The sequence below is a fragment of the Drosophila mauritiana genome, chromosome 2R, assembly GCF_004382145.1.
Source record: "Drosophila mauritiana strain mau12 chromosome 2R, ASM438214v1, whole genome shotgun sequence".
NCBI lineage: Eukaryota > Metazoa > Arthropoda > Insecta > Diptera > Drosophilidae > Drosophila > Drosophila mauritiana.
The window spans coordinates 3749295-3821383 of NC_046668.1; the positions used below are offsets into that span (position 1 = coordinate 3749295).

General features: G+C 41.1%; 4 protein-coding genes across 4 annotated transcripts; all 4 read left to right on the forward strand.

The window, feature by feature from the left end:
* Positions 1–18447: 18447 nt before the first annotated feature.
* Positions 18448–23054, forward strand: LOC117138224 (troponin C). Its single transcript, XM_033300169.1, has 4 exons — positions 18448–18623; positions 22385–22412; positions 22467–22862; positions 22918–23054. Exons 1-4 carry the CDS (start codon positions 18618–18620, stop codon positions 22950–22952), a joined length of 465 nt encoding a protein of 154 aa, XP_033156060.1. The 5' UTR covers positions 18448–18617; the 3' UTR covers positions 22953–23054.
* Positions 23055–26703: 3649 nt separating this feature from the next.
* Positions 26704–28443, forward strand: LOC117138222. The gene is made up of 2 exons (XM_033300167.1): positions 26704–28092; positions 28148–28443. Exon 1 carries the CDS (start codon positions 27006–27008, stop codon positions 27960–27962), a length of 957 nt encoding a protein of 318 aa, XP_033156058.1. The 5' UTR covers positions 26704–27005; the 3' UTR covers positions 27963–28092; positions 28148–28443.
* Positions 28444–29839: 1396 nt separating this feature from the next.
* On the forward strand, positions 29840–30563 carry LOC117138225 (troponin C-like). The gene is made up of 3 exons (XM_033300170.1): positions 29840–29921; positions 29976–30371; positions 30427–30563. Exons 2-3 carry the CDS (start codon positions 30035–30037, stop codon positions 30459–30461), a joined length of 372 nt encoding a protein of 123 aa, XP_033156061.1. The 5' UTR covers positions 29840–29921; positions 29976–30034; the 3' UTR covers positions 30462–30563.
* Positions 30564–32998: 2435 nt separating this feature from the next.
* LOC117138223 lies at positions 32999–34738 on the forward strand. Its single transcript, XM_033300168.1, has 2 exons — positions 32999–34387; positions 34443–34738. Exon 1 carries the CDS (start codon positions 33301–33303, stop codon positions 34255–34257), a length of 957 nt encoding a protein of 318 aa, XP_033156059.1. The 5' UTR covers positions 32999–33300; the 3' UTR covers positions 34258–34387; positions 34443–34738.
* The last annotated feature ends 37351 nt before the right edge of the window (positions 34739–72089 follow it).

Below are 72089 nucleotides of genomic sequence, written 5' to 3' on the forward strand. Positions count from 1 at the left end.
ATGTTCTGTTCGAACTTGTTCTCTTCGAACATGTTCTGTTCGAACTGTTCTGTTCGAATGTGTTCTGTTCGAACATGTTCGAACAAGTTCTGTTCGAACATGTTCTGTTCGAACATGTTCTGTTCGAACATGTTCTGTTCGAACATGTTCTGTTCGAACATGTTCTGTTCGAACATGTTCTGTTCGAACATTTTCTGTTCGAACATGTTCTGTTCGAACATGTTCTGTTTAAACATGTTCTGTTCGAACATGTTCTGTTCGAACATATTCTGTTCGAACATGTTCTTTTCGAACATGTTCTGTTCGAACATGTTCTGTTCGAACATGTTCTGTTCGAACATTTTCTGTTCGAACATGTTCTGTTTAAACATGTTCTGTTCGAACATGTTCTGTTCGAACATGTTCTGTTCGAACATGTTCTTTTCGAACATGTTCTGTTCGAACTTGTTCTCTTCGAACATGTTCTGTTCGAACTTGTTCTCTTCGAACATGTTCTGTTCGAACATGTTCTGTTCGAATGTGTTCTGTTCGAACTTGTTGTGTTCGAACATGTTGTGTTCAAAAATTTTCTGTTCGAACATGTTCTGTTCGATCATGTTCTGTTCAAACATGTTCTGTTCGAACATGTTCTGTTCGAAATTGTTCTCTTCGAACATGTTCTGTTCGAACTTGTTCTCTTCGAACATGTTCTGTTCGAACTTGTTCTCTTCGAACATGTTCTGTTCGAACTGTTCTGTTCGAATGTGTTCTGTTCGAACTTGTTGTGTTCGAACATGTTCTGTTCGAACATGTTCTGTTTGAACCTGTTCTGTCCCGTTCGAACATGTTCTGTTCAAACATGTTTTGTTCGAACATGTTCTGTTCGAACATGTTCTTTTCGAACACGTTCAGTTCGAACATAATCTGTTCTGCTCGAACATGTTCTGTTCGAAACTGTTCTGTTCGAACATGTTTTGTTCGAACATGTTCTGTTCGAACATGTTCTGTTCGATCATGTTCTGTTCGATCATGTTCTGTTCAAACATGTTCTGTTCGAACATGTTCTTTTCGAACTTGTTCTGTTCGAACTTGTTCTGTTCGAACTTGTTCTGTTCGAACATGTTCTGCTCGAAAATGTTCTGTTCGAACATGTTTTGTTCGTATGTGTTCTGTTCGAACATGTTCTGTCCTGTTCGAACATGTTCTGTTCTGTTAGAACATGTTCTGTTCGAACATAATCTGATTTGTTCGAACATGTTCTTTTCTGTTCGGAAATTTTTCGTTCGATCATGTTCTGTTCGAACATGTTCTGTTCGAACTTGTTCTGTTCAAACATGTGCTGTTCGAAAATGTTCTCATCGAACATGTTCTGTTCTGTTCTATTCGAATTTGTTCTGTTCTGTTCGAACATGTTCTGTTCAAAAATTTTCTGTTCGAACATGTTCTGTTTGATCATGTTCTATTCAAACATGTTCTGTTCGAACATGTGCTGTTCAAACATGTTCTCTTCGAACATGTTCTGTTCGAAAATGTTCTCTTCGAACATGTTCTGTTCGAATATGTTCTGTTCGAACATGTTCTGTTTGAACATGTTCTGTTCGAACATGTTCTGTGCTGTTCGGAAATTTTTCGTTCGATCATGTTCTGTTCGAACATGTTCTGTTCGAACATGTTCTGTTCGAACATGTTCTGTTCGAACATGTTCTGTTCGAACATGTTCTGTTCGAACATGTTCTGTTCGAACATGTTCTGTTCGAACATGTTCTGTTCGAACATGTTCTGTTCGAACATGTTCTGTTCGAACATGTTCTGTTCGAACATGTTCTGTTCGAACATGTTCTGTTCGAACATGTTCTGTTCGAACATTTTCTGTTCGAACATGTTCTGTTCGAACATGTTCTGTTTAAACATGTTCTGTTCGAACATGTTCTGTTTAAAACATGTTCGAACAGAACATGTTCTGTTCAAACATGTTCTGTTCGAACATGTTCTTTTCGAACATGTTCTGTTCGAACATGTTCTGTTCGAACATGTTCTGTTCGAACATTTTCTGTTCGAACATGTTCTGTTCGAACATGTTCTGTTTAAACATGTTCTGTTCGAACATGTTCTGTTCGAACATGTTCTGTTCGAACATGTTCTTTCGAACATGTTCTGTTCGAACATGTTCTTTTCGAACATGTTCTTTTCGAACATGTTCTTTTCGAACATGTTCTGTTCGAACATGTTCTTTTTCGAACATGTTCTGTTCGAACATGATCTGTTCTGTTCGAACATGTTCTGTTCTGTTCGAACATGTTCTGTTCGAACATGTTCTGTTCGAACATGTTCTGTTCAAACATGTTCTCTTCGAACATGTTCTGTTCGAAAATGTTCTGTTCGAACATGTTCTGTTCGAAACATGTTCTGTTCGAACATGTTCTTTCGAACATGTTCTTTCGAACATGTTCTGTTCGAACATGTTCTGTTCGAACATTTTCTGTTCGAACATTCTGTTCTGTTCGAACATGTTCTGTTCGAACATGTTCTGTTCAAACATGTTCTGTTCGAACATGTTTCTGTTCGAAACATGTTCTGTTCGAACATGTTCTGTTCAAAAATTTTCTGTTCGAACATGTTCTGTTCGAACATGTTCTGTTCAAACATGTTCTGTTCGAACATGTTCTTTTCGAACATGTTCTGTTCGAACATAATCTGTTCTGCTTCGAACATAATCTGTTCTGTTCGAACATGTTCTGTTCGAACATGTTCTGTTCGAACATGTTCTGTTCGAACATGTTCTGTTCGAACATGTTCTGTTCAAACATGTTCTGTTCGAACATGTTCTGTTCGAATATGTTCTTTCGAACATGTTCTGTTCGATCATGTTCTGTTCGAACATGTTTGTTCGAACATGTTCTGTTCGAATATGTTCGTTCGAACATGTTCTGTTCAAACATGTTCTGTTCGAACATGTTCGTTCGAACATGTTCTGTTCGAAACGTGTTCGGATCAAATGTTCTGTTCGAACATGTTCGGTTCAAACATGTTCGTTCGAACATGTTCTGTTCGAACATGTTCTGTTCGAACATGTTCGGTTCGCACATGTTCTGTTCGAACATGTTTTCTGTTCTGTTCGAACATGTTCTGTTCGAACATGTTCTGTTCGAACATGTTCTGTTCGAACATGTTCTGTTCGAACATGTTCTGTTCGAACATGTTCTGTTCGAACATGTTCTGTTCGAACATGTTCTGTTCGAACATGTTCTGTTCGAACATGTTCTGTTCGAACATGTTCTGTTCGAACATGTTCTGTTCGAACATGTTCTGTTCGAACATGTTCTGTTCGAACATGTTCTGTTCGAACATGTTCTGTTCGAACATGTTCTGTTCGAACATGTTCTGTTCGACATGTTCTGTTCGAACATGTTCTGTTCGAACATGTTCTGTTCGAACATGTTCTGTTCGAACATGTTCTGTTCGAACATGTTCTGTTCGAAATGTTCGTTTCGAAAATGTTCTGTTCGAACATTTCTGTTCGAACATGTTCTGTTCGAACATGTTCTGTTCGAACATGTTCTGTTCGAACATGTTCGTTCGAACACGTTCTGTTCGAACATGTTCTGTTCGAACATGTTCGGTTCGAAATGTTCGTTCGAAACGTTCTGTTCAAACATGTTCTGTTCGATCATGTTTTGTTCGAACATGTTCTGTTCGATCATGTTCTGTTCGATCATGTTCTATTCACACATGTTTTCTTCGAACATGTTCTGTTCGAACATATTCTCTTCGAACGTGTTCTGTTCGAACATTTTCTGTTCGAAATGTTCTCTTCGAACATGTTCTGTTCAAAATGTTCTGTTCAAACATGTTCTGTTCAAACATGTTCTATTCTGACATGTTTTGTTCGAACATATTCTGTTCGAAAATGTTCTCTTCGAACATGTTCTGTTCGAACATGTTCTGTACTGCTCGAACATGTTCTCTTCGGACATTTTTCGTTCGAACATGTTCTGTTCGAACATTTTCTGTTCGAACATGTTCTGTTAGGACATTTTTCGTTCGATCATGTTCTGTTCGAACATGTTCTGTTCGAACATGTTCTGTTTGATCATGTTCTGTTCGAACATGTTCTGTTCAATCATGTTCTCTTCGAACATGTTCTGTTCGAAAATGTTCTCTTCGAACATGTTCTGTTCGAAAATGTTCTCTTCGAACATGTTCTGTTCGAAAATGTTCTCTCCGAGCATGTTCTGTTCGAACATGTTATTTTCGAAGATGTTCTGTTCGAAAATGTTCTCTCCGAACATGTTCTGTTCGAACATGTTCTGTTCGATCATGTTCTGTTCGAACATGTTCTGTTCGAACATGTTCTGTTCGAATATGTTCTGTTCGAACATGTTCTGTTAGAAAATGTTCTCTTCGAACGTGTTCTGTTCGAACATTTTCTGTTCGAAAATGTTCTCTTCGAACATGTTCTGTTCAAAAATGTTCTGTTCGAACATGTTCTGTTCAAACATGTTCTATTCTGACATGTTTTGTTCGAACATGTTCTGTTCGAAAATGTTCTCTTCGAACATGTTCTGTTCGAACATGTTCTGTACTGCTCGAACATGTTCTCTTCGGACATTTTTCGTTCGAACATGTTCTGTTCGAACATTTTCTGTTCGAACATGTTCTGTTCGGACATTTTTCGTTCGATCATGTTCTGTTCGAACATAGTCCGTTCGAACAAGTTCTGTTCGAACATGTTCTGTTCGAACATGTTCTGTTCGAACATGTTCTGTTCGAATATGTTCTGTTCGATCATGTTCTGTTCGAACATGTTCTGTTCGATCATGTTCTGTTCGAACATGTTCTGTTCGAACATGTTCTGTTCGAACATGTTCTGTTCGAACATGTTCTGCTCGAACATGTTCGGTTCGAAAATGTTCGGTTCGAAGACGTTCTGTTCAAACATGTTCTGTTCGAACATGTTTTGTTCGAACATGTTCTCTTCGAACATGTTCTGTTCGAACATGTTCGGTTCGAACACTTTCTGTTCAAACATGTTCTGTTCGAACATGTTTTGTTCAAACATGTTCTGTTCGATCATGTTCTATTCACACATGTTCTGTTCGAACATGCTCTATTCGAACATTTATCGTTTAAACATGTTCTGTTCGATCATGTTCTGTTCGATCATGTTCTGTTCAAACATGTTCTCTTTGAAAATGTTCTGTTCGAACATGTTCTGTACTGCTCGAACATGTTCTCTTCGGACATTTTTCGTTCGAACATGTTCTGTTCGAACATTTTCTGTTCGAACATGTTCTGTTCGGACATTTTTCGTTCGGTCATGTTCTGTTCGAACATGTTCTGTTCGAACATGTTCTGTTCGAACATGTTTTGTTCGAACATGTTCTGTTCGAACATGTTCTGTTCGAACATGTTCTGTTCGAACATGTTCTGTTCGAACATATTCTGTTCGAACATGTTCTGTTCGAACATGTTCTGTTCGAACATGTTCTGTTCGAACATGTTCCGTTCAAACATGTTCTGTTCGAACATGTTCCGTTCGAACATGTTCTGTTCGAACATGTTCTGTTCGAACATGTTCTGTTCGAATATGTTCTGTTCGATCATGTTCTGTTCGAACATGTTCTGTTCGAACATGTTCTGTTCGAACATGTTCTGTTCGAACATGTTCTGTTCGAACATGTTCTGCTCGAACATGTTCGGTTCGAAAATGTTCGGTTCGAAGACGTTCTGTTCAAACATGTTCTGTTCGAACATGTTTTGTTCGAACATGTTCTCTTCGAACATGTTCTGTTCGAACATGTTCGGTTCGAACACGTTCTGTTCGAACATGTTCTGTTCGAACATGTTCGGTTCGAAAATGTTCGGTTCGAAGACGTTCTGTTCAAACATGTTCTGTTCGATCATGTTTTGTTCGAACATATTCTGTTCGATCATGTTCTGTTCGATCATGTTCTATTCACACATGTTTTCTTCGAACATGTTCTGTTCGAACATATTCTCTTCGAACGTGTTCTGTTCGAACATTTTCTGTTCGAAAATGTTCTCTTCGAACATGTTCTGTTCAAAAATGTTCTGTTCAAACATGTTCTGTTCAAACATGTTCTATTCTGACATGTTTTGTTCGAACATATTCTGTTCGAAAATGTTCTCTTCGAACATGTTCTGTTCGAACATGTTCTGTACTGCTCGAACATGTTCTCTTCGGACATTTTTCGTTCGAACATGTTCTGTTCGAACATTTTCTGTTCGAACATGTTCTGTTAGGACATTTTTCGTTCGATCATGTTCTGTTCGAACATGTTCTGTTCGAACATGTTCTGTTTGATCATGTTCTGTTCGAACATGTTCTGTTCAATCATGTTCTCTTCGAACATGTTCTGTTCGAAAATGTTCTCTTCGAACATGTTCTGTTCGAAAATGTTCTCTTCGAACATGTTCTGTTCGAAAATGTTCTCTCCGAGCATGTTCTGTTCGAACATGTTATTTTCGAAGATGTTCTGTTCGAAAATCTTCTCTCCGAACATGTTCTGTTCGAACATGTTCTGTTCGATCATGTTCTGTTCGAACATGTTCTGTTCGAACATGTTCTGTTCGAATATGTTCTGTTCGAACATGTTATGTTAGAAAATGTTCTCTTCGAACGTGTTCTGTTCGATCATGTTCTGTTCAAACATGTTCTGTTCGAACATGTTCTGTTCGAACATGTTCTGTTCGAACATCTTCTGTTCGAACATGTTCTGTTCGAAAATGTTCTCTTCGAGCGTGTTCTGTTCGAACATTTTCTCTTCGAACGTGTTCTGTTCGAACATTTTCTGTTCGAAAATGTTCTCTTCGAACATGTTCTGTTCAAAAATGTTCTGTTCGAACATGTTCTGTTCAAACATGTTCTATTCTGACATGTTTTGTTCGAACATGTTCTGTTCGAAAATGTTCTCTTCGAACATGTTCTGTTCGAACATGTTCTGTACTGCTCGAACATGTTCTCTTCGGACATTTTTCGTTCGAACATGTTCTGTTCGAACATTTTCTGTTCGAACATGTTCTGTTCGGACATTTTTCGTTCGATCATGTTCTGTTCGAACATGTTCCGTTCGAACAAGTTCTGTTCGAACATGTTCTGTTCGAACATGTTCTGTTCGAACATGTTCTGTTCGAATATGTTCTGTTCGATCATGTTCTGTTCGAACATGTTCTGTTCGAACATGTTCTGTTCGAACATGTTCTGTTCAAACATGTTCTGTTCGAACATGTTCTGCTCGAACATGTTCGGTTCGAAAATGTTCGGTTCGAAGACGTTCTGTTCAAACATGTTCTGTTCGAACATGTTTTGTTCGAACATGTTCTCTTCGAACATGTTCTGTTCGAACATGTTCGGTTCGAACACGTTCTGTTCCAACATGTTCTGTTCGAACATGTTCTGTTCGATCATGTTCTGTTCGATCATGTTCTGTTCAAACATGTTCTCTTTGAACATGTTCTGTTCGAACATGTTCTGTTCGGACATTTTTCGTTCGAACATGTTCTGTTCGAACATTTTCTGTTCGAACATGTTCTGTTCGGACATTTTTCGTTCGGTCATGTTCTGTTCGAACATGTTCTGTTCGAACATGTTTTGTTCGAACATGTTCTGTTCGAACATGTTCTGTTCGAACATGTTCTGTTCGAACATGTTCTGTTCGAACATGTTCTGTTCGAACATGTTCTGTTCGAACATGTTCCGTTCGAACATGTTCTGTTCGAACATGTTCCGTTCGAACATGTTCTGTTCGAACATGTTCTGTTCGAACATGTTCTGTTCGAATATGTTCTGTTCGATCATGTTCTGTTCGAACATGTTCTGTTCGAACATGTTCTGTTCGAACATGTTCTGTTCGAACATGTTCTGCTCGAACATGTTCGGTTCGAAAATGTTCGGTTCGAAGACGTTCTGTTCAAACATGTTCTGTTCGAACATGATTTGTTCGAACATGTTCTCATCGAACATGTTCTGTTCGAACATGTTCGGTTCGAACACGTTCTGTTCAAAAATGTTCTGTTCGATCATGTTTTGTTCGAACATATTCTGTTCGATCATGTTCTGTTCGATCATGTTCTATTCACACATGTTTTCTTCGAACATGTTCTGTTCGAACATATTCTCTTCGAACGTGTTCTGTTCGAACATTTTCTGTTCGAAAATGTTCTCTTCGAACATGTTCTGTTCAAAAATGTTCTGTTCAAACATGTTCTGTTCAAACATGATCTATTCTGACATGTTTTGTTCGAACATATTCTGTTCGAAAATGTTCTCTTCGAACATGTTCTGTTCGAACATGTTCTGTACTGCTCGAACATGTCCTCTTCGGACATTTTTCGTTCGAACATGTTCTGTTCGAACATTTTCTGTTCGAACATGTTCTGTTAGGACATTTTTCGTTCGATCATGTTCTGTTCGAACATGTTCTGTTCGAACATGTTCTGTTTGATCATGTTCTGTTCGAACATGTTCTGTTCAATCATGTTCTGTTCGAAAATGTTCTCTTCGAACATGTTCTGTTCGAAAAGGTTCTCTTCGAACATGTTCTGTTCGAAAATGTTCTCTTCGAACATGTTCTGTTCGAAAATGTTCTCTCCGAACATGTTATTTTCGAAGATGTTCTGTTCGAAAATGTTCTCTCCGAACATGTTCTGTTCGAACATGTTCTGTTCGATCATGTTCTGTTCAAACATGTTCTGTTCGAACATGTTCTGTTAGAAAATGTTCTCTTCGAACGTGTTCTGTTCGAACATGTTCTGTACTGCTCGAACATGTTCTCTTCGGACATTTTTCGTTCGAACATGTTCTGTTCGATCATTTTCTGTTCGAACATGTTCTGTTCGGACATTTTTCGTTCGATCATGTTATGTTCGAACATGTTCTGTTCGAAAATGTTCTCTCCGAACATGTTCTGTTCGAACATGTTCTTTTCGAACATGTTCTTTTCGAAGATGTTCTGTTCGAAAATGTTCTCTCCGAACATGTTCTGTTCGAAAATGTTCTCTTCGAATGTGTTCTGCTCGAACATTTTCTGTTCGAAAATGTTCTCTTCGAACATGTTCGGTTCGAACATGTTCTGTTTGAACATGTACTGTTCGATCATGTTCTGTTCGATCCTTTTCTGTTCAAACATGTTCTCTTCGAACATGTTCTGTTCAAACATGGTCTGTTCAAACATTTTCTGTTCGAACATGTTTTGTTCGATCATGTTCTGTTCGATCATGTTCTGTTCGATCATGTTCTGTTCAAACATGTTCTGTTCACACAAGTTCTCTTCGAATATGTTCTGTTCGAACTTGTTCTGTTCGGACATTTTTCGTTCGATCATGTTCTGTTCGAACATGTTCTGTTCGAACATAATCTGTTCGAACATGTTCTGTTCGATCATGTTCTGCTCGAACATGTTCTGTTCGAACATGTTCGGTTCGAACATGTTCTGTTCGATCATGTTCTGCTCGATCATGTTCTGTTCGAAAATGTTCTCTTCGAAAATGTTCTGTTCGAAAATTTTCTGTTCGAACATGTTCTGTTCGAAAATGTTCTCTTCGAACGTGTTCTGTTCGAACATTTTCTATTCGAAAATGTTCTCTTCGAACATGTTCTGTTCGAACATGTTCGGCTCGAGCACGTTCTGTTCAATGTTCTGTTCGAACACGTTTTGTTCGAACATGTTCTCTTCGAACATGTTCTGTTCGAACATGTTCGGTTCTAACACGATCTGTTTAAACATGTTCTTTTCGAACATGTTTTGTTCGAACATGTTCTGTTCGATCATGTTCTGTTCGAACATGTTCTGTTCAAAAATGTTCTGTTCGAACACATTCTGTTTGAACCTGTTCTGTTCGAACATACTCTGTTCGAACATTTTCTGTTCGAACATGTTCTGTTCGAACATGTTCTGTTCGAACATGCTCTGTTCGAACATGTTCTGTTCGAACATGTTCTGTTCGAACATGTTCTGTTCGAAAATGTTCTCTTCGAACATGTTCTGTTCGAAAATGTTATCTTCGAACGTGTTCTGTTCGAACATTTTCTGTTCGAAAATGTTCTGTTCGAACATGTTCTGTTCGCACATGCTCTGTTCAAACATGTTCTGTTCGAACATGTTCTGTTCGAACATGTTCTGTTTGATCATGTTCTGTTCGAACATGTTCTGTTCAATCATGTTCTGTTCGAAAATGTTCTCTTCGAACATGTTCTGTTCGAAAATGTTCTCTTCGAACATGTTCTGTTCGAAAATGTTCTCTCCGAACATGTTCTGTTCGAACATGTTCTGTTCGAAGATGTTCTCTCCGAAAATGTTCTGTTCGAAAATGTTCTATTCGAACATGTTCTGTTCGAAAATGTTCTCTTCGAACATGTTCTGTTCCAAAATTTTCTCTCCGAACATGTTCTGTTCGAAAATGTTCTCTCCGAACATGTTCTGTTCGAAAATGTTCTCTTCGAACATGTTCTGTTCCAAAATTTTCTCTCCGAACATGTTCTGTTTGAAAATGTTCTCTCCGAACATGTTCTGCTCGATCATGTTCAAACATGTTTTGTTCGAACATGTTCTGTTCGAAAATGTTCTCTTCGAACATGTTCTGTTCCAAAATTTTCTCTCCGAACATGTTCTGTTCGAAAATGTTCTCTCCGAACATGTTCTGTTCGAACATGTTCTGCTCGATCATGTTCAAACATGTTTTGTTCGAACATGTTCTGTTCCAACATGTTCTGTTCGAACATGTTCTGTTCGAAAATGTTCTCTTCAAACGTGTTCTGTTCGAAAATGTTCTCTTCAAACGTGTTCTGTTCGAACATTTTCTGTTCGAAAATGTTCTCTTCGAACATGATCTGTTCGAACATGTTCTGTTCCAACATGTTCTGTTCGAATATGTTCGGTTCGAACACGTTCTGTTCAAACATGTTCTGTTCGAACATGTTTTGTTCGAACATGTTCTCTTCGATCATGTTCTGTTCGAAAATGTTCTCTTCGAAAATTTTCTGTTCGAACATGTTCTCTTCGAACGCGTTCTGTTCGAACATTTTCTGTTCGAAAATTTTCTGTTCGAACATGTTCTGTTCGAAAATGTTCTCTTCGAACGTGTTCTGTTCGAACATTTTCTGTTCGAAAATGTTCTCTTCGAACATGTTCTGTTCGAACATGTTCGGCTCGAGCACGTTCTGTTCGAAAATGTTCTCTTCGAAAATGTTCTGTTCGAAAATTTTCTGTTCGAACATGTTCTGTTCGAAAATGTTCTCTTCGAACGTGTTCTGTTCGAACATTTTCTGTTCGAAAATGTTCTCTTCGAACATGTTCTGTTCGAACATGTTCGGCTCGAGCACGTTCTGTTCAAACATGTTCTATTCGAACATGTTTTGTTCGAACATGTTCTCTTCGAACATGTTCTGTTCGAACATGTTCGGTTCTAACACGATCTGTTTAAACATGTTCTGTTCGAACATGTTCTGCTCGATCATGTTCTGTTCGAAAATGTTCTCTTCGAAAATGTTCTCTTCGAAAATTTTCTGTTCGAACATGTTCTCTTCGAACGCGTTCTGTTCGAACATTTTCTGTTCGAAATTGTTCTCTTCGAACGTGTTCTGTTCGAACATTTTCTGTTCGAAAATGTTCTCTTCGAACATGTTCTGTTCGAATATGTTCGGTTCGAACACGTTCTGTTCAAACATGTTCTGTTTGATCATGTTCTGTTCGAACATGTTCTGTTCATTCACGTTCTGTTCGAAAATGTTCTCTTCGAACATGTTCTGTTCGAAAATGTTCTCTTCGAACATGTTCTGTTCGAAAATGTTCTCTCCGAACATGTTCTGTTCGAGCATGTTATTTTCGAAGATGTTCTGTTCGAAAATGTTCTCTCCGAACATGTTCTGTTCGAACATGTTCTGTTGGATCATGTTCTGTTCGAACATGTTCTGTTCGAACATGTTCTGTTCGAACATGTTCTGTTCGAACATGTTCTGTTCGAACATGTTCTGTTCGAACATGTTCTGTTCGAACATGTTCTGTTAGAAAATGTTCTCTTCGAACGTGTTCTGTTCGAACATGTTCTGTACTGCTCGAACATGTTCTCTTCGGACATTTTTCGTTCGAACATGTTCTGTTCGAACATTTTCTGTTCGAACATGTTCTGTTCGGACATTTTTCGTTCGATCATGTTCTGTTCGAACATGTTCTGTTCGAAAATGTTCTCTCCGAACATGTTCTGTTCGAACATGTTCTTTTCGAAGATGTTCTGTTCGAAAATGTTCTCTCCGAACATGTTCTGTTCGAAAATGTTCTCTTCGAATGTGTTCTGCTCGAACATTTTCTGTTCGAAAATGTTCTCTTCGAACATGTTCGGTTCGAACATGTTCTGTTTGAACATGTACTGTTCGATCATGTTCTGTTCGATCCTGTTCTGTTCAAACATGTTCTCTTCGAACATGTTCTGTTCAAACATGGTCTGTTCAAAAATTTTCTATTCGAACATGTTCTGTTCGATCATGTTCTGTTCGATCATGTTCTGTTCAAACATGTTCTGTTCACACATGTTCTCTTCGAATATGTTCTGTTCAAACTTGTTCTGTTCGGACATTTTTCGTTCGATCATGTTCTGTTCGAACATTTTCTGTTCGAACATGTTCTGTTCGAACATCTTCTGTTCGAACATGTTCTGTTCGAAAATGTTCTCTTCGAACGTGTTCTGTTCGAACATTTTCTCTTCGAACGTGTTCTGTTCGAACATTTTCTGTTCGAACATTTTCTGTTCGAACATGTTCTGTTCGAACATGTTCTGTTCAAAAATTTTCTGTTCGAACATGTTCTGTTCAAACATGTTCTATTCTGACATGTTTTGTTCGAACATGTTCTGTTCGAAAATGTTCTCTTCGAACATGTTCTGTTCGAACATGTTCTGTTCGAACATGTTCTGTTCGAACATGTTCTGTTCGAACATGTTCTGTTCGAACATGTTCTGTTCGAACATGTTCTGTTCGAACATGTTCTGTTCGAACATGTTCTGTTCGAACATGTTCTGTTCGAACATGTTCCGTTCGAACATGTTCCGTTCGAACATGTTCTGTTCGAACATGTTCTGTTCGAACATGTTCTGTTCGAATATGTTCTGTTCGATCATGTTCGAACATGTTCTGCTCGAGCATGTTCTGTTCGAACATTTTCTGTTCGAACATGTTCTGTTCGGACATTTTTCGTTCGATCATGTTCTGTTCGAACATGTTCTATTCGAACATGTTCTGTTCGAACATGTTCTGTTCGAACATGTTCTGTTCGAACATGTTCTGTTCGAACATGTTCCGTTCGAACATGTTCTGTTCGAACATGTTCTGTTCGAACATGTTCTGTTCGAATATGTTCTGTTCGATCATGTTCGAACATGTTCTGCTCGAACATGTTCGGTTCGAAAATGTTCGGTTCGAAGACGTTCTGTTCAAACATGTTCTGTTCGAACATGTTTTGTTCGAACATGTTCTTTTCGATCATGTTCTGTTCGATCATGTTCTATTCACACATGTTTTCTTCGAACATGTTCTGTTCGAACATGTTCTGTTCGAACATGCTCTATTCGAACATTTATCGTTTAAACATGTTCTGTTTGAACATGGTCTGTTCCAACATGTTCGGTTCGAACACGTTCTGTTCAAACATGTTCTGTTCGAACATGTTTTGTTCGAACATGTTCTGTTCGATCATGTTCTGTTCGATCATGTTCTATTCACACATGTTTTCTTCGAACATGTTCTGTTCGAACATGTTCTGTTCGAACATGCTCTATTCGAACATTTATCGTTTAAACATGTTCTGTTTGAACATGGTCTGTTCCAACATGTTCTGTTCGAATATGTTCTGTTCGATCATGTTCTGTTCAAACATGTTCTCTTTGAACATGTTCTGTTCGAACATGGTCTGTTCAAACATTTTCTGTTCGAACATGTTTTGTTCTTACATGTTCTGTTCACACATGTTCTCTTCGAATATGTTCTGATCGAACATGTTCTGTTTCTTCTGTTCGAACATGTTCTGTTCGAAAATGTTCTCTTCGAACGTGTTCTGTTCGAACATTTTCTCTTCGAACGGGTTTCTGTTCAAATATTTTCTGTTCGAAAAATTTTTTTTTTAATTCTTCTCATTATATTCACTAAAAATTGATATCCCAAAATATTGATGAACGGGTAATGGGTATCCGATAGTGGACTATGGCATTCTCTCTTGTTTTGTTTCCATTTAATTAAACAAACTAATAAATATGTAATTATTATATTTTAATCTGTTATTATTATTTGTTTTTATACTATGCTGATACCAATTAATTGCCCAAAATGTTTACACGCCGTAACATGAACCTTTTGACTCCTGAGTTCTGAAGGGGCCGCTAAAAGAAGTGAGAAGCAGTTTTATTGGCTGGCAACAGGACGGCCTAAGCAAATAGGCCACAAATCACAAATCCATCCGAGACTTTTAAGTATCTAAAGTGACCATTAAGTGCAACCGGTTCCCATTTTAAATGAGTTAATTTTCTGTAAGCTTCAGAGAATTATTCTCGAGAACATTTTTTTTTTTTTTTTTTTGAGTTAAAATGAATGTTTGTTACAGAAGGATAAAACAAATATAAAAGCGACTGAGAAATGAATTACTTCGTTTAATCCACTTACTTATATCTGGACCAGTTCTCAAACCGTTCGATCCGTTGGGAAGAGCCACAGATGCAAATAAGTCTCGCTGCGGAGACGTACTAATGGCGAAAGGTTTAGAGGATCAGCAGTTTATTTCGTAGAGTTCAGAGCAAAAAGAGCAACTCCAGTAACGGAGAGTAGAGTTTCTTTGAGTTCGAGATTCTAACGATTGTAAATGCTTTAAAGATATGGCGAGTTTACCTTTTCTGCAAGCAATTCCCGATTGCGTTGATCATTCAGAAGAAGGACTTACCACTAAGAGTTTCTCGATTGCAACTGGTATGAAACTTCGTCCAACATTTTCCGAACAATATAAAGTAAACTAAAAACCGATGAAAATTTAAATAAGTTTATTATAACACCGATATACCGGCAAGAATACAAAACCAAGAAACCACTACATCCTATAATTTCAGCCAATCACGGCCTCGACTCCAACGAGGACAGAGACAACTCTTTCGCGTTGAGGACCGCACTGCCCACCGCTCGTAGGAGTGGGTGCCTGGCAGTTTTCAGACCTGCCTCCCATAGTCCGCCCATGTGAGAGGGGGTGCGAACGCAAATTTGCATAATTAATTGCGTCCGACTGCCCCTGGATCCGCTCGCAATGAGCCTGGCAATGGTGACTCGCTCCGACGAAGTTTATCGCGTTGTCTTAATAAACTGACTGCCGAAAACCTCGTCGATCAATGAAACTTTGGAAAGCCAATAAAAAGGAGTCAGTACTTAGCTCTGGCACAATCTCTATGTGAACCGCCTTGGACGCAAAACAAACATATAAGGCAACGTAGGACTTGTACTGAGGCCTTCTTCGAATTTTCAATGTTGTATAGACAGGTCCACAAAAATCAAAGCCACATATCGCAAATGGGCGGAGAGTAGGGAGTCTATCTGCGGGTTTCCCATAATTTGTGTCATCGACTGCAAAGTTCCTAAGCGTTTACGATCCAAATACGCTGTCGTAGGATGCTCAAAAGGGCTCGCGGGCTTACATGAAAATTTGAATGGTTCAGATGCCGAAACTAGCTCTGTACAAATTGGGAGCGTTTCGTCATCAGCAAGGCGAAGTTTGCATCATATGATATAGGAGAGTTAGCTAGTCGCCACACAACTCACAACAACGATAAGTGGCACCAGTGCCCGTGTCCTCATGAATGAATGGGTTCAATCCTTAAATACTTATGCTAACCTTGCAACCTTTGGGAACTTTTTCAATTTCTACTGACACGAATATGTTTAATGTGCAACACTAGGCGCGTCGCGGACAACAATTAGTTTACTTAAATAGCACAAAAGAAAAATTCTTTTACTGGAACTTTTTGATTTTAATATTTAAGCGCGGCTTAGATAACGAAAGATAATCGCACATCTGAGGTGCTCCAAAGTTGGCAGCATTTGAGCTGCGAGACCCGACAATGAACTTTAGAAAACATATAAATCCAATCATATGTCCAATAATAATGTTTATTTCTATCTGGTTCCCATTGAATTTTATAATATTAAAAAAAAAGTTTGATTTATTTTATTTAAACGACTGGGTTAATGCCTACCATGTTTTTATTATTCCGATTAAAATTCTAGTCTCATTCTTTTTGACGTTACATAAGCGAAGAGCGCCTAGCATAGCCGAATGTATAATACGTTCTAGAATTGGACAATCTAATATAATCGAATACAATTAATTTCATTCAGACATCCTGCACCCTTGAAAGAGGGTCAAAGAATCGAAATCTTTTTACCTTATTTTTGATACAGGGAGTAAATGCCTAGTCCAGTATTCTCCTTATATATCTCTCAATTTTTGGATTCTTGTTCTTCTTATTAGTAGACAGATCAGAAACTGTGTATATAAACTGCTGCCTAACCCCAGTATGGTGATTTTCCTCGAATTCTTTATGATGGCATTAAGGCGACACAAAAATTGACACCCCTAACAAGAAACGGGCGCTGTCCAGAACAGGAATATATCCCATTACTTAATAAGTCCAGGAGATGATACCAAGATACCAATTATAGAAATTCTTTTATAAGTTGGTTGATTATTTTCCGCGTTGTGGTGTATGACCATTGTTGTTTTGTTCAATTTTAATTCAATTTATTGCTTTACTTAACATAGGTCTGCATAGTCTACATCTTCCCTTCATGGGGAAGCTCGTTCAAACGAACTTGTCCGAGAGTTTTGGAAATCGAAGGCCATAGGTCAGACGTTTTCATTCCACTATTCAGAAAATATATTGTACACCGATTTAGAATTGGACTTATCAATGCAAGGAAATCAATTTGATCGTCTTGTTCTGTTAAGACCAAAACCTTAGTCCGTCCGATTCTTGAGTATGGACCACCTGTCTGGAGTCCTCAAGACGTAGTTTACTCATACCACATTGAATCGGTCCAAAAAAACTTCTAACTGTTTGCCATGTGGCGCCTAAATTGGGATGCAGACCCTATATTACATCCTTATTCCAGAAGACTACTCATAATTAATTTATCTTCCCTAGCTATCAGTAGAACGATGCTTGGAACAGTCTTTATTTCCAAGCTTAATAGTGGTGAAGTTAATAGTCCCGACTTGGTTAGTCGGCTAAGCTTCTCTGTTCCAAGTAGATTTAAGTATGAGTTGCATGACCCGTACAGAGAATTATTTTCTGACTATAATAGACTTTATAGACTTTCTATTATCTGTAATCTTACTCTCTTCCGCTCCTAAAACAACTAACTCTAACTTTTTTAATACATAATTAAATATTAATAATTTTTATATTTATTATACTTATTTTATATTATATTTTTATTATTATTTCCTCGTTTCTGTGGTCTTTTCTAAATTGCGTCTATATTCTCGCGAATCGAGTCGTATGACACACGGCAGCGGCCCTCGGTCTTATGGCCGGGGGACTCGGGCGCAAGAAAAGAAGAAAAAAAAGAGAGAGATGTCGATTTTATCGACTATCTGGTAACATGATTGCACATTCTTTTAGATTTGGCATCACTCACAGGGAGAATTTTTAAAATTTGCTTCAATATAACTTGGCCAGAAAATAATAAAATAAAGCAACTATACTTTATTGGATCGGAAACGCACCCTTCGTCTTGTTACATATTTCTTAACGAATCCTGTATACCTTTTTAATTAACGAGTTACGGGTATAAAAACCATTTTTCATTGTTTTTTGTCACACTCCATGATTTTTTATATACATGTAATAACTGCGAGGGTGCATAAGCTTAAGCTTGACAAAGAAAACTTTCTTTCCTTTATTTTATTATATTCTGTTTGCAAAACTACCGTTTTAGAAAATGTATATTTTTATTTTATTCATCATTTTTTTGCCAATTTCTATCAGTATGCCAAAAAAGATTAACCATGTCCACTCTACAATAAAGGTAAACGCTAGCAGGTTGCAATTGTGAGTAATCTCGAAAAGAGTATTTTCTAATTTTGTTTTTAGTGTCTCCATTTTCCTTACACACCCACACGCTGAGTATCGGAAGGGCGAGGAACACAATTATAGCGTTCGCTCTTGTTTTCAAATTGCAATTTTTGTTCACAAATACCATTTTATAATACGTTCCAAGATCTAATGCAATGTACGGTTTATAAAAATAAAGAATTTTGATGAATATTGTGTATCTAAAAATAAAACTGTGAGTATTTTTCTGTCTTGTGGATAAAATTATCTTTGAGTTACATGACATACGGAATATTTATGTTGGCTTTTTATTTGGTTTTAATTGTTGTTTTTGTTTCAACAAAAATAGTTGCAGAGCTATCATCGTATTAAGTCTAAAATGTTCCTGAATGTTGAGATGCATCCACACAAGACACATAGCCCATATGTGTTTTAATCGCGTCAATACCAAGTTTATTCCTCGTCTTCAATTGTTTATTTAGTTTTTAATTAACAGAGTGTTTAATTTTTCATTCTTAGAGATTAATCCAAGAAGCTAAAAAATGAGCGTAAGTTAATCGTCAACAAAATTAATCCAAGTATAAGTTTCCAAGTTACTTTGAATTAAAATTTCACTGATTTGCAGACCTTTTTAAGCTGTTTATAAAGGAGTTTCAACTGTTTCAAATGATCTCAATACTTAACGTTTGTCAGCGTGCAATCAGTTCAAAAAAAGAATTAATTTATAATGTTTCATATGAAGAGTTAATGCTTAATGCTCAGGTTCCAGCAATGTTTGCGAGATAACTTTTCCGTTAAGTCAAGAAATAAACATATATATATGCCAAGCTCAAGGCATCGTGACCTCCAAATTCGTACACTCGGAGAAAAAAATAAAATCAGTAGTAAGCCGATATATATATTGAAATAAGACGGTAAGCTTGCAGCGGAACTGAGACGAAGCTAACTTCGATATAAGATGATGAAATATCCGTCCAGTGCCAATAAATCTCAGTTGCTTCCGTTTTATATTTATAAATACTGATATATTGGCTTTTTTATGTTTCTTTACAAATTCAACAGTTTTTATTGTAGAAATAAAGGAACACTGAAAACCTAGTGGCGATCACACACATTCAACCTAAAAAAGTTCTGATATACAGGGGTCGGTTCTCCGTAATCAGTCTGGGTATAAATTCAGACAAAAAACCTTTCAGCAAAGTTACATTAAGCATTTCGATATTGCCTGAATGGTTAGGGAATGAGCATGCATTTGATTGCCAAATACTAAATTTTTACTATAAGAAATTTAAGTTTTTTGGTCCGTCTGTCCGTATGAACGTCTTGATCTCAGGAAATATAAAAGCTAGAAGGTTGAGATTAAGCATACAGATTGTAGAGACATAGACGCAGCGCAAGTTTGTTGACCCATGTCTAACGCCGCAAATTCGCCCAAAAGTGCCAAGCCCATACTTTTGATAAATGTTTACATCGTTCTTCGTTTTATTGTTCGTCTTGCAAATCTTTATCGGTACATAAAAAGTGATGAAATTTCCCGTTCGGTATCTGATAGTCGGGGATGTCGACTATAGAGCCGAAGCGGCGATTCACCACTTAAAATATTTTCAGATGACAAATAAGTTTACTTTTTAACATAAGCGCAAAAACTCTAAAAATTAAAGATGGTTTCGCTGTTTAATTATTTGTTTTGCCAGTTTCCGTCGGTATCCCAAAAACATTTTTGAGACGTCCACAACCCGCGTAAAACATATATTTTTTCGACAAATAACACATTCTTTTACATTCTTTACATTCTTGATCACTAGTCGAGTCGACCAGGTCATATCCATCTTTCTGCCTATCTAATGTATAACAAGAGAGAATGCTATATAGTCCAGTTCCCCGAGTGTAAATGCGTTCGCGAAATTTCATCATTTTTCTGGGAATGAATTGTTTAAAAGTGTGGCCGTGACTGGTTTGGCGGCTTTAGGTGGTTTGAGTGGGCGTGGCACAGTTTTTTGGGGAAGTCCATAGTAATTTACTCGACTGACAAAATTATTAAAAAATATCCAACATTTTTATAAAAATGTGGGCACGGCAGATTTGGGAGTTTAAGGGCGTTAGAGTGGGCGTGGCAAAAAGTATTTTGGCAAATCGATACAAATTTACGAGACTAATTAGATTATGAGAAATAACCAAAAATTGGTTTGTGGGCGTTAGAATGTGCGTGGTAACATGGGTCAACAAACTTGCGCTGCGTCTTTGTCTCTAGACAACCTTAACCTTCAAGCTTTTTTAGGTACTGAGATCTCGACTTTCATACCGGCAGAAATTGCTAGATCGACTTGGCTATTGATGAATATGCATATATGATGAATGCAAACGCGAAATTGCATCATTTAAAAATTGTTTAAAAATATCACAAATATTCAAGAAGCGTGGGCATGGCAGATTTGTGCGGTATTAGGACGATGGAGTGGGCGTGGAAAAAATTGTTTTGGCAAATCTATAGAAATTTAAAAGACTGTAGGCGTGGCAGTTTTGGGCGGCTTGTGTGCGCGGCAAAAACTTTTTTAGCAAATCGATAGAAATTTAAAAGCTAATAAATCTGTGAAAAAATATCGCACCATCACACATTTTTCAAAAGTGTGGGAGTGGCAGTTTTCTGCGGTTTTTGGGCGTTAGAGTGGGCGTGGCAACCTGGGTCAACAAACTTACTCTGCGTCTTTGTCTCTAGAATCTGTATGCCTAATCTCAACCTTCTGCCCTTTTACAGATCGAAACGTTTCCTTCTGCTTCTTACATACTTTTCATCGAATCTAGTATACCCTTTTATCAAAGACACTAGAATAATGTCGTTGCTTTTGTTCTACGAGTAGCGGGTATAAAATATTTATGTAGCAACCGAAGAACATAGCGGGCTCCATTTGAATTTATGGTGTGCTTATATGATATTCTTATTGACAACCAGCACCGACCAATAGTGAATATGGCGGCAAGGTCACTTAAGCCGGGAATGCCAACTAACTCTAGGCGCGAACTAGAGTGTACTAGAGCCCTAAAAAAGAAGCTATTACCAACATGCCCTCAATTAGAAAAATTACAACATGTTTAAGCCGGCATATTCAAGAAAGGTAGACGCAGCGCAAGTTTCTTTCAGTACGTTTCCACGCCCATCAACCACCGTAAACCACAAACATTTTTGTGGTTTGTTTTTAAATTTTTATTGATTTTATCATTTGACTTTCAAATTTCTATTAATATGAAATTTGCTCATAAACCGGCCATAACTGCCCAAACATACATACATACCCATAAAATTACATGGATGGGAAAGCTTAAAGTCATTTTTTTACGGAGACAAGAACCACCGTTTCGAAACTTCAAATGATTTACCTAACTTTTACTATTCTTCACTTATGTTCTTCCCATAACTTATGGTCGGATAAACAAAAAGCGTGGGCGTGGAATTTTTGGCCGATTTTATTGCGTTAGAGTGGGAGCAGAAAAAAGTTTTTTGGCAAATCGATAAAAATTTACTAACTAAAAAAAAGTGTAAAAATATCAAAACACTTTCGACGATTTGTAGTCGTTAGAGTGATCGTGGCAGCATGGGTCAAAAAACTTGCCTTGCGTCCATGTCTCTAGAATCTGTAGGCTTAATTTCAGAAAGCTGAAATCGAGACGTTCATACGGACAGGCGGACATAGCTAGATCGACTTGACTATTGATGCTGATCAATAATATATATACTTTTTATGGTCGGAAGGTGAAACAGGTTTCTGCCTGTTACATACTTTTAAACGAATCTATTTTACACTTTTATCCTACGAGTAACGGGTTGATAGAAAAATTGTTTGGCACGCCCACTCTGACGCCCAAAAAACTCCCTATTTTTCTCATTATATAAAGCTGTTTATCGTATAATGATCCGGCAGTGTGCCCAGCTTAGGACTTGTCTTAGCAGACTAGAGTTTTTGTTTATTCTGAATGAAATATTTCGTCCCCATTTATTAACTTTTCCAATTTCCGGAGTAGACACTCGTTTGTTGGCGAATTTCTTTTGTTGCTATCAGTGTGACTAGGCAAGCGATTCCTTGCGGTTTTTTGCTTATCCCTGAAGTCTTACGATTTTATAAAGTCAATCCAGCTAGAACCTCCTTTAGAACAGACAATTTCCGAAATTCTGAATGTCAGCTATGTACACACTACAAGGCGGATTTCAAAATGGCGAATATTGTAGAGGAAAGCCGTTTTGCATTTGCCGTATTTTATTTTATTATTATGCCTATACTGTATATCTCTAAATAATCACCCTTATTTTCCATAGGATGAATTGACCAAGGAGCAAACTGCATGTAAGGTTATAACATATTTTACTAATTTCTTAACTAAAAAGCATTTCCTAACAGTACTACGTAATGCATTTAATGCTTTTGACCCTGAAAAAAATGGATATATCAACACAGCTATGGTGGGTACGATACTTAGCATGTTGGGTCATCAACTTGATGATGCAACTCTTGCTGACATTATCGCTGAAGTCGATGAGGATGGCTCGGGCCAAATTGAATTTGAAGAATTTACCACACTGGCAGCCCGCTTCCTTGTGGAAGAGGACGCTGAAGCTATGATGGCTGAATTGAAGGAAGCTTTCCGCCTTTACGACAAAGAAGGAAATGGATATATAACTACTGGTGTTCTTCGTGAAATCCTGCGCGAACTAGACGATAAATTGACAAATGACGACCTGGACATGATGATTGAGGAAATTGATTCCGATGGATCGGGCACTGTTGATTTTGATGGTATATAAATCATACAGCTATGATTGGCTATTTTATGACATATTTTATTTTATAGAATTTATGGAAGTAATGACCGGTGGCGATGATTAAAAGAATATCAAAAGAGTACATCGAAATAAGTATTTTAATTTAAACAATGCAATCAAAATTGTATGACATCAGAAAACATTATATTAAATTATTTTGTCTAAAGTAAATAAGTAAATTGATCGTATGAAAACGTAAAATATTGTATTCTTACGAATTTTTTGAAACCCTTTTAAATTACTTTAAGTATTCCTGCCAAATAGAACGGTCTCGCAATCGGTTCCACGAAAACAGTATAGTATAATAAAAGTATAAATTAATGTCCTCGTCCTGAAAAAGGGCTTGGGAAGGGGAACAGGCATCCGCTATTGAGGCACACCGCATTTCAGTCATTGGATCTCAGTAAGCCTCTCTCATCTCCCTAACATAAAGAGAATAAACATTAAAAGGGCCTATTAAATAATTAAGTTTGTACCGTTATCAGTCTTCACTTAACTGACGCTTGATCGTAAAACGATCCTTGTGGTCTATCACTTCCACAGTGTTGGTTACGTTGGCGGTGTTGTTGGAGGCCTTGGACTGCTTGCGGCACTTTTGTCGAACTGCATTTTCTTTGTTGCTATCAGTCTGACCCAACGAGCCATTTGTATTCCTACCTTTGCTTCAGGTTCTTGGCTGCTCGATATTGAATCTTCAGATCAGCGACGTAATAAACATTTATAAGCACTTAAAATAAATGGTTTATTTATCCTGATCACTTTTAAAGGGTATGAGATTATGAAAAGAAATAGAGAAATTTGTATGCAACAAAACAGTTTGAAAAATGTCAGGTTTCTGTAAGGGACGTGGACAGGTACGGAGCGTTTAGAAATTTTTGGCACAGCGCAGATTGAAGTCCAAGCGGATTAACGGATTCACTCAATGGTCAATTTAGAAAATGAGCTGGAAGACGGATAATGAGAATTGTATGGAATTATACGTAAAAAACGACAAGGATTGTTTTTAATCAAAAAGCACCAAGTGGAAAACAATGGCTTAAGAGAATCAAGAAAAGGAAATGGTCCGATTAAAAAATGTGGAGAGTTGAAAGGTAATACATTGAAGCAACTAGAGAGTGACAATGAAAATGACGCAGGCAATTATTAAATTCCTCATTAACCATTTATAAGAGAGGATAGTATTATCACTAAGCTTCGGGTGGTGTTTCACGCAAAGACCAAACAAAACAACAAATGGAAAAGCTTTGATATTCACGTGACTAGGCCACTCATTCAGATGGTATATTATAATTATGTTAACACGCCGCTCGCTAACCAAACTGCAGCTGAAGTCATTGTTCTGAAAGTGGGGCATTTCCTAACCTACCTCCACCGTCGGGAATTCAGCTACCGCAACGTCAGCACAGGCTAACGCTTCTGGAGCTCTACTGCGTAACGATAACGTTTTTGGCTAAGCGTTCGGGCACTGAGCTTACGAGCGGCCGGCGAAACGCTGGCCACTCATTCGATTTTCGGCAGCTGAGCGACCCTTTTTATTAAATCAGAAAATTGTACTTAATTATAGAAATAAAGGAAACTACGAGCTTGATGTATTCATTTTTCATATGCTGAAAACCAAAAGCATGCAGGGAGTTATTCCAAGGTAGTATTTTCGACTGTCTTTTGGCGCCCGAACAGTCCGCTCATCACGTGAATGAAGATATAGAAAAGGGGAAAATGCGTGCGACCGGTGATGAGAAAAAAATGTGATATGTGATAAAAAAATCCAAATAATTAAATACAATAGGCTGATACGCACCGCGGTGACAAGATAGTTTACGGGTGTAAAAGATCAAGCCAGATGTGACACTTAAATATTTAAAAAAAACCCAAATAAATACGGTGGGCGTAAAGCTTGTTCACGGGTTTTGAAAAATTATGCCAAGTGATCCAATAAGATATATGAACAAGGGCGTCACCAGACCGTAAGCAAGGGGGGTTGGGGTCGCAGATAGTAGAATTATCATTTTCAAAATGTGGGAAAGTTGTCCTCGACTACCCCGAGCGGATACAGGTTGACTTAGCGAATAAGAACAGTACATAGTGTAAATAAACAACTGTAAGTTACGTGATAGGTTGAAAATTATAAAATTTTTTGAACATTCCTTTTAGGTCCAGGGGTTAGCTGCCCTCCCCTGCCATACCTTCGCGACGCCCTTGTATGTGAAACCAATTGGTGAGGTGGAAACCCTATCGTGCGGAAATCTATTAGAACCGCTAAGAGACGTGGAATGCGTTCAAAAAAGCTGACTGTTCGATTGTGTGAAAACCCGTACCTTAGTAGGCAATGCCATAACGGACACCTACGGGCCATCGTACCCAGAAAACGATCTCTATGATATGATACAAAATGATGGGCTCGGTATGGTCTCGCAATACTCTAATTATTGCGTTAAAGCACCATTCCTCGCTGTAAGGAGGATCACCTACTTGGCGATGTACACTTAATTACACTGAAACACTGAAGATAAAAATAAATACCATTTAACGAAAACACAAACGCTTCCACACCTTTCCGTTGCCGATTTTTGAAGTTGATTGAGATATTTAATATTTAAACTAGACGTAGAAGAAAAAGGGAAACTACGCCCTTTTGCTCAAGTTTTGCCACCTTCTACGCATCCAAATGTTGTATTTCTGTCGTGTAAATTTCTATTGATTTGACAAAAACCGATTTACCACGCCCATTCTATCTGCCCCCAAAACGGCCTCTCACACGCTTTTGAAAATTGTTTGAGTATTTTTGCATAATTTTATTTGTGTTGTAAATTTCTATCTATTTGTCCAAAACTTTTTGCCACGCCCAGCCTTACGCCCTAAAACCGCCCGAAAAATTTTTTAAAAGTGTTTGCGTGCATTTTGAAAAATGTTAAGAGGCAGTCACGCCTACACTTTAAACATTTTTTTAAAATTGTTCTCATTATATTCACTAAAAATTGATATCCCAAAATATTGATGAACGGGTAACGGGTATCCGATAGTGGACTATGGCATTCTCTCTTGTTTTGTTTCCATTTAATTAAACAAACTAATAAATATGTAATTATTATATTTTAATCTGTTATTATTATTTGTTTTTATACTATGCTGATACCAATTAATTGCCCAAATCAAAACATGAACCTTTTGACTCCTGAGTTCTGAAGGGGCCGCTAAAAGAAGTGATAAGCAGTTTTATTGGCTGGCAACAGGACGGCCTAAGCAAATAGGTCGACTCAATCACAAATCCATCCGAGACTTTTAAGTATCTAAAGTGACCATTAAGTGCAACCGGTTCCCATTTTAAATGAGTTAATTTTTTTGTAAGCTTCAGAGAATTATTCTCGAGAACATTTTTTTTTTTTTGAGTTAAAATGAATGTTTGTTACAGAAGGATAAAACAAATATAAAAGCGACTGAGAAATGAATTACTTCGTTTAATCCACTTACTTATATCTGGACCAGTTCTCAAACCGTTCGATCCGTTGGGAAGAGCCACAGATGCAAATAAGTCTCGCTGCGGAGACGTACTAATGGCGAAAGGTTTAGAGGATCAGCAGTTTATTTCGTAGAGTTCAGAGCAAAAAGAGCAACTCCAGTAACGGAGAGTAGAGTTTCTTTGAGTTCGAGATTCTAACGATTGTAAATGCTTTAAAGATATGGCGAGTTTACCTTCTCTGCAAGCAATTCCCGATTGCGTTGATCATTCAGAAGAAGGACTTACCACTAAGAGTTTCTCGATTGCAACTGGTATGAAACTTCGTCCAACATTTTCCGCACAATATAAAGTGTAGTAGGCTGCTCCTTCTACCCTCTTCCTTTACTCTTAGTCATACATTCCTAGTCATACATACCTAATTATACATAGCCAATCTAGTCATAAGCTTATACATTCATACACCCATCCTTACTATATACATACAAACAAATATTATTGAGAAACTTATCGACTCGCCACTCTGCAGAGAGCGCGGCAGTCAGTCGCTGTTGAACCAAGCTAGAGTACAGATCGAAATAAAAGAGACAATTGAAATAGTATTCGAATGTTAACTTCTGTAGACGGCGGCTAAAATCTCAGAAGTGGGATTAATAATCCAAAATGGACGATAAAATCATCCTGAACGACATTTCGCTGACAACTCTAAAAGATTGGCTACGTATTCTGGGCCAAAATACGGAGGGCACAAAAGCCGAATTAATCGCGAGGCTGCAAGACATCCCAACGGCAGTTCGGGGCGATTGTCCACCGGAGCACCCCCAGAAAAACGCTCCACCAAGAAACGACATTTTTTCTTCACTGGATTTCCAGAATTGTGAAATTAACACCGATCACGTAAGTGTGAATGCGATGAACAGAAAAGAATCAACCGAAACTGGCAGTGAGAGGGAGACAAACATGTTCGAGCTACAGCAACTACGCGCAGAGCTAGCAGAAGCGAAGGCAATGCTTAACGGAACACGATCGAGCTTGCAGTTCCAAGAACAACAACAACCAGAGCAAAGCAAGGTTAGTTCCGTTATCCAGACGGCGCAGTTTACGCAGGCTGGCGCCACAAAAGAGAACACAACATTTCACTCGCCGCAGCGATCCAACGAGAGAGCGGAGAGCCAGCGTTTTCCAGTTGATGTTCTCGCTCTCGCCAAAGAGACGATAACCGATTACGATGGGAAAACTTGCGCGCGTGCCTGGATAACAGTGGTCACAAATATCGCACGCACTTTCAACATCGATGACAACCATTTACGCATCTTACTCATCACTAAACTTAAAGGAAACGCGCAAGTCTGGTTACATGCGCACCCTGCTCGATTGATCGAACCAATTGACAATTTGCTTGATCAATTGTCATTGACTTTTGGCGAGCAATCATCCAAGGCTGAGATCCGGCGAAAATTCGAGAGTCGCAAGTCATACCGCTGCAAAGTTTCCGTACCCAAGCACGGATTCAATGCTTCTCTATGCATGCGCATTTTTGAACATCCGTTTGTCAGCTCGGAGGGAGCCACCTGTACAGCCAACCGACTACAAAGATGCCATACGATGCGCAAACTGTAATTCAAGAGGACACAAAGCTGACATCTGCAAGAAGCCCAAACGTGAACCAGGTTCGTGCTTCGCCTGTGGACAACTTGGACACCTGGTGGCACAATGTCCCACAAGGAAGAGCGTTTCAACTAATAATTATGTAAGATGGTTTAAAATTAATTTTTTTGAAAATGCTTATAAGCCGATAATTTCAGAATGCCTCATAGACTCTGGCAGTCCTATATCTATCATTAAAAAGTCACTTATTAACGAGACAATGAAGTTAGCCCTAGTTAATACTTGCTATTTTGGTTTAAACAACTGTATTCTCAAAACACATGGACAAACCACATGTTATGTATTGAAAGGATCAATAAAAATATATTTTCGTTTAATCATTGTTTGCGACCAGTCTATGAGGTATAATGTTATTCTCGGCAGAGATTTTTTAACTGCATGCAATTTAAATTTAGACCCGTATACCTTGGGAATGATTGCGTTGAGAAAACCCATGGAAATAAACAAAAGATCAATGTATACTGAAAATGATAGTCCAAAATCGTTAGAAAATGAAATTGTTAGTTCAAAATCGTTAGAAAATGCAATTTTTAGTCCAAAATCGTTAGAAAATGAAATTGTTAGTTCAAAATCGTTAGAAAATGCAATTGTTAGTCCAAAATCGTTAGAAAATGAAATTGTTAGTTCAAAATCGTTAGAAAATGCAATTGTTAGTCCAAAATCGTTAGAAAATGAAATTGTTAGTTCAAAATCGTTAGAAAATGCAATTGTTAGTCCAAAATCGTTAGAAAACGAAATTGTTAGTCCAAAATCGTTAAAAAATGCAACTATTAGTCCGAAATCGTTAGAAAATAAAATCGTTAATCAACAGCATAAAGAAACTGGTCCAATATCGTTAAGAAATGAAATAGTTAGTCAACAAAAGAATATCAGTAAATCAAAATTATCAGAAGATAAAATTGTTAACACTTCAAAAGAAATCGTTAGTTTTAAATTGCCAAAAGATAAAAACGTTTACGAACAATTAAATGACAACTTTGATAATGAAGTACTAAGAATGTGTCATGTAACTGAAAGTGAGTTAGAATACAAAATAGGAGAAAATGTTAGCAATAGGTTACAACTAGAATTCGATAGGTTGTTTAGAAATTTTTATATAAATGCAAAAAGGCCAAATGAACCGACAGTTAGAAGTGAAATACAATTGTGTTTGGAAAACCGGAAACCGTTTAGCTGTTCTCCTAGGAGGCTTTCATACACAGAAAAAGACAGGTTACAAAAACTATTAGACGAATATTTGGAAAACGCATTTATACGACCAAGCGACTCGGAATATGCATCGCCCATTGTTTTAGTGAAAAAGAAAACTGGAGACTTACGTATGTTCGTCGACTTTAGAAAACTTAATAAAATGACAATGAAAGATAACTATCCTCTACCTCTTATAGATGACTTGTTAGATAGAATGAATGAGAAAACTGTTTTCACCAAACTCGATCTTAAAAACGGTTTTTTCCACGTGTTAAAAAAGAATCAATAAAATACACCTCTTTTGTTACACCATTAGGCCAATACGAGTGGCTGCGAATGCCATTTGGCCTCAAAAACGCCCCGTCTGTGTTCCAAAAATTTGTTAACAAAATTTTTGCTGATATGATTAGAGAAAACAAAGTAGTAGTATATATGGACGACATTCTATTGGCAACCGAAAATATAAACGAACACTTAGAAACGTTGAAATAAATTTTTAAAAGATTAGTTGAAAATAAACTTGAATTAAGAATAGACAAATGTGAGTTTATGCAATCGAGTATAAAATATCTTGGGTTCATAATAAATAAAGACGGCATAATGCAAAATGACAAAGGAACCGAGGCATTTTATTATTATGCCTATATATACAGTATATATTATCTCTAAATAATCACCCTTATTTTCCATAGGATGAATTGACCAAGGAGCAAACTGCATGTAAGGTTATAACATATTTTACTAATTTCTTAACTAAAAAGCATTTCCTAACAGTACTACGTAATGCATTTAATGCTTTTGACCCTGAAAAAAATGGATATATCAACACAGCTATGGTGGGTACGATACTTAGCATGTTGGGTCATCAACTTGATGATGCAACTCTTGCTGACATTATCGCTGAAGTCGATGAGGATGGCTCGGGCCAAATTGAATTTGAAGAATTTACCACACTGGCAGCCCGCTTCCTTGTGGAAGAGGACGCTGAAGCTATGATGGCTGAATTGAAGGAAGCTTTCCGCCTTTACGACAAAGAAGGAAATGGATATATAACTACTGGTGTTCTTCGTGAAATCCTGCGCGAACTAGACGATAAATTGACAAATGACGACCTGGACATGATGATTGAGGAAATTGATTCCGATGGATCGGGCACTGTTGATTTTGATGGTATATAAATCATACAGCTATGATTGGCTATTTTATGACATATTTTATTTTATAGAATTTATGGAAGTAATGACCGGTGGCGATGATTAAAAGAATATCAAAAGAGTACATCGAAATAAGTATTTTAATTTAAACAATGCAATCAAAATTGTATGACATCAGAAAACATTATATTAAATTATTTTGTCTAAAGTAAATAAGTAAATTGATCGTATGAAAACGTAAAATATTGTATTCTTACGAATTTTTTGAAACCCTTTTAAATTACTTTAAGTATTCCTGCCAAATAGAACGGTCTCGCAATCGGTTCCACGAAAACAGTATAGTATAATAAAAGTATAAATTAATGTCCTCGTCCTGAAAAAGGGCTTGGGAAGGGGAAAGGAAACTACGAGCTTGATGTATTCATTTTTCATATGCTGAAAACCAAAAGCATGCAGGGAGTTATTCCAAGGTAGTATTTTCGACTGTCTTTTGGCGCCCGAACAGTCCGCTCATCACGTGAATGAAGATATAGAAAAGGGGAAAATGCGTGCGACCGGTGATGAGAAAAAAATGTGATATGTGATAAAAAAATCCAAATAATTAAATACAATAGGCTGATACGCACCGCGGTGACAAGATAGTTTACGGGTGTAAAAGATCAAGCCAGATGTGACACTTAAATATTTAAAAAAAACCCAAATAAATACGGTGGGCGTAAAGCTTGTTCACGGGTTTTGAAAAATTATGCCAAGTGATCCAATAAGATATATGAACAAGGGCGTCACCAGACCGTAAGCAAGGGGGGTTGGGGTCGCAGATAGTAGAATTATCATTTTCAAAATGTGGGAAAGTTGTCCTCGACTACCCCGAGCGGATACAGGTTGACTTAGCGAATAAGAACAGTACATAGTGTAAATAAACAACTGTAAGTTACGTGATAGGTTGAAAATTATAAAATTTTTTGAACATTCCTTTTAGGTCCAGGGGTTAGCTGCCCTCCCCTGCCATACCTTCGCGACGCCCTTGTATGTGAAACCAATTGGTGAGGTGGAAACCCTATCGTGCGGAAATCTATTAGAACCGCTAAGAGACGTGGAATGCGTTCAAAAAAGCTGACTGTTCGATTGTGTGAAAACCCGTACCTTAGTAGGCAATGCCATAACGGACACCTACGGGCCATCGTACCCAGAAAACGATCTCTATGATATGATACAAAATGATGGGCTCGGTATGGTCTCGCAATACTCTAATTATTGCGTTAAAGCACCATTCCTCGCTGTAAGGAGGATCACCTACTTGGCGATGTACACTTAATTACACTGAAACACTGAAGATAAAAATAAATACCATTTAACGAAAACACAAACGCTTCCACACCTTTCCGTTGCCGATTTTTGAAGTTGATTGAGATATTTAATATTTAAACTAGACGTAGAAGAAAAAGGGAAACTACGCCCTTTTGCTCAAGTTTTGCCACCTTCTACGCATCCAAATGTTGTATTTCTGTCGTGTAAATTTCTATTGATTTGACAAAAACCGATTTACCACGCCCATTCTATCTGCCCCCAAAACGGCCTCTCACACGCTTTTGAAAATTGTTTGAGTATTTTTGCATAATTTTATTTGTGTTGTAAATTTCTATCTATTTGTCCAAAACTTTTTGCCACGCCCAGCCTTACGCCCTAAAACCGCCCGAAAAATTTTTTAAAAGTGTTTGCGTGCATTTTGAAAAATGTTAAGAGGCAGTCACGCCTACACTTTAAACATTTTTTTAAAATTGTTCTCATTATATTCACTAAAAATTGATATCCCAAAATATTGATGAACGGGTAACGGGTATCCGATAGTGGACTATGGCATTCTCTCTTGTTTTGTTTCCATTTAATTAAACAAACTAATAAATATGTAATTATTATATTTTAATCTGTTATTATTATTTGTTTTTATACTATGCTGATACCAATTAATTGCCCAAATCAAAACATGAACCTTTTGACTCCTGAGTTCTGAAGGGGCCGCTAAAAGAAGTGATAAGCAGTTTTATTGGCTGGCAACAGGACGGCCTAAGCAAATAGGTCGACTCAATCACAAATCCATCCGAGACTTTTAAGTATCTAAAGTGACCATTAAGTGCAACCGGTTCCCATTTTAAATGAGTTAATTTTTTTGTAAGCTTCAGAGAATTATTCTCGAGAACATTTTTTTTTTTTTGAGTTAAAATGAATGTTTGTTACAGAAGGATAAAACAAATATAAAAGCGACTGAGAAATGAATTACTTCGTTTAATCCACTTACTTATATCTGGACCAGTTCTCAAACCGTTCGATCCGTTGGGAAGAGCCACAGATGCAAATAAGTCTCGCTGCGGAGACGTACTAATGGCGAAAGGTTTAGAGGATCAGCAGTTTATTTCGTAGAGTTCAGAGCAAAAAGAGCAACTCCAGTAACGGAGAGTAGAGTTTCTTTGAGTTCGAGATTCTAACGATTGTAAATGCTTTAAAGATATGGCGAGTTTACCTTCTCTGCAAGCAATTCCCGATTGCGTTGATCATTCAGAAGAAGGACTTACCACTAAGAGTTTCTCGATTGCAACTGGTATGAAACTTCGTCCAACATTTTCCGCACAATATAAAGTGTAGTAGGCTGCTCCTTCTACCCTCTTCCTTTACTCTTAGTCATACATTCCTAGTCATACATACCTAATTATACATAGCCAATCTAGTCATAAGCTTATACATTCATACACCCATCCTTACTATATACATACAAACAAATATTATTGAGAAACTTATCGACTCGCCACTCTGCAGAGAGCGCGGCAGTCAGTCGCTGTTGAACCAAGCTAGAGTACAGATCGAAATAAAAGAGACAATTGAAATAGTATTCGAATGTTAACTTCTGTAGACGGCGGCTAAAATCTCAGAAGTGGGATTAATAATCCAAAATGGACGATAAAATCATCCTGAACGACATTTCGCTGACAACTCTAAAAGATTGGCTACGTATTCTGGGCCAAAATACGGAGGGCACAAAAGCCGAATTAATCGCGAGGCTGCAAGACATCCCAACGGCAGTTCGGGGCGATTGTCCACCGGAGCACCCCCAGAAAAACGCTCCACCAAGAAACGACATTTTTTCTTCACTGGATTTCCAGAATTGTGAAATTAACACCGATCACGTAAGTGTGAATGCGATGAACAGAAAAGAATCAACCGAAACTGGCAGTGAGAGGGAGACAAACATGTTCGAGCTACAGCAACTACGCGCAGAGCTAGCAGAAGCGAAGGCAATGCTTAACGGAACACGATCGAGCTTGCAGTTCCAAGAACAACAACAACCAGAGCAAAGCAAGGTTAGTTCCGTTATCCAGACGGCGCAGTTTACGCAGGCTGGCGCCACAAAAGAGAACACAACATTTCACTCGCCGCAGCGATCCAACGAGAGAGCGGAGAGCCAGCGTTTTCCAGTTGATGTTCTCGCTCTCGCCAAAGAGACGATAACCGATTACGATGGGAAAACTTGCGCGCGTGCCTGGATAACAGTGGTCACAAATATCGCACGCACTTTCAACATCGATGACAACCATTTACGCATCTTACTCATCACTAAACTTAAAGGAAACGCGCAAGTCTGGTTACATGCGCACCCTGCTCGATTGATCGAACCAATTGACAATTTGCTTGATCAATTGTCATTGACTTTTGGCGAGCAATCATCCAAGGCTGAGATCCGGCGAAAATTCGAGAGTCGCAAGTCATACCGCTGCAAAGTTTCCGTACCCAAGCACGGATTCAATGCTTCTCTATGCATGCGCATTTTTGAACATCCGTTTGTCAGCTCGGAGGGAGCCACCTGTACAGCCAACCGACTACAAAGATGCCATACGATGCGCAAACTGTAATTCAAGAGGACACAAAGCTGACATCTGCAAGAAGCCCAAACGTGAACCAGGTTCGTGCTTCGCCTGTGGACAACTTGGACACCTGGTGGCACAATGTCCCACAAGGAAGAGCGTTTCAACTAATAATTATGTAAGATGGTTTAAAATTAATTTTTTTGAAAATGCTTATAAGCCGATAATTTCAGAATGCCTCATAGACTCTGGCAGTCCTATATCTATCATTAAAAAGTCACTTATTAACGAGACAATGAAGTTAGCCCTAGTTAATACTTGCTATTTTGGTTTAAACAACTGTATTCTCAAAACACATGGACAAACCACATGTTATGTATTGAAAGGATCAATAAAAATATATTTTCGTTTAATCATTGTTTGCGACCAGTCTATGAGGTATAATGTTATTCTCGGCAGAGATTTTTTAACTGCATGCAATTTAAATTTAGACCCGTATACCTTGGGAATGATTGCGTTGAGAAAACCCATGGAAATAAACAAAAGATCAATGTATACTGAAAATGATAGTCCAAAATCGTTAGAAAATGAAATTGTTAGTTCAAAATCGTTAGAAAATGCAATTTTTAGTCCAAAATCGTTAGAAAATGAAATTGTTAGTTCAAAATCGTTAGAAAATGCAATTGTTAGTCCAAAATCGTTAGAAAATGAAATTGTTAGTTCAAAATCGTTAGAAAATGCAATTGTTAGTCCAAAATCGTTAGAAAATGAAATTGTTAGTTCAAAATCGTTAGAAAATGCAATTGTTAGTCCAAAATCGTTAGAAAACGAAATTGTTAGTCCAAAATCGTTAAAAAATGCAACTATTAGTCCGAAATCGTTAGAAAATAAAATCGTTAATCAACAGCATAAAGAAACTGGTCCAATATCGTTAAGAAATGAAATAGTTAGTCAACAAAAGAATATCAGTAAATCAAAATTATCAGAAGATGAAATTGTTAACACTTCAAAAGAAATCGTTAGTTTTAAATTGCCAAAAGATAAAAACGTTTACGAACAATTAAATGACAACTTTGATAATGAAGTACTAAGAATGTGTCATGTAACTGAAAGTGAGTTAGAATACAAAATAGGAGAAAATGTTAGCAATAGGTTACAACTAGAATTCGATAGGTTGTTTAGAAATTTTTATATAAATGCAAAAAGGCCAAATGAACCGACAGTTAGAAGTGAAATACAATTGTGTTTGGAAAACCGGAAACCGTTTAGCTGTTCTCCTAGGAGGCTTTCATACACAGAAAAAGACAGGTTACAAAAACTATTAGACGAATATTTGGAAAACGCATTTATACGACCAAGCGACTCGGAATATGCATCGCCCATTGTTTTAGTGAAAAAGAAAACTGGAGACTTACGTATGTGCGTCGACTTTAGAAAACTTAATAAAATGACAATGAAAGATAACTATCCTCTACCTCTTATAGATGACTTGTTAGATAGAATGAATGAGAAAACTGTTTTCACCAAACTCGATCTTAAAAACGGTTTTTTCCACGTGTTAAAAAAGAATCAATAAAATACACCTCTTTTGTTACACCATTAGGCCAATACGAGTGGCTGCGAATGCCATTTGGCCTCAAAAACGCCCCGTCTGTGTTCCAAAAATTTGTTAACAAAATTTTTGCTGATATGATTAGAGAAAACAAAGTAGTAGTATATATGGACGACATTCTATTGGCAACCGAAAATATAAACGAACACTTAGAAACGTTGAAATAAATTTTTAAAAGATTAGTTGAAAATAAACTTGAATTAAGAATAGACAAATGTGAGTTTATGCAATCGAGTATAAAATATCTTGGGTTCATAATAAATAAAGACGGCATAATGCAAAATGACAAAGGAACCGAGGCAATAAAAAATTTCCCAATACCTAACAATGTTCATACAGTACAAAGTTTTATGGGATTATGCTCATATTTTCGACGGTTCATAAAAGACTTTTCTAGACTAGCTAAACCACTGCACGACATTCTTAAAAAATATAAACCGTTCAAATTTGGTAGTGAAGAAATGATTTGTTTTAATATGTTAAAAGATAAATTAATTCAGTCACCGGTCTTAGCTATATACAACCATAAACACGAAACAGAATTGCATTGTGATGCAAGTTCTTCTGGATTCGGTGCTGTACTTATGCAAAAGAAGGAGGACCAGAAATGGCACCCAGTTTCATTCTTTTCAAAACGGACAACAGATATTGAATCAAAATACCACAGTTTCGAGTTAGAAACTTTAGCCATCGTTTATTCGTTACGTAGATTTAGAGTTTATCTTCATTGGAGGACATTTAAAATAGTCACCGACTGCAACTCATTAATTTTGACCCTAAGCAAAAAAGAGCTAAACCCTAGGATATCCAGGTGGGCTTTAGAATTCCAAGGTTATGATTTTGAAATTGTGCATAGGGCAGGTAGCCGCATGCAACATGTTGACGCACTGAGTAGGTGTACAAATATTATGGTAACACAAACAAACAGTTTCGAAGTTAATCTAGTTATATGTCAAGGGAAAGATACAAAATTAAAAGAAATCAGGCAATTGTTTGAAAACACAGAAAATAAATTGTATGAGATGAGAAATGGTATAGTTTACAAAAAGACAAATGAAAATAGATTGCTGTTCTACGTTCCGATAGAAATGGAAGAACAAGTGTTATACAAGTATCACAACGAACTTGGACACGTAGGAAGAGACAAAATGATAGAAGCTATAATGAAAAACTATTGGTTTCCAAATTTAAAACAGAAGTGTACCACACATATCAGCAACTGTTTAAAATGTATTTCATTCAGTCCCAAAACAGGAAAAACAGAAGGATTTCTACACAACATACCTAAGGGAAACAAACCTTTTGAAATCATCCATATTGACCATTATGGTCCAGTAGACTTGGGTAGACCGAAGAAACATATTCTAGTGATAGTAGATGCATTCACAAAGTTTGTCAGACTATACGCAACAAAAACTACGAACACAAAAGAAGTCATACAATCGTTAAACGACTACTTCAGAGCATACAGTAGGCCTAAGTGTATCATATCAGATAGAGGAGCATGTTTCACGTCTGGCGATTTTGACTCATTTTTGAAAGAATGCAATGTTAAACACATAAAAATTGCAACAGGATCGCCACAAGCCAACGGTCAAGTTGAACGTATAAACCGAAGTCTTGGTCCAATGATTAGCAAGTTAATTGAACCTGATCAAGGTCTACACTGGGACTTAGTCTTAGAAAAGGTCGAATATACCCTGAACAATACACAACATTGCAGCATTAAACAGTATCCTAGCATAATGTTATTTGGTTTACAACAAAAAGGACAAATTATGGATGAATTAAAAGAAAAAAATTGAGGAAATTGGAGAAACGATTGAAGAAAGAGATTTAGAAAGCATTAGAAATAAAGGCGGGGCAAGTCAGAAAATAGCACAAGCATACAATAAAGAATATGTTGACAAAAAACGAAAATGATCAGGAGTGTTCACAAAAGGCGACTACGTCATGGTTAAAAATTTTGACTCAACAACAGGCATAGCTAAGAAGTTAATTCCAAAGCATAAAGGACCCTATGTCATAAGCAAAGTTCTCAAAAACGATCGCTTCCTTCTGGAAGATGTTGATGGATTTCAAATTTCTCGCAATCCTTACCGGGGTGTATGGAGCATACAGAATATAAAACACTGGCAAAGAAAAATTAAGAGTCTACAAAATAGAAAGTATAATTTAAAAAACTCTGTACAAAATAGAAAGTATAATTTAAGAAACTCTGTACGAAATAGAAAGTATAATTTAAGAAACTCTGTACGAAATAGAAAGCATAATTTAAGAAGTAATTGTAAAACAAAGAAAACAAACAAGAAGAAAAGAAAACCTAAAAAATGTTTAAGACCGTTTAAAAGTATCTCTACTAAGAAGAATAAAATGAGAAACAGAACCCTTAGCTTTAAGAAACGTTAATTGTTATAAAATCCTACGATCGGGAGATCTAGTTGTCAGGACGGCCGAGTTGTAGTAGGCTGCTCCTTCTACCCTCTTCCTTTACTCTTAGTCATACATTCCTAGTCATACATACCTAATTATACATAGCCAATCTAGTCATAAGCTTATACATTCATACACCCATCCTTACTATATACATACAAACAAATATTATTGAGAAACTTATCGACTCGCCACTCTGCAGAGAGCGCGGCAGTCAGTCGCTGTTGAACCAAGCTAGAGTACAGATCGAAATAAAAGAGACAATTGAAATAGTATCCAAATGTTAACTTCTGTAAACGGCGGCTAAAAAAGTAAACTAAAAACCGATGAAAATTTAAATAAGTTTATTTAAACACCGATATACCGGCAAGAATACAAAACCAAGAAACCACTACATCCTATAATTTCAGCCAATCACGGCCTCGACTCCAACGAGGACAGAGACAACTCTTTCGCGTTGAGGACCGCACTGCCCACCGCTCGTAGGAGTGGGTGCCTGGCAGTTTTCAGACCTGCCTCCCATAGTCCGCCCATGTGAGAGGGGGTGCGAACGCAAATTTGCATAATTAATTGCGTCCGACTGCCCCTGGATCCGCTCGCAATGAGCCTGGCAATGGTGACTCGCTCCGACGAAGTTTATCGCGTTGTCTTAATAAACTGACTGCCGAAAACCTCGTCGATCAATGAAACTTTGGAAAGCCAATAAAAAGGAGTCAGTACTTAGCTCTGGCACAATCTCTATGTGAACCGCCTTGGACGCAAAACAAACATATAAGGCAACGTAGGACTTGTACTGAGGCCTTCTTCGAATTTTCAATGTTGTATAGACAGGTCCACAAAAATCAAAGCCACATATCGCAAATGGGCGGAGAGTAGGGAGTCTATCTGCGGGTTTCCCATAATTTGTGTCATCGGTCGAGGCTTGCATTAAAAACAGCGCACACATGATCGACTGCAAAGTTCCTAAGCGTTTACGATCCAAATACGCTGTCGTAGGATGCTCAAAAGGGCTCGCGGGCTTACATGAAAATTTGAATGGTTCAGATGCCGAAACTAGCTCTGTACAAATTGGGAGCGTTTCGTCATCAGCAAGGCGAAGTTTGCATCATATGATATAGGAGAGTTAGCTAGTCGCCACACAACTCACAACAACGATAAGTGGCACCAGTGCCCGTGTCCTCATGAATGAATGGGTTCAATCCTTAAATACTTATGCTAACCTTGCAACCTTTGGGAACTTTTTCAATTTCTACTGACACGAATATGTTTAATGTGCAACACTAGGCGCGTCGCGGACAACAATTAGTTTACTTAAATAGCACAAAAGAAAAATTCTTTTACTGGAACTTTTTGATTTTAATATTTAAGCGCGGCTTAGATAACGAAAGATAATCGCACATCTGAGGTGCTCCAAAGTTGGCAGCATATGAGCTGCGAGACCCGACAATGAACTTTAGAAAACATATAAATCCAATCATATGTCCAATAATAATGTTTATTTCTATCTGGTTCCCATTGACTTTTATAATATTAAAAAAAAAGTTTGATTTATTTTATTTAAACGACTGGGTTAATGCCTACCATGTTTTTATTATTCCGATTAAAATTCTAGTCTCAAATATTCTTTTTGACGTTACATAAGCGAAGAGCGCCTAGCATAGCCGAATGTATAATACGTTCTAGAATTGGACAATCTAATATAATCGAATACAATTAATTTCATTCAGACATCCTGCACCCTTGAAAGAGGGTCAAAGAATCGAACTCTTTTTCCCTTATTTTTGATACAGGGAGTAAATGCCTAGTCCAGTATTCTCCTTTTAAATCTCTCAATTTTTGGATTCTTGTAAAATCGCGCAGTGTTACAAATCTGCAGATCAGGAACAAATTTATTGGTAGACAGATCAGAAACTGTGTATATAAACTGCTGCCTAACCCCAGTATGGTGATTTTCCTCGAATTCTTTATGATGGCATTAAGGCGACACAAAAATTGACACCCCTAACAAGAAACGGGCGCTGTCCAGAACAGGAATATATCCCATTACTTAATAAGTCCAGGAGATGATACCAAGATACCAATTGTAGAAATTCTTTTATAAGTTGGTTGATTATTTTCCGCGTTGTGGTGTATGACCATTGTTGTTTTGTTCAATTTTAATTCAATTTATTGCTTTACTTAACATAGGTCTGCATAGTCTACATCTTCCCTTCATGGGGAAGCTCGTTCAAACGAACTTGTCCGAGAGTTTTGGAAATCGAAGGCCATAGGTCAGACGTTTTCATTCCACTATTCAGAAAATATATTGTACACCGATTTAGAATTGGACTTATCAATGCAAGGAAATCAATTTGATCGTCTTGTTCTGTTAAGACCAAAACCTTAGTCCGTCCGATTCTTGAGTATGGACCACCTGTCTGGAGTCCTCAAGACGTAGTTTACTCATACCACATTGAATCGGTCCAAAAAAACTTCTAACTGTTTGCCATGTGGCGCCTAAATTGGGATGCAGACCCTATATTACATCCTTATTCCAGAAGACTACTCATAATTAATTTATCTTCCCTAGCTATCAGTAGAACGATGCTTGGAACAGTCTTTATTTCCAAGCTTAATAGTGGTGAAGTTAATAGTCCCAACTTGGTTAGTCGGCTAAGCTTCTCTGTTCCAAGTAGATTTAAGTATGAGTTGCATGACCCGTACAGAGAATTATTTTCTGACTATAATAGACTTTATAGACTTTCTATTATCTGTAATCTTACTCTCTTCCGCTCTTAAAACAACTAACTCTAACTTTTTTAATACATAATTAAATATTAATAATTTTTATATTTATTATACTTATTTTATATTATATTTTTATTATTATTTCCTCGTTTCTGTGGTCTTTTCTAAATTGCGTCTATATTCTCGCGAATCGAGTCGTATGACACACGGCAGCGGCCCTCGGTCTTATGGCCGGGGGACTCGGGCGCAAGAAAAGAAGAAAAAAAAGAGAGAGATGTCGATTTTATCGACTATCTGGTACCATGATTGCAGATTCCTTTTAGATTTGGCATCACTCACAGAAGATAAGCAAGTAAAGCAATTGAAAACGCCATAGTCAAGTTCTTCCCGGTACTCAGATAGTGAAAGCGGAACCAATTTATGGAAATTACCTAGACATTTCGATGGAAAATTGGAAACAATTTTTTAAAAGTAAGGGCCATAATACATATTACTGTTACTGCATATATACAACATACAACATACAACATACGCATCGGGAATATACTAGACGGGATGCAACCCTTATCAGCTGCACGCGGATAGTTTTGGGATAATTTGATTATCGTAAATAGAGTGACTTTCAGCTGATCATAATATATATAAAAAATAAAAAGCTTGATGATGTCTGACCTAACCCTACATCGGAAAAATTAAAAATCACCGAACTGCCTTTCTGCACTGAGAGAAATTATGTTATATTTTTAAATGATAAATTACAAGATTTTACAATAAGTTATAAAAAAGTGTACCCGAGGAGGAGCATTAGCTTACATCACTTTTATATTTTTTTATTTTATTTAAATTGAATTCCTTTTAGTATTTTCTATTTATTATAAGCTAAAATAATCTAAATATTTTTCTAAAATGAGTTCATTTTCAGAGAGTGTGCGTTTAAATTTTTTGCAACCCACTCTCTTACTAATACCACTTGGTCTCATTTATCTTTATCACACATTAGGTTAAGTTCAGAGGAATTACTGAACGATTCCTTTTGAAACCTTAATAAATAGAATTAGTTATTAAAAAAAAAAAAAAACTCTCTTACAGTTTTTATTTTTCCTTTTCCCATTAAAAAAAAACTGATTTAAAAAATAATAATTCATGGAACAAGAATATAGAGAAGTGAACTACTCTGAAAAAATGAATTAGGGGAGAATTTAAATAAATAATTTTTTCCTCCTCTAAAATATTTTTAGCAGCCTGTGCCCTGCGCATCCATTTAATTATAACTTTCTTGAATAACTAATATTAATTTTTTTTTAATTCACGACAAAAAACAAAAACCCTTTGCCTTATGCAATTTTTGTTCACAAATAACATTTTATAATACGCTCCAAGATCTAATGCAATGTACTGTTTATAAAAATAAAGAAGAAGAAAAAAATGGTAAAATATTTGATAAGGAATGCTGGCGTTTGTATGAACTAAAGTTACGAAAACTCCGAATATATTTTTGAATTTCCAATAGTCTCCACTTCATTTTGGCAATGCCAAATTCGGAAGTCGCGCACGTGTTGGGGCTACAGCAGCTGATCTCAAAGATTTGCTTAATTTTATAAAGATAAATTAATGAAACCATTATTTTATTATCAAAAAAGAAGTTATTTTTGGTTTAAAATATCATCATTTTATTGTGTATAGCGATAGAATTAATTAAATTGAAAATCAAGTCACGCATTATCAATATTAATAGTGGATGGAAATTAGGCCGAAAAAAATAATTAACGACTGTGGGAACCTGTACCAAACAGCGACGCTACTGGAACAAGCAGCGACGTCACAGACGCGGGAGCGGGAGATGCGCGGCGATGAGTGGGCAGCGAGAGAGGGAGATTCAGTCAATTGTGAACCACAGGATTGATAAGTCGTATTACCGAAGAACGAATAAAACGGATCAATAACAGAAGCTCAGCGTGTAAAAATTGTGTATTTTCGGGGTCTTTGCATTGGCGACGAGGTAAATTTTAACTATTATAAACGTCGTGTGCTAAATAAATAACAGGCGAATAAATGAAAATAGCAAACAGTGCAAACAGCAAGCGCATAAGACTCCTGTAAAAATACTCTTGTTGGTGCTTAATATCCAACTAAATACATATAATATATATGGAAAACAGAAATATATGTGTTCAAAAAGTGTACAGTCGGGGGAAGAATAATTTAAAATCTAAAGTCCAACATAAAATAAGTATGTACAAATTATGAAGTTCCGTTATTCCAGCGTTGAACCAGAGACTTCTCTCCTGGCCGGTAGCGGTGATTGGACGTCTTGCGTCAGAGTCTGATTATGGGGTTCCGTTATTCCAGCGTTGATCCAGAGACTTCTCTCCTGGCCGGTAGCGGTGGTTGGACGTCTTGCGTCAGAGTCTTCTCCCGAAGATTACGTTGGAGGGCTTGACTTCGCCCCCTTAGGTGTATTGACTAGCCTTGTGGCGTAGCAACCGTGACATGACCGTCCTCGGTCATGTTGAATGTGTCGATGGTACGCTGTATCTCCATGGAGGCTCGTCTTCTCCTTAATGCCAGATAAAGTGCGAAGGAGCCAATTAAGCCAATGTTTAGAACCACACCAGCTACGAACCAGAGTTTAGGCGAACCTTCAGACTCCACGTCATCCTTAAAGCTTTGGATGGAGAGCAGGTTCTCGTTATTCATCCGGTGTAACAGAAGGATGCTGAGCACGGGGTCGTGCCCGACGATGTTAAATAATGAAAAGCACGCAATGCCTGGCTGCTTGCTTAATGCTTTCCGTAAGTTTACGAACTCGGAGCCATTGATGGTCGCCGTTCTCTCGAAGGTCACCGGGTGGGTTCCCTCGACCAGTATTCCTGGGCTGCCGTCGGTGCTAACGCGAGCTGAAGCTTCGTTGATAATCACAACGCCGTCATCTACGGGAGTTACTTCCTGCAAGCGGCTGGGTTGAGTGTGGCATTGGGCTGCACTCCCTGCGTGGAGTGAGCGCGCACAAGATTCGCGCCGAGACCGCTCGCAGAACGTGAAGTGTGTGGTATCTGTGCATCCTGTGAGCGCAAAGGTGTCATGTTCGCATTCGGCCAACGTTTACTCGTCGAGGCGTAAGATGATGTGTTGGTGGGATACAGGGTAAACGGCGACTTTCTTGCAACTGAACTTGACTCTGGGATGGGCAATTAAAATATGAATACTGTTCTCGGACTGGAGGACTCTAATCTTGGATGCTTCTATTAAGCTGATGATACGGGTGACCTGTTCTACAAGAGACTTCAAGTCGGCATGGTCAAGGATCGTGGGACTTACAATGTTTGATTTGGCCAAAGTAATAGTGAGAATTAAATTTTGAATTTCAGTAGAAAGCATCCTATTTCTTGCCAATAACGCTTCGTACAAGTGTGGAGTGTCAACCAAGTCGCTTTTACGGGCACTGATCACCTTATTGATGGCGTCAGTTAACTTGTTAATCTGTTTCTGGGTTTCGGAATTTATTGTTATCTGCCGGGAATTAGACTCAACTAGTTTAGCCTCAGTGATCTTTATCTTTAGAAGGTCCGTGGCATCGGGAGTACCAGCCACTACCTTTAAAGCTGTACCTAGGAAATCTAGACTCCTCGCAATCCTATGATGGACCTTAAGGACGGACAACAAAGTTCTAAGGTGGTCCGTATCGACCTCCAGTAACTTACGCATATGCGATTGGGGAAAAGACTCGGATAATTTTCCTGTCTCGTCTATCATAACCGCGAATTCGGACAAGTTGCTTGAGTGCTTTCTTAAAGTAACCTACTACCTAACTGCAAGGAGAGTGCCTACTTAAGGTTGTCCTTGTGGACCACCCTCCCCTTAATAAGAACAGACGTTCCCAGGTCTGCTTGCACTTTTTGTTCCGTGCATAGTGGGGTTAGTTTATTTCCTAACCTCTTGTTGTTCTTTACAAACACGCGTTCTCCTACCTCAAACACACAGTTTTGACGGGAAGGGTTGCATCTTCCGATGCTGTCTTGCTGAGGCTTTGCTAATCTTGCCTTGATTTCCAGGCAGCGCTCGTGGGCCCCTGAGTGAAGAACCTCAATTGGTCTCTCACGAGTAACTGAGTGCACGGTTTTGTTATATTCCACCATGGCTCTCAAGATTAGTTCTACTGTGTCATTTGTCTTTTTGTCCAACTTCAGGCATCTGGCTATTTCTGCCAAGGTGCTGTGTAACCGTTCAACTTGGCCATTGTGGCCACAATGTCGATGTCGTAGTTGTTTTTGAGCATTGACGTGATTGTCTCTGAGTTGAAAGCGGGCTCATTGTCGCAATAGATTGTTTTGATGGTGGGGAAAAGGTTAACAATCTGCAATAGGGGGCCAGTGATGTCCAATATTGTCCTAGATGTAACCGGTTGCACTACTGCAAACTTAGAGAATTTGTCAATGCACGTCAAGAACAGCTTCCTGTCTGTTGAAAATATGTCAATGTGCACCATTTCGCCAGCATAACTGGGGATGGGCGTTTCCCCAAGCTTTTGCTTTTTCGGGTGCCTGTCGTACTTTGCTTGGGTACATACCCTGCAATTAGCAACCACTTCCTTTGTCATGCTGCCCATTTTTGGAAAATAGTAGTCTCGAAGGACTTGCTTGATATTTTCCTGCGCGACTCTGTGTGCACGGTTGTGCTCTGCAGTGACAATTTCGTACTGTTCGTTTTTATCAGTTATATCCGACACGACATTCTTGCAGTGCCGGAATTGAGTGGCTGGGAAGTGGGTAATGAGGTCGTGTTGGAAGCTTGCCAGTGTAGGCAAGTCGCAATGGATAGCATTCACGACGTCAGGGTTGACAACTTCTTTGAGCGTTTTTAACAGGTAACTCTTGTCAGTGAAACTGATCAAGTGGCGAGTTTTGCTTCGGAATAGCACTAGGCTTCGCTTAAGCGGGAAACGTGCTGCCTCCAGAATGATCTGGTTCCTAAAGCAATTTAAGGGTTTATCTGTGGTTTCGACCGTGTAGGTCAGGGACAGCTCACTGTGAATAGTCGCAGCGTCTGACTGGGGTTCGTCTTGTAAGGCGTTAAGATTTTGCCTGGACAGTGCATCTGCCACGAAATTTTCCTTGCCAGGTTTGTAGAAAATCTTGGCATTGTGTTGGTCTATATAGGATTTCCATCTCTTAATCTTAGCGTTCGTGTTTTTGTCGGCAACAGCGAACGTGAGAGGCTGATGGTCGGTGAATATGTTGATTTCCCTAGAGCCGTACAGAAAGTTTTGAAGTTTACCTAAGGCCCATACAATGGCTAGCAATTCTCTTTCGTTTGTGGCATAATTTTGCTCAGCCTGTCTCAGGGTGCGGGATATCAATATCATGGTGATCGGCCTACCTTCTTGCGAAAGGACTGCACCAATGCCACTTGCTGACGCATCTGTGGTGAGGTCAAAGGTCTTTTGAAAGTCGGGGTATTTGATTATGACATCCTCTGATGCCAGAATGCTACGAAGCCTTTGAAATGCGTTGCGTTGAGTTTCATTAAACTCCACACAAATCTTCTTAGACATATGCCTACTCACCGAGCCGTTTTCCCCTTTCAGGATGTCAGTTATCGGGCGAGCTATGGCTGCAAAGTCTTTAATGAAGACTCTGTAGTAGCTGGCCAAATTGGGCGATGTTCTGGAGCTTGTCTCCTAATTTGGGCACCTTGAGGTCGCGTTCGATGTCTCTTGTTCTCATATACCAAGGAGCCCCCGAAATTCTTCTTAAGGTCTTCGCCTGTAAGATCCGGATCTTATTAAGGTGACTCTTCGCAGCAATGCCGTATACCTGCAGGCCGTAGAACAGGCAGGGGGCCAATATGGACTTGTATATATTGACCTTGCAGCCAAGCGACAGTTTGTTGCGTGGTGCAATGAGCCAAGACATCCGAGCAACCTTGGTCCTGAACGCTTGTTGAATATTTGTGATGTGCCTGCTGAAGGTGAGCTTCCTATCGAGGGTAATACCAAGGTATTTATAAGTCTGATGGTGTCTGATCAGTCTCCCATTCAGACTGACACCCGGACAGCTACCTGTTCGGTTGGAGAACGTCACATTGGCACACTTCTCAGCGTTGATGCGCACATTCCAGTTCTCAGCCCATTGCTGGAATGCATCCAGGTATTCCTGTAGACCAGAAGTGGCAGCCAGGATACTTTTACTTTTCGTGAGCACAGCAGTATCGTCAGCGTAGGTGGCTATGAGCACATCTTCTTCGTCTACCTCTGTGACTGGTGTGTGAGTAGGCATGTCCGAAGCAAAAACTGAGTATAGGGTTGGGCCAAGAACGCTTCCTTGAGGAACTCCAGCTGCAATTGGCTTGATTGACGATTTGTACCCATCAACAGAGACGTGGAATGTGCGTTCTTCCAGGAAACTTTTAACAACCAAATATAGCTGCGGCGGGAACAGCCTCTTCGCTTTGTACAGGAGCCCAGGGTGCCAGACTCTGTCAAATGCCTGTTGAATATCAAGAAAGGCACCTACTGCATACTCCTTGTTTTCCATAGCTTCCAGAGCAAAGGCAGGAGGCAGGCTCATTTGAAAGGGCGATTCCAAATATTCTTCAACCTGACGACAGAGACTTTCCGGTGCATAGTTATAGGGTGTAAAACGTTGCTCAAGGTTGTTAACGAACACTTCAGTTTTTTCCAAGCTAGTGCGACACCAGCCACCAGACGGATTTTTGATTGCTGATTTTGGGGTGGGCTGAGCTTTGAACCGTTTCGTGATATGCCACAGTGAGTAATTTGTGCTCGCGTCAATACCCAAGTTATCCAAGAAGGTATCTATTTGGGCCTGCTTTCTTCGAGCAAGGGCCTTATGCAGGCAGTTGGCCAGTCTACTGTGGATCTGTTGCATGCGGGGATCACCTGTTCTAGCATATTCTTTTCGAACTCTTCGTTTTAGCCTGAGCAGTGCCAATATTCTGGGAGGAAGTTGAAGTGGTCTGGAGGCCTCTACTTCATGCCGATTTCTCGGTGCAGCAAGCTGAGCAGCCTCACTTAGTTTGCTCATGAAAAGGCTTGTGGCATTATCAATGTCCACCGCCTCCAGAATTTGCATATTTACCTCACTCAGCTGTTCAAGATGGGTTTTGAATATGTTTATGTCAGCATTATGGGCAAGTAGTCGTACGCGTTGTGGTTTCTTTAACGGCGTAGCGTGCAATACAGCCAGAATAGGAAGATGGTCCGACGAGAGTTCCTGGAGAGTTTGTACATCTAGCCTGCCCATACCGTACCCACAGGTTATAAAAAAATCAAGGGCTGATGGTGTTAACAAAGGGTTGTAAGAGTAGAAAGTGGGTTCGCCCGTAGCCAGAACTTGGTATTGCCCATGTGCAATGACTTCTTGCAACATTTTACCTCTAGGACAGGATCTTGGGTTCCCCCACCATGCATGTTTGGCATTGTAATCACCACCAGCAATAAATTTGTTGCCTAACGCAGCAAACATGGATTTGAAGTCATCTACTATCCATCTTTCTGCTGGAGGTAGATATACAGCAGCTACAGTGACGGTCCCAACCGATGTTTGCAGGTGCACGCTCGCTATCTGCCTGTCATTAGTAGAGATAGGTGTCAGAGTTTTTGTTCGTGAATTTATAAACTAAAATCAAATCCAAGATAGTGGCACAAATTGTTAATAGTGACCCTTAAGTTGCTATCAGTGATATTGTAGTGGAACTTAACGACTTTAACTTATAATAAAGACTGTGAATTTGTTTGCACGAAGTGGGGCTCCGCTGCCCAGCGGCCACGCGGTCGCTTGTGTCTTAGACACTCTGCTGCTAGAACTTTAAGCTTTTAGCTGGTTAGAGTCGTCACTAAGCACTTTTTGGATATGGATAACCATCCACAGCAAAAATCTATCGATTATGAGTCGATGAAGCTAATTGCTGGCGCTGGCCCTAAAGAGATACGGGAGCAATTGACAAAGAGCTGGCTAAGTGAAGATCCAGCCTTCGCTACTACCAGTATTTCTAACACCGACTGCAGCTCGACCTTCACACTGACCTCCACCAGCTCGACTATCTCGTCTGCGTACATCTTCACCTCCTCCTTGAGCGGCAACGTATGCTCTACTGCTGCCAGTACAACTCACAACAGTGCATCTGTGAGCTCAATTGCGAAGCCACAATCTGCCACCGGCTTTCAGGATGTCTCCTTTAAATCTAGGAATAGAGGAATTATAAAGAGAGCAGGCGCGGTCCTCTCCCCTAAAATGGTTAAAAAGATGGCATCGATAAGCCGGCAAAAATCTCTGCCAATCGCTTCCAAGCCTTAAGCGACGAGGAAGATATGGCCCTGGGCGAGGTATCTTCGAGTGACAACGACGAGCCATGCTCCTCGAATACCGCCCTCAACCGTGCCGCTAGGAAAGCAGGACAAAAACAACAGCTGAAAGGTGCTCACCAAACTGTACCAGCCCCGAAATCAAGCCTTCACATCATTTCGCGGCGAGCTGGTCGCCCTTGTGGGAGACTCCTATACAATCAAGGCCCTGAATTCGGGAGACTGCGCTGTTCAGTGCAACTCCCAGATAGCTACAGGCTGGTGGCCCGGCACTTTGTCGACAAAGGATCCCTATTCCATCACCATCAGCTACCGGAGGACCGACCCTACAAGATTGTCATGCGCAATATTCACCACGGAGTCCCATCGGAGGATATCATCGCAACCCTCCAGAACGAAGGACATAACGTTGTACGGATTTATACCCCGCGCAACAAGGCTACCTCTCTTCCTCTTAATATGAGGTTCATTGACCTCAAAAAGGCGGAGAACAACAACCAAGTAAAGGGCATACCGGTTGTCTGCAGGCACAGGGTAACTTGGGAGAAACCCCGTAAGCAATCGGAACCGATTCAATGCCACAGGTGCCAAGGCTATGGTCATACCAACTAATATTGTTCTCGGCACTATATATGCAGAGAATGTGGAGAACATCACCCCACTGCAGAGTGCAAGCTGGAACAGGACGAGGCCAGATTCTGATTTCACCGTGGCGGCCCCCATGCAGCCAACTTAAAAGGTTGCAAAAAATACCTGCTAGAGGCTTCCGCAAACATCAACGGAAGGTCAATGAACCCTCTGTTTCTGGTCCTGCAAGAGGAGTACACCAACCGAGTCCACCAGCCCACATGTCTGGAAAGCCTTCTTTTGCGAGTATAGTCAGAGGACGTCAGCCCGTCACCGAGCCTGCCTTTACTGTCCCCCCTGCAAGCGCCAAAATTGAGTCCAAGCCGGAACAGCTATTTACTAGGCTCACCTTCCCTCCTGCTGCTCAAAATGGGTCCTCTTAAGGTAGCAGCTTGGAATGCCAATGTGGGTCTCCAAAGGATTCAGACAGCAAGAAATCAACGTGCAAATGCTGACAGAACTGTCGTCTGACCATCTCCCCCTGCTGTTTGAGCTGGATGAAGACGCTATTCAAAGGTGTCACAAAAATGCTGTCACCTACTGCGAATACTGTGGCCTTCAAGGAGCACATCGAGGCCACAGTAGATCTCAACGTCCCCATTGACACCTGCAATAGTCTGGAAGCATATGTAGATAACCTCGTAGCCACAATCGCGGAAGCAGCACGGAGGGCCACACCTCCCCCACATCAAGCTCGTCACAGGACCGCAAGGAGGGCTCCCATCTTGAGCTTGGAGGCTAGGGAGCTGCTCTCTCACAAAAGGCGCCAGGACCCGACGAGAAAATCTGGATACCCTTCTGGAGGGTACTGGCCCAAATAACAACAGCAACTTTTCGTTATGGAGGCTCACAAGAGGTATCAAGAGACAGCCGATGTTTCAATCTCCCGTCCTGAGTCAAAGTGGCCTCTGGCTCAAGACGGACGATGAAAAAGCGAGGGCATTTGCTTCGCACCTGACCTCCACCTTCATGCCCTTCAACCTAACAGACGACTCAAACCACGTAGAAATCAATAATTTTCTGGACGCTCCGACTGTACCGGCTCGCGTTAGGCGATGCCATTAGGCATACAAAACCGCAGGAAGTCATGATGCAGTTGAAGGCGCTACACATCAAGAAAACCCCTGGTTACGATAGCATCGACAACCGTGCTGCGAAGTCTCTGCCACGCAAGGAAATTTTTAATGCTATGCTAAGGCTAGGGCACTTTCCAAGGCAATGGAAGCGTGCACGTATCATCATGATACCTAAAGCCGGAAAACCGTCAACGCAGATCGATGCATATCGCCCAATCAGCCTGCTATCAACTTTCTCTAAGATTTTTGAGAGAATACTCTTAGCCCGCCTGATGGAACTGCCGCAAGTAGTGAACCACATACCTCCACACCAATTTGGTTTCAGGAAGTCCCACGGCTGCCCTGAACAAATACATCGACTGGTAAACCAGGTGACGCATGGCTTCGAGCACAAACTCTACACGGTCGGCGTCTTTCTAGACGTGAAGCAAGCGTTTGACAAGGTGTGGCATGAGGGCCTTCTATACAAGATGAAAGCTCTCCTTCCTGCTCCCAACTATGCCATCCTGAGATCGTTCATCTCTTATCGGACGTTCGACGTTGCAGTGCGTGATGCTCGATCCAGCCTGGAAGAGATTCACGCAGGAGTTCCTCAGGGAAGTGTTCTTGGGCCCTTCCTATACACCCTGTACACTGCTGACATGCCATCTCCCGCAAACAACACCGAAGTCCCCCCGGCTCAGCGACTCCTGGCCACTTACGCCGATGACACTGCCATGCTGGCGTCTCATCCTTCACTGCAAACTGCCTCCAACGCAGTCCAGGAATGGCTACATGCAATCGAAAAATGGACTGCCAAATGGAATGTGGCCATTAACTCCTCAAAGTCAGCCTGTGTAACTTTTTCCCTGCGACCCGGAACCTGCACAGATCTGACCTTCGATGGAAGCCCTATCACCAATGCTAGATCGCACTGCTACCTAGGAGTTCATCTAGATCGGAGACTGACCTGGAGGGCCCACATCACGTCGGTCAAATCTAAGTCACTGGCGAAGCTAAAAAAGCTCGACTGGCTCTTCCACTCCAGCAAACTTCAAATGAGCTCTAAGGCTCTTTTAATCAAAGCCATTCTCGCTCCAACGTGGAGTTATGCCATCCAGGTGTGGGGAACTGCCGCCAAATCCCAGCTTAATAGGCTCCGTGTGGTCCAGTCGAGAGCTGCACGTCACGCATCTGGGCTCCCCTGGTACGTTACGAACATGGTCATCGAAAGAGATCTAAAAGTTACCCTTCTTGGGGATCAGATCAATTTCCATAGCAGCCGTTATGCCGACAGGCTTATGGTCCACCCGAACCAACTAGCAACTATCCTAGCTGATCCCATCTCCCTCCGAAGACTGAAGAGGGTACATCCCAGCGATCTCCTTACCCGGAGGATAATATAACATATTACATACTAAGTAATTAATAACTAGACTAGATTTTTTCTTTCTCTTGTACTTTATAATTAAGATACCACTTGGTTTCATCTATCTTTATCACACATTAGGTTAAGTTCAGAGGAATTACTGAACGATTCCTTTTGAAACCTTAATAAATAGAATTAGTTATTAAAAAAAAAAATTACGTGGCCAGTTACACGAATTCTTTCTTTATGATATTTCTTGCGTCGTGCCGAAGAAGTCAAATGCAAAACTTACATGATTTCTAACTTAACTACCCTGTTAAATTAGTTGTTTAGTTCGAATTGCAGTTGGGCGCCAATTATGAATTTCCGTTATTCCAGCGTTGAACCAGAGACTTCTCTCCTGGCCGGTAGCGGTGATTGGACGTCTTGCGTCAGAGTCTGATTATGGGGTTCCGTTATTCCAGCGTTGATCCAGAGACTTCTCTCCTGGCCGGTAGCGGTGGTTGGACGTCTTGCGTCAGAGTCTTCTCCTGAAGATTACGTTGGAGGGCTTGACTTCGCCCCCTTAGGTGTATTGACTAGCCTTGTGGCGTAGCAATTTAGATAATTAATACAATTGTTTATTACGGCTTCAAGCCGGAGCACGTTCTGGTTTATTCGAATGCAAAACTGAGACTAAAGAGATAACAAAACGTACAGCTAAGTTTACCCTAACGGCAAATGAATCGCGCCAACCAGACGAGTCGGCAAAGCCGACTCAGCATTCCCTGCAGCGCGAAGCAACACTCCGAAAAAGAAGTGTCAGCCTTCCGTTGCCGGACGTTCTTTGCGCAGAGCGCTGAACTCAATTCTGGCGCGTCAGCATTCTATACATAGAGCTACTTAGTTGCTATGAATTATTATGTTAATAGTTGTTAACTTACACGCAAAAGAAAATGAAAAGAAACGAAGAAACCAAATAACGGTGAATAGAAGCTGAGTCAAGAGAGAGAGTGAGATCTCTTGTCTAGCTGCAATTACGAAAGGCTGAATCAAGAGAGAGAGAATGATCTCTTGAGCAGCTACAATGACAAAAGGCTGCGTAAAGAGAGTTCACTTTACAAGCTCTATTAATTATAAAGGGCCGAACAAAAGAGAATTCTCTTTTGCAAGCTATTAGAAAGAGGCTGGGCAGAAGAGTGTTACTGCTGCATGCTGGAAGGCTGCGTAAAGTTATCTTTACAAGCCGTACTAATGAAAGGCCGTGCAAAGAATAACTTCTTTTTGTAAGCTGTTGAAAATAAAAGGCTGTGCGCGTGAAGAGAATTCTCTTGGCAAGCTTACTCACTTGACATATTTAGAAAATATAAATGGCTGAGTAACTTATACATACATGCTTATAAATGATAAAAGCCAAAGCTAGATCAACAAAATGTTGGTCTTAGAAGGGAAAAATGTAATTACATATATATTTTCTTTTGAATCTTAGATTGCAAATGAAGCATAGCTGAGCAAAATTTGAAACCATTCTTATGTGAAGGCCTAGAGAAATCAATTTTGCTAACCGAATGGGGAAAATGGTTACGGGCGTTTGATATATTTCTCGAAGTTGAGAACGTAACATCGCCAAGGCAAAAGATGAATAAACTGCTACATATTGGAGGAGTGCAATTGCAGACTGTTGCGTTTTCCTTGCCAGATGCTATCGTTGATGGACCAGAGGGAATTGATGTGTTTCAGATTTTAATTGACAAACTGAACACCTACTTCTCCCCTAAACAAAACTTTACATTTGAGAGGCATTTATTTAGCAGCTTGGCTCTGTTAGAAAATGAATATTTTTCAAAATTTGTTTTGCGGTTACGCCAACAAATGTATAAATGCTCATTTGGTGAATCTAAAACCGAGATATAGCAGATTTGCCTCAAAGATAAAATAATTGACTCGTGGGCCCCTATAGAGGTAAAGATAAAACTTCTGGCCAAAGAATATTAACATGCCAAGTGGAAAAGAAGATTAATAAACTGTCTGAGGTAATGGTGTCGAAATCCGATTTCGACGCAATTCGAAAAAAATCTACTCGGAAGTCAAAGCCACAAGGTGAATGTTCAGGATGCGGACGTTTTGGTCACGCTAGTTATGACTCATCATGCCCAGCAAGACAAGCAAAGTGCAACAAATGTTCAAAAATTGGTAATTTTTCCCGAAAGTGTAGAACCATTCTTAAGAGACGGAACTCTCAGTCTAATTTTGAAAATGTTAAGAAACGTAAAACGAATGTTCGTTGTGTGGAGGGCGAGAACACAGAGCCCAAATTGGAAAAGGATAACACAAACTGTTTCAAAATAGCAAGTGATGAGGAAGAAGAGCTTATATACTGCCGGGTAGGGCCAGAAAATTTCTGGCCAATTGGAATTGGAAGAGTCTAGTAGGGAGATTACAACGTTTATAACGTCAAAGGGGCTCTTCCGATATAAAAGATTGATGTTTGAATTCGGCTCCTGTGATTTTTCAGCGCCGGCTGGAACAACTGCTAACTGCATTCCCAAATGCCATGAATTCGATGACGTGATAATTTTTGGTGCCAATGAACTCGAACATGACGAAACAGTAAAATCAATTTGCAACTCGGAAATTAACACAAAGAGCCGCACCCGCTGTAGCTCTTGGATCGGTCCTTCTACAGTTTGATATGGATGGCGATCCGTTGATTATTTCATTTGCCAGCAAAGCCCTGTCTGAGGTTGATAGGCGCTACTCTCAAACGGAGAAAGAGAGCTTAGCACTTGTCTGCAGTAGAGAAATTCTACTATTATCTGGTCTACATTTCGAGCTGGTAACAGATCATAAATCCTTAGAGGCTATCTTCAAACCGACATCGAAGCCTCCGGCTCGTATTGATAGATGGTTACTACGCCTTCAATCATACAACTTTAAAGTAATCTATAAAACCGGAAAGGAAAATACATCTGATGTATTGTCGATGCTATACACAGTCTTGAGAACGACTCCCTGGAACGAGAAACATCAACGAAATTATATCCATTTCGATTTGAACTGTCGACCATATGGCCTCTCCTACTGAGAAGAAATCGCATTGTAATCCCAACAACTCTTCGAAAACAGGTACTTGAATTGGCACATGAAGAACACCCAGGAGAATCAGCTATGAAACGCCGCTTAAGATCCCAGGTATGGTGGCCGTTGATCGACAGAGATGCGGAAGAATTTGTTAAAACGTACAGAGACTGCTTCCTGGTATCCCAGTCAATAGGACCAGCCCCGAAGGACAGGAATCCATTTCCTACGGGACCGTGGATATGGGTTGCGTCTGATCTGTTGGGACCCCTGCCTAACAATGAATTCATTCTAGTTTGTATAGACTATTTTTCTCGCTCTATGGAGTTTTTGCGGTCGATCTCATCGAGCAGTTTGATTGGAATCATCAAAGAAATATTTTGCAGATTGTGCTATCCAAAATACTTACGTACCGACCATGGACGGCAATATATTAGCTATGAATTCTCAGAATATTGCAAGACATGCGGCATAGAATAAGTTAAAACCTCTCCATACTGGCCCCAGGCTAATGGGGAGGTGGAAAACATGAATAAATCCTTAGTCAAACGGCTGAAAATTGCCTACTCCGATTCTGTGCGGAAGCCTTGTTCAAGCCTCTACTGAAACTGTTTACCTTATCTCTGGAATCTTCATAGTTTCCTCATATATGGAAGAAGTCCTTTGTGATTCCTCTTCATAAAAAAGGTAGCAAACTGGATGCAAGCAATTACAGAGGAATCTCTAAATTGTCGGCTATCCCAAAACTTTTTGAAAATGGTATCACTCCTCATTTGCAGCACCTTTGTAGATCAATCATATCACCGTGTCAGCACGTTTTTATGAAACGCGGATCAACAACCACTAACCTCTTGGAGATAAGTTCTTTCGTAATGCAGGGTTTCAAAAATAATCTTCAAACAGATGTCATCTACACTGACTTTAATAAAGCATTTGACTCTGTTAATCGTTACCTTCTAATAAGAAAACTTGATCTATTAGGTTTCCCTATTGATCTTCTAAATTGGATTTCAAGCTATCCGAATGGCATGACGCAAATAGTCCTCTTTAAAAATTCTCTGTCTTGTATTCTCCGAGTCACATCCGGTGTCCCCGAGGGAGCCACCTTGGTCCGCTTCTTTTTACATTATTCATTAACGACCTCCCCTTAGTAATCCGATCTAGACAGCTTTCAAATATGGTGCCGTGATAACGTATTAAACTTAAATGGCTCCAAGTGTAAAGTTATGACCTTTTGTCGTGTCAACCCAATACGCACGACTTACACTCTAAGTGGGTGCTCTTTGGACAGAATAACACGTGTTGATGATCTTGGTGTTTTTCTGGACCCTGACTAAAATTTTCTGACCATATTGGGGTGTGCTTGGTTTTAGAAAAAGGTGGTCTAAGGAATTCGATGATCCTTACATGACTAAAACCTTATTTATTTCGTTAGTCCGTCTGATTCTTGAGTATGGAGTTTGAAGTCGACAATACGTAGTCCACTCGGACCGCATTGAATCGGTCCAAAAAAAACTTTTTACTTTTTGCCTTGCGGGCCTAAATTGGTATGCAAACCATATATTACCTCCTTATTCCATACTACTTTTAATTAATTTACCTTCCCTAGCTAACCGTAAAACTATGCTTGGAACAGTCTTTATTTGTAAGCTTATTCGTGGTGATGTTGAGAGTCCCGACTTGATTAGTCCCCTTAACTTCTCGGTTCCAAGTAGATTCACTAGAAACTATATATACCTTATCTTAAATCATTGTAGATCTAACTTTGAGTTGCATGACCCTTACAGAGTATTATGTTCTGACTATAATAGACTTTATCCTATTATCTGTAATCTTGACTCTCTGCCGCTCTTAAAGCAATCAATTTTAACTTTTTTAGTACATAATTAGATCCTGCTAACACTAATATTTATTAGAGTTATGTTATTATTTAGTTACATTATTTATTATTATTTATGACATTATGTTCATTTCCTCATCTCTGTTCTCTTTTCTATAACGAGTCTATCTTCTCGCGAATCGAGCCGTACGATACACGGCAGCGCCCCTCGGTCGGTTGGGCGAAAGGTGTGGCCGTGGGACCCGTGCGAAAAAGAAAACAAAAAAAAATTCAAAAAAACTTAAGAAGGAGATACAAAAGCTTGTGCTGGTGCATAATGTAACTCACCATGGAACCACAGCGATTGCCCCAACCCAATTAATGTTTAATAGAATAATACGCGACAAAATATCAGGGATTGAAGAATTAAATGAACAGTTCACTCTGCGGAAAGAGATAGAGATACCGTGCAAAAAAAAAAGGAAAGGAAGCAGCGGATAAAAAGATAGGAGCTAAAAAAATCTATATTAAGATTGGCGATAAAGTGTTGCTAGAAAACGTAGTTTTTCCAAATAAACTAACTCCGACTTTTGACCAAACTGAGTTTGAGGTATTAGAGAGACATAAAGATAGCAGGTGGCGGCAGAACATTAATGAGGAACGTTGCACACCTAAAGAAGATTCCAGGCGACGTATCTGTCGCACCAGCGCCCGTGTTGGGTATTCTCCAAACCATTCCAGCATCTTTTCAGGAGGCCCTAGAAGACCAGCCGTCGGAAGCACCTGCTCAACACTCTCCTTCGAAGGTGAAACCCCTGAAGCTCCGGCACAAATATAGAGGAGGGATGTGGGAACCTGTACCAAACAGCGACGCTACTGGGACAAGCAGCGACGTCACAGACACGGGAGCGGGAGAGACGCGGCGATGAGTGGGCAGCGAGAGAGGGAGATTCAGTCAATTGTGAACCACATGATTGATAAGTCGTATTACCAAAGAACGAATAAAACGGATCAATAACAGAAGCTCAGCGTGTATCAATTGTGTATTTTCGGGGTCTTTACAACGGCGAATACAGGGTAGCGTGTCTCTTGCCGTTCCGATAATCTAAAAGCACCGAACGAAAAAGGAGCACCAAAGAACAAAATGAAAAAGAACACCAGTGCAATAGCGGAAGCGAAAACGACAGTTCACCGGTCCAGCTGGTGGTATATAAGGCTGTAAGTATAAGTGCGCAATCGACAGTGATTACAGTAATAAATAAAATAAATAAATAAATGTTGTCAATATATGTATGTATTTTATAGAAAATAAAGCATATTGACTAATTTTCATAAAATCTAGCTCTTCTATATTGATACGTGAGTGCCAAGAATTGAAAGCGAGGTGTAATAGTTCAGCACAAAAAAAAATTCACCTTGTCTCCAACTCCAGCTTTCAATTTTTGCACAAATTTTTGGAAATTTGGAAATGATTTCCTTTTGGTAATTTCCTTTACGGTTAAAGTCCCACGGTGGTGGTAGCAATAATCAGGAACTAGGATCAGGGTATTACGAGACATTAACCGACACGAATATGTGCAATATGCAGTTAAGCCCTAAGCTAGTCGCGGGCAATAATTATTTTATTTTATTAGTAAATGAAAAAATTAAAAAAATTTTCAAAAATGTAGGCGTATGAGTTAGAGTGGGCGTGGCAAAAGTTTTTGCCAAACCGATAGAAATTTACAAGACTAACATAAACGTGAAAAAACATCAACATATTTTTCAAAAGTGTGAGCGTGGCATATTTGTGCAGCTTGTGGGCGTTATAGTTGGCGTGGCAACATGGGTCAACAAACTTGCGCTGTGTATGCTGAATCTCAACCTTCAATCATATATAGTTCCTAAGATCTCGATATTCATACAGACAGACGGACACGTCTTGACCGACTCGGCTATTGATCCTGATCAAGAGTATATATACTTAATGTATTTGGAAACGCTTTCTTCTGCCTGTTACATTCTTTTCAACGAATCTAGTATACTCATTCACTCTACGAGCCTATGATGATTTTATTGTAACGATTAAAATTCTCAAGGCAAGAATGCAGAATAGTCGAAGACATCCTACACCCTTGAGAGGGGGTCAAAGATTTTAACTCTTTTAACCTTTTTTTTTCAATACAGCCAATGTCCAGTATTCTCCTTTTAAATCTCTTAATTTATGGATTCTTGTAAAACCGTGCAGTGTTACAAGTCTGCAGATAAGGAACAAATTTATTAGTATGCAGATCAGAAATTGTGTATATAAACTGCTGCCTAACCCTAGTATGGTGATTTTCCTCGAAATCTGTATGGTGACATTAAGACGCCACAAAAATTGACACCTCTAGCAAGAAACGGGCGATGTCCACAATGGCGATCAACATATTCCTGTCACATTACTTAATAAGTGCAGGAGAATCATCTCCTAGATACCAAATATAAAAATTCTTTAATAACTTGGTTAATTATTTTCCGAGTTGTGGTGTATGACCATAGTTGTGTTGTTCAATTTTAATTCAATTTATTGCTTTATTTAACTTAGGTCAAGTCTTCATCTTCCCTATTCAAGGGGAGATTTTTCAACTCGTTCAATTCAAAACGTTGTAAGAATGCTTTGCTGGGATCGGCGTCTCAGTCCGCTTAGGATGCTATTCAGACAAAGTTGATGTCATATTGATGTCATATTCATAACATAATGATGTCATATTTGGGAAAGGCTTGCTCGGGATGCCGAGCTTTGAAACCCGGTTTACAAATCGGGGTATATTCACGACCACCACTTTAGGGAAAAACCGCCACGGCCTCTAACGCACAATGTTGGGCCGTACTCACCAGCAGTAGGCACAGCTCCAAGAGTCCATGGATCGCCCGCCGACGACGATCTTCAGGCCATGGGGCAGGACAGGGTGAGAATAGCAAACAACTTTCTCTTCGTTCTTCTTCTGCCACTTGCCAGCTGGGATAGTAGTGCTGGTAAACAGCAAAAGCTCCCAGGTCTGGCAGCGCTGCACGAGTCCTCAGGCATAGATGGCGCTTTCTTCTCGGTGCACTCACTGACTAAAGCTAGCAGCTACGGAAATCACCTAACGATCTGTTCTCCGGGCGGCCGATGGCTATCCTTGGCAACATTCCATGGAGACCCGCAGTCAGATCTATAATAGAGCAGGAGAGGCAGAAGAAGAGTATAAAAAGTCAAGGAGCAGACCAATAGCCAACACCCCCGCGTAGGCGGCACACTATAAATCCGGGGCTCTGGCGACCGAGCTGGAGCGGTATATCTCCCACCGTCGCAACTTATTTTCCTCTGCTCACCCCCCCACCCAAAGCCCACGGCGCGTCTGACCCAAAGTGGGCGGCTACGTGGCCTGTGCCTGTACTCTTGTCAGCCGGGCAACAGCAAAATAAAAACCCATTCTGCGTCTGAGTCAAGTTGGCCGGCACAATGGTCTGCGGCCTGCAGCAGCAGGTATAAAAGGCAACAATTAACTTGAATGTCTGGAAATAATATGATTACTCAAGGTGGCAGCCACACATGTGGAAATCCACCCTCGGCTAATCCCGAGGCTAGGACACGGATTCAGGAGGCCCTACCCAACATTACCCCCAACCCCACCCCGACGGCGGCACACTTGGCCGTCGGACTAAGCAATGCAACAAGTGCACCCAGTAACGACGAAGAAAGCTTGCTGTTTGGGAAAAGGTCAAAGGTCCTAAGGACCCCACCCCAAAACCCGAGCGATGGCACCCCCAAGAGACCATTGGAAGTGACATCACCCCCTACCAGAGCTCAACTAGCAAAGCGGGTAAAGACCCCCCAGCTAGAAATCGAGGGGATGGGAGCAATCCTGAACAACCTTCTGACGAAGTTCAACCATAACGGGGTGAGAAGCATTAACCTGGCAATGAAAAACTCATTCGCCAGATTGAAGGAGCTCCAACTAAAGCTGCGCACAAGGCTGCCGGAAACGGAGAATTCGCTGGTCGGACGCACGGCAAAAGCAGGTGCTAGCCAACAGACCACCCCTAAGCGCCCATCCAGCCACGAAGAACCGAGCAAGGGTAAGGGTAGCCCCAAGCCAAAGGATCGCACGGCGCTGTCCGCGAAGAGATCCCAACGACCCGACCACCAGAAGGCTGCGGGACTGAAGCCCCTACCAAGGGCTCCGCCCCAAGCCACTGCAGCGGGAAGTAAGCCGCAACCAAGATTGCAGCAACCGCCCGTACCGCGCAGGAAGAGACCGCCGAGGGAGAGGCCAGATGCGTTGGTTATCACCCCTTCAGCTGGCTTACCGTACAGCGAAGTGCTGTCACTGGTCACAAGAGGGCAGGACGCCAGGTTTAGGGCCATCGGGAGAACGTATCAAGGATTAAGAGGACGGCCAAAGGCGAACTGCTCTTCGAGATACGTGCCTCTGCCCAAGACTTGACGCAGAAGCTCAAGATGGACATGGGAGCGGTGCTAGGAGACCGCGCCAGCCTTCGCGCGGTAACTCAATCCAAGGTATTCTTGATTCGCGACCTCGACGAGCTCACTACGGAAGACGAGTTGAAGAGGGCCCTGGAACCTGAATCACTGCACGGCAGCCCAAGACCTGCTAGTGCAGACGGTGCGCGAACTCAGAGTGGAGCTTGCGCTACTTAGCGAGCCCTACCGGACGGCGGCTAGCCCAGACTAGGCTTTCGACCGCACCAAGAAAGCAGCAATCTGGAGGTGCAGCAGAGAAGCCCAACAATTAACCGATGTTCTTTCGGACATCGAATTTGTTAGGGCTAGGGTGGGCAGATGGTGGGTGTACAGCGTATACCTAGCTCTCAGCCTGACCTTAATCGCATTCAGTCGGGCACTGGATAGACTGGTAGCCGAGGCTAGAGGCCGCACCCAGGTTCTCATAGCGGGCGACTTCAACTCTGCATGGTCAGAGAGCTGTGACAGTTCAACCACCAACGCGAGAGGCAGGATGGTGCTGGAGGCAATCGCGACGTTGGACCTGGCTCTTCTAAACCATGGAAATCGGCACACGTTCACAAGGCCTACAAGGTGGTGGTCTCTACCTCCAGCCAGACTCGTTTGCGAAGGCATTCACCAAGTGCCTGACGGAAGGAGTCTCCCGAGTTGCTAGAAAATACAAAAGCTGTTGCTCCTCCCAAAAACCAAGGAAGCCACCCGAGGAGCCTTCATCGTTCCGGCCAATATGCCTTATCGATGGAACTGGCAGGCTCCTGGAGAAACTGGTATGCATTCGGCTAGAGAGGGCTATCGCCGACGCGGGTGACCTCTCACGGTCCCAGTTTGGCTTCAGGAGAGCGTGGTCCACCGTCGACGTTGTCAACAGAGTGGTGGAAGTAGCGGCCCAAGCAATGGAGGGCACCAGATGGAAGGGGGGTTGCAAAGAGTACAGCCTCATGGTCACACTAGACATCAGGAACGCCTTCAACACAGCGAGGTGGGACCGGATCCTAGAAGCACTAATTGGCTTCAGCGTTCCAGCCTACCTAGTCAGGATCATCCGCTGCTACTTTTCTGAGCGGGTCCTACTGTGTGAGTCGTCGGAAGGAGTCTTCAGGCACCAGGTCACCGATGAGGTCCCGCAAGGCTCGGTTCTCGGCCCGCTTCTGTTTAACACCATGTATGATGGGATACTTCGCCTACCGCTAGTCGGGAGGGGCGAGATCGTAGGCTTCGCGGACGACGTGGCCTTGCTCGTTGTTGACAAGCATACCGGCAAGGCGGTGGAGAAGTGTAACCAAAACATCAGGGCCATTGAACATTGGCTCAGCTCAATGGGGCTAGAGCTGGCGCCGGAGAAGACGGAGGCTGTCCTGATTAGCTCCAGGAGCTAATCCGTCTCCGTCTCCACTGCGACGGACACTGTCGAAGTAGGCAGTACCACGGTGTCCTCCTGGTGTCCACCCTGGAGACATGGCAGCACAGGTGGAACAACGAGCTTAAGGGTCGCTGGACGCAGCAGCTAATTCCCAATCTAAAGCCGTGGATAGACCGGAAGCATGGCGAAATAACGTTCCACCCAACGCAGCTGATCAGCGGGCACGGTTGCTTTCGCAGCTATCTGAAGCGCTTTGGACATGAGTGCGATAAATATGCAAGGGAACGGAGCTCTCTGGAAACCGTACTTGGCAGCAGACACGAATATGTGCAATATGCAGTTAAGCCCTAAGCTAGTCGCGGGCAATAATTATTTTATTTTATTAGTAAATGAAAAAATTAAAAAAATTTTCAAAAATGTAGGCGTATGAGTTAGAGTGGGCGTGGCAAAAGTTTTTGCCAAACCGATAGAAATTTACAAGACTAACATAAACGTGAAAAAACATCAACATATTTTTCAAAAGTGTGAGCGTGGCATATTTGTGCAGCTTGTGGGCGTTATAGTTGGCGTGGCAACATGGGTCAACAAACTTGCGCTGTGTATGCTGAATCTCAACCTTCAATCATATATAGTTCCTAAGATCTCGATATTCATACAGACAGACGGACACGTCTTGACCGACTCGGCTATTGATCCTGATCAAGAGTATATATACTTAATGTATTTGGAAACGCTTTCTTCTGCCTGTTACATTCTTTTCAACGAATCTAGTATACTCATTCACTCTACGAGCCTATGATGATTTTATTGTAACGATTAAAATTCTCAAGGCAAGAATGCAGAATAGTCGAAGACATCCTACACCCTTGAGAGGGGGTCAAAGATTTTAACTCTTTTAACCTTTTTTTTCAATACAGCCAATGTCCAGTATTCTCCTTTTAAATCTCTTAATTTATGGATTCTTGTAAAACCGTGCAGTGTTACAAGTCTGCAGATAAGGAACAAATTTATTAGTATGCAGATCAGAAATTGTGTATATAAACTGCTGCCTAACCCTAGTATGGTGATTTTCCTCGAAATCTGTATGGTGACATTAAGACGCCACAAAAATTGACACCTTTAGCAAGAAACGGGCGATGTCCACAACGGCGATCAACATATTCCTGTCACATTACTTAATAAGTGCAGGAGAATCATCTCCTAGATACCAAATATAAAAATTCTTTAATAACTTGGTTAATTATTTTCCGAGTTGTGGTGTATGACCATAGTTGTGTTGTTCAATTTTAATTCAATTTATTGCTTTATTTAACTTAGGTCAAGTCTTCATCTTCCCTATTCAAGGGGAGATTTTTCAACTCGTTCAATTCAAAACGTTGTAAGAATGCTTTGCTGGGATCGGCGTCTCAGTCCGCTTAGGATGCTATTCAGACAAAGTTGATGTCATATTGATGTCATATTCATAACATAATGATGTCATATTTGGGAAAGGCTTGCTCGGGATGCCGAGCTTTGAAACCCGGTTTACAAATCGGGGTATATTCACGACCACCACTTTAGGGAAAAACCGCCACGGCCTCTAACGCACAATGTTGGGCCGTACTCACCAGCAGTAGGCACAGCTCCAAGAGTCCATGGATCGCCCGCCGACGACGATCTTCAGGCCATGGGGCAGGACAGGGTGAGAATAGCAAACAACTTTCTCTTCGTTCTTCTTCTGCCACTTGCCAGCTGGGATAGTAGTGCTGGTAAACAGCAAAAGCTCCCAGGTCTGGCAGCGCTGCACGAGTCCTCAGGCATAGATGGCGCTTTCTTCTCGGTGCACTCACTGACTAAAGCTAGCAGCTACGGAAATCACCTAACGATCTGTTCTCCGGGCGGCCGATGGCTATCCTTGGCAACATTCCATGGAGACCCGCAGTCAGATCTATAATAGAGCAGGAGAGGCAGAAGAAGAGTATAAAAAGTCAAGGAGCAGACCAATAGCCAACACCCCCGCGTAGGCGGCACACTATAAATCCGGGGCTCTGGCGACCGAGCTGGAGCGGTATATCTCCCACCGTCGCAACTTATTTTCCTCTGCTCACCCCCCCACCCAAAGCCCACGGCGCGTCTGACCCAAAGTGGGCGGCTACGTGGCCTGTGCCTGTACTCTTGTCAGCCGGGCAACAGCAAAATAAAAACCCATTCTGCGTCTGAGTCAAGTTGGCCGGCACAATGGTCTGCGGCCTGCAGCAGCAGGTATAAAAGGCAACAATTAACTTGAATGTCTGGAAATAATATGATTACTCAAGGTGGCAGCCACACATGTGGAAATCCACCCTCGGCTAATCCCGAGGCTAGGACACGGATTCAGGAGGCCCTACCCAACATTACCCCCAACCCCACCCCGACGGCGGCACACTTGGCCGTCGGACTAAGCAATGCAACAAGTGCACCCAGTAACGACGAAGAAAGCTTGCTGTTTGGGAAAAGGTCAAAGGTCCTAAGGACCCCACCCCAAAACCCGAGCGATGGCACCCCCAAGAGACCATTGGAAGTGACATCACCCCCTACCAGAGCTCAACTAGCAAAGCGGGTAAAGACCCCCCAGCTAGAAATCGAGGGGATGGGAGCAATCCTGAACAACCTTCTGACGAAGTTCAACCATAACGGGGTGAGAAGCATTAACCTGGCAATGAAAAACTCATTCGCCAGATTGAAGGAGCTCCAACTAAAGCTGCGCACAAGGCTGCCGGAAACGGAGAATTCGCTGGTCGGACGCACGGCAAAAGCAGGTGCTAGCCAACAGACCACCCCTAAGCGCCCATCCAGCCACGAAGAACCGAGCAAGGGTAAGGGTAGCCCCAAGCCAAAGGATCGCACGGCGCTGTCCGCGAAGAGATCCCAACGACCCGACCACCAGAAGGCTGCGGGACTGAAGCCCCTACCAAGGGCTCCGCCCCAAGCCACTGCAGCGGGAAGTAAGCCGCAACCAAGATTGCAGCAACCGCCCGTACCGCGCAGGAAGAGACCGCCGAGGGAGAGGCCAGATGCGTTGGTTATCACCCCTTCAGCTGGCTTACCGTACAGCGAAGTGCTGTCACTGGTCACAAGAGGGCAGGACGCCAGGTTTAGGGCCATCGGGAGAACGTATCAAGGATTAAGAGGACGGCCAAAGGCGAACTGCTCTTCGAGATACGTGCCTCTGCCCAAGACTTGACGCAGAAGCTCAAGATGGACATGGGAGCGGTGCTAGGAGACCGCGCCAGCCTTCGCGCGGTAACTCAATCCAAGGTATTCTTGATTCGCGACCTCGACGAGCTCACTACGGAAGACGAGTTGAAGAGGGCCCTGGAACCTGAATCACTGCACGGCAGCCCAAGACCTGCTAGTGCAGACGGTGCGCGAACTCAGAGTGGAGCTTGCGCTACTTAGCGAGCCCTACCGGACGGCGGCTAGCCCAGACTAGGCTTTCGACCGCACCAAGAAAGCAGCAATCTGGAGGTGCAGCAGAGAAGCCCAACAATTAACCGATGTTCTTTCGGACATCGAATTTGTTAGGGCTAGGGTGGGCAGATGGTGGGTGTACAGCGTATACCTAGCTCTCAGCCTGACCTTAATCGCATTCAGTCGGGCACTGGATAGACTGGTAGCCGAGGCTAGAGGCCGCACCCAGGTTCTCATAGCGGGCGACTTCAACTCTGCATGGTCAGAGAGCTGTGACAGTTCAACCACCAACGCGAGAGGCAGGATGGTGCTGGAGGCAATCGCGACGTTGGACCTGGCTCTTCTAAACCATGGAAATCGGCACACGTTCACAAGGCCTACAAGGTGGTGGTCTCTACCTCCAGCCAGACTCGTTTGCGAAGGCATTCACCAAGTGCCTGACGGAAGGAGTCTCCCGAGTTGCTAGAAAATACAAAAGCTGTTGCTCCTCCCAAAAACCAAGGAAGCCACCCGAGGAGCCTTCATCGTTCCGGCCAATATGCCTTATCGATGGAACTGGCAGGCTCCTGGAGAAACTGGTATGCATTCGGCTAGAGAGGGCTATCGCCGACGCGGGTGACCTCTCACGGTCCCAGTTTGGCTTCAGGAGAGCGTGGTCCACCGTCGACGTTGTCAACAGAGTGGTGGAAGTAGCGGCCCAAGCAATGGAGGGCACCAGATGGAAGGGGGGTTGCAAAGAGTACAGCCTCATGGTCACACTAGACATCAGGAACGCCTTCAACACAGCGAGGTGGGACCGGATCCTAGAAGCACTAATTGGCTTCAGCGTTCCAGCCTACCTAGTCAGGATCATCCGCTGCTACTTTTCTGAGCGGGTCCTACTGTGTGAGTCGTCGGAAGGAGTCTTCAGGCACCAGGTCACCGATGAGGTCCCGCAAGGCTCGGTTCTCGGCCCGCTTCTGTTTAACACCATGTATGATGGGATACTTCGCCTACCGCTAGTCGGGAGGGGCGAGATCGTAGGCTTCGCGGACGACGTGGCCTTGCTCGTTGTTGACAAGCATACCGGCAAGGCGGTGGAGAAGTGTAACCAAAACATCAGGGCCATTGAACATTGGCTCAGCTCAATGGGGCTAGAGCTGGCGCCGGAGAAGACGGAGGCTGTCCTGATTAGCTCCAGGAGCTAATCCGTCTCCGTCTCCACTGCGACGGACACTGTCGAAGTAGGCAGTACCACGGTGTCCTCCTGGTGTCCACCCTGGAGACATGGCAGCACAGGTGGAACAACGAGCTTAAGGGTCGCTGGACGCAGCAGCTAATTCCCAATCTAAAGCCGTGGATAGACCGGAAGCATGGCGAAATAACGTTCCACCCAACGCAGCTGATCAGCGGGCACGGTTGCTTTCGCAGCTATCTGAAGCGCTTTGGACATGAGTGTGATAAATATGCAAGGGAACGGAGCTCTCTGGAAACCGTACTTGGCAGCAGACTGAATGCGGATATCCTATTTTCATTGCATTCATGCTGCAGGGGGAGGCGGAATGGCAAGCGGTCAACAGCTTCGCCGCAGCGATAACAACCGAGCTCAGAAGACCCGAGAGAGCCAGGAGGGTCCACGAGTGAGCAAATCCTGATCGTCCTCGCGAAGCAAAGCTTCACGGCCATACCGCGGGGGATCCTGGACTTGCCCTCCATACTGTTATATTGTTTATTTGATAATCTTATTCTTAATAAAAAAAAAACAACGCATTCGGTACCGCAGGCGGCATAATCGTAGTTAACACTGATGGGAAAACTGTTGGGCAATGCCCGGAATACTCGCATGCGTCATGATCACAGTTAATACACGGACTCGTTCATTCGTTACTCATATTCACTGTTTTATTGTAGTTTTCTCCGCTTAGCCCTAGCTGTCCCTGTCACACTCCAAAATGAATATACTATTATAGAATAAAAAAATTCCAGTTTTTGAACTCGAAGGCCATACTATTCACTATTCAGAAAAAATATGTACACCGATTTAGAATAGGACTTATCAATCCAAGGGAATCAAATACCTTTTCTATCGTAGAAAGAATAGGTCGTATTGTTCTGTTAAGGCAGGTACGAAGTTCATAAGTTCATTTGGACTTACAGTCCGGTCTAGATAGCTTTCAAATATGGTGCCGTGAAAGCGTTCTAAACTTAAATGGCTCCAAGTGTTAAGTTATGACCTTTTGTCGTGTCAACGCAATACAAACGACTTACACTCTAAGGAGGTGCCCTTTGGACAGAATAACTTGGGTTTATGATCTTTGTGTTCTTCTGGACCTAAAACAAAAAAAATGTTCAGACCATATTTCGACTATTGTCGTTCTCTAGTTCGTACGATTCTTGATTATAGATCACCAGTTTGGAGTCCTCAATATGTAGTTTACTCGGACCAAATTGAATCGGTACAATAAAACTTCTTACTGTTTGCCTTGTGGCGCCTAATTTGGGATTGGGATACTACCTTCATATTCCAGTAGACTACGTTTAATTAATTTACCTCCCCTAGCTAACCGTTGAACGAAGCTTGGAACAGTCTTATTCGTGATGAAGTTGATAGTAACGACTTCTTTAGTCGGGCTCTGCAACCGACCACTGTATGCAAGTTAACTAAGTTAACCGGACCGATCGTCCGTATTCCAGCACCGGCCAAATTGCTGACCAAGCGTTTGACCGGAAGCTTTCACATAGCCGGCAAAAGCTCTGCACATTTGCAGAGGCCGCTATGAAGTTCTCATTCTGTTAGCTTTTAAGCAGTTCGATTTGGACATTGACATAATAAAGAGCCATCGCTCATAAGCAAACAACTCCGACACTCTGTCGTTAATCTTTTATATTGATTACAGCATTCTGAGTCTCTAGGCCAGATGCTCCAAGGAAGACAGTCATCTTCCCAACATAATCGTCATAACTCTTCAAGTGAGTTTACTACCCTTGTCCCCCGTGCGAGGGGCACCATCGGTCAACCGGCTTAATATCGGAGACTGCGGCGAGGAAACCTCCAGTGGACACCCGAAATTATATTACTGGCGCCCAACTAACTTGGAAACCCACAACAAAACACACACAAGACACACAGATTATGTAAGTGAGCGCCTATCTCCAAACCCCAGCTGCATTTAAATAAAGTTCCAAAACATTTGTGCGAGCTACACTAAATACTAATCTGTATTTCCATGACAATCCTAACCCTTGTATATGTTGTGAATTTAAGTTATATTAATGAAATTAAAGTTGAACACGGAATTTTAAATTTTCATTAACTGTGCGGATTAAATTATTCTTTGACACTGTCACAGAGATTTATTTACCTACAACTTACATTGTGTGCATTATTTCGTTCCACTTCTGCATATGTCTGGACACTGTCGTTCCACTCGAACTTGAATTCTCTCCCCGCAGCCGTCTCGGGCCCTCTTACCGTTGCCCCGACACCCGATACAGCAGCGCATGCATTGCTGTGACAATTTTTTGCCTTTTATATATCTCTTCGTCTTTGCTGTTACGATTTGTTTGTCATTTATATATTTGTTTGGCTTAGCGGATGCAGACTCCCCGCAAGCCCCTCACCGTATCGTTGCTGAACGAACCTACGGCTCCGCTCAACGAGCCCTCGGCCAATGTTATTAAACGCCGACTCAGCCCCCGCGTCCCCTCGCCATACTAGTGCCTCCAATGGGCAAGACGATTATATACTCAGCTCCTCATGAGCAATTCATTTCTACAGTATAGGAATTCTAAACCGCTCGCCAGCGACTCAGAGTCAGAAGGTGACGATTCCACAGAAAACTCTGTGCATAAAAACACCCCGGTTAACACATTTATTGCATATAAAATGTCGCTCGAAACGGAGCAAATTAAGGCTCTCATAAGAGCTTTACAAGATCAGGCTATTGACAGTCAACGCAGGGAGAACGAATTACGTAGTGTAATACAGGATCTTGCCGGTCAAGTCGCGGCTATACGGACTGCCCCGGCACAAGCCGAAACTCCCCAGATTAAGATTTACAAACCAGTAATTATCACTGGAAAGGTCAGTTGTAGCGAAACATTGGATGCCGTCAAATGTCTCCCAGACTTTATGGGAACCCAGGAGACATACGTCTCCTGGCGGCAAGCGGCAAATGCGGCTTACCATATGTTTAGAGAAAATGAAGATAGTTCGCGACACTATCAGGCGGTGGTCATCATCAGGAGCAAAATTAAAGGCCCTGCTGATGCAGTTCTTGCGTCCTTTGGGACCGTACTCAATTTCGATGCGATCATAAGTCGCCTCGATTTCACATACAGTGATAAACGCCCAATACATGTTATTGAACAAGAGCTAGGCACCCTCAGACAGGGAAGCCTAACGCTCCTTCAATATTATGACGAGGTCGAGAAAAAACTCACCTTGTTGACCAACAAAGTAACCATGTCACATGAAGCGTCGGCAGCGGCGATCCTATGTGAGAAATTCCGGGATGATGCTTTGAGAGTTTTCGTCTCGGGACTCAGGCGCAACCTCACGGATGTGCTGTTCGCGGCAAAGCCAAAAGACATGCCGTCAGCCCTCGCTTTGGCGCAAGAGGTAGAATCCAACCACGAGAGGTATACCTTCGCAACTTCGTTTGCGCAGAGCCAAGAAAATAGGGATCGCAGACAAATTCCCAAAGCGCAAGAGCGCCAGCAGGCCCCCACACAAACCGGGCCGCAGGGAAGTGCCGGGAGGAACCCGCACTTTACCAGGCAACACAGAACACAAGTGCACTCTGCTCCGCGAAGCGGCAGAACGGCCCGTGAAGGCACACCAGAGCCTATGGACGTGGATCCCTCATTGTCCAGAGTACAGCCATCCCACGCCCCGGCTTTCCCAAAATTCAAGCCGGCCGCGTCCGGCCGCTCGGCCCCCTCTAAAAGGCAAAGGGTCAACCATGTTGCTCCGGCCTTAGATGATTCCGACAAGGCTTATGCCACCGCGGCCTCCAGTGCAGCGACTAAGGTTGACGATGATGCCATCCTAGAGTATGACTCAGATGCCATCAATTTTTTAGGGGAAAATCCCTGCTACCCGTCATCAGACGAAGAGTAGCGGGGATTGACATGAAACTACTGGTTGACACGGGCGCGTCAAAAAATTTCATCCGACCATTTAAGGGGTTGAAAGGCGTTCGCCCGGTAGAGTCCCCATTTGTAATCCATTCGATTCATGGTGTGACTACAATCACAAAAAAATGTTTTGTGTCTATTTTTAACATTAAAGCTACCTTCTTCTTACTACCAGATCTGACCTCCTTCGACGCGATCATTGGCCTAGACCTATTAAAGCAGGCCGGCGCGTCGCTTTGCCTGGCTTCCGGCCACCTCAAATGGGGCTCCGAAACAGAGCGCATTGACTTCCACACCTGCCCCGATGTCAATTTTACCAACGTAGATTGCTCGGACGCACCGCCCTTGATTAAGGGTGCATTTTTGAAGATGCTTGGGAATAGGAAAAAAGCTTTTGCTGATCCTAATGAGGCTCTCCCTTACAATACGTCGGTGGTAGCAACCATCCGGACGACCGACGAG

Excerpts from the sequence above, each read along its gene's own strand:
- LOC117138225 (XM_033300170.1), top strand. The coding sequence starts at position 30,035 with ATGGTGGGTACGATACTTAGCATGTTGGGTCATCAACTTGATGATGCA. Across the intron at positions 30,372-30,426 it reads GGGCACTGTTGATTTTGATG|AATTTATGGAAGTAATGACC; the intron begins GTATATAAATCA and ends TTTATTTTATAG.
- LOC117138222 (XM_033300167.1), top strand. The coding sequence starts at position 27,006 with ATGGACGATAAAATCATCCTGAACGACATTTCGCTGACAACTCTAAAA.
- LOC117138223 (XM_033300168.1), top strand. The coding sequence starts at position 33,301 with ATGGACGATAAAATCATCCTGAACGACATTTCGCTGACAACTCTAAAA.
- LOC117138224 (XM_033300169.1), top strand. Across the intron at positions 22,413-22,466 it reads GACCAAGGAGCAAACTGCAT|TACTACGTAATGCATTTAAT; the intron begins GTAAGGTTATAA and ends ATTTCCTAACAG. Across the intron at positions 22,863-22,917 it reads GGGCACTGTTGATTTTGATG|AATTTATGGAAGTAATGACC; the intron begins GTATATAAATCA and ends TTTATTTTATAG.